Here is a 72,089-nt window from a genome sequence, read left to right as displayed (position 1 = left end):
CAATTCATATAAACCACAACTCCATTCATATAAACCACAACTCCATTCATATAAACCACAACCCAATTCATATAAACCACAACTCCATTCATATAAACCACAACGCCATTCATATAAACCACAACTCCATTCATATAAACCACAACCCCATTCATATAAACCACAACCCCATTCATATAAACCACAACCCAATTCATATAAACCACAACCCAATTCATATAAACCACAACTCCATTCATATAAACCACAACCCCATTCATATAAACCACAACCTAATTCATATAAACCACAACTCCATTCATATAAACCACAACCCCATTCATATAAACCACAACCCCATTCATATAAACCACAACCCCATTCATATAAACCACAACCCCATTCATATAAACCACAACCCCATTCATATAAACCACAACCCCATTCATATAAACCACAACCCCATTCATATAAACCACAACCCCATTCATATAAACCACAACTCCATTCATATAAACCACAACCCCATTCATATAAACCACAACTCCATTCATATAAACCACAACCCCATTCATATAAACCACAACTCCATTCATATAAACCACAACTCCATTCGGTAAATCAACAGCCTACCTGTTGATTGCTCGTTGTAGCCTACTCCTGTTCATTTCACAAACTTTTAATTCCGTCATTTTATTCCAAGTTTCATTGCATTAGTGAACTCTGCTACACACTTGCTACACATTGAGCCTCTTTGCTGCTTTGACTGGGCAACGTAAACAACAAGCTCCACATGGGTTGGCCACCGGTCTATTTATGGGTTGGCCACCGGTCTATTTGAAAAGTGTGTTGTTCTATTTTTTTACAATTTCACATGTATACTGACATTTTATTTAGAAAAAGCCTTTCAGCGTTAAAATACATGAAAGCATATGAAAATACAGTGACATAGCAGACATTGTTTGTCAAATAAAGTTGAAGTCAAATTGTAGTTTAAAATTAAACAAACAAAAAAATACCTTCCTTTACCTTTAAAAATATATATATATTACAGAACAGGGAAAAAAAGACAAAAAACACAACATTAATCTAACATAAACACTTGCGACAGCCTCTTTAATTTCTTCCATTTCTCATCCATACAGGATGAGACATGAATGATTCATGGCCCAGCATGCACTGGGACAGGAAATGGAAACAAATAGAGAGAGGCTTAGGTTGCGTCCCAAATGGCACCCAATTCTTTATAAAACACTGCTTATGACCAGGCCCGGGGAATAGGGTGCCATTTGGGATGTAACCCAGGCTAAAACCCCAGCCAGCCAGGTCCCCCAGCCCCAGTCCCCCAGCCCACCTCTCTCCTGCAGCCTGTCTGAGTGACTGAGAGAGCCCCTCTGTGGCGCAAGGCTACTCCCCCGGTAAGTGCAATGGGGAGTATCAACATTCCTCCAACTAGGCTATACAACAGTACAGCACTGCCCACTCATTTATAAAAGAGAAGCTGTTGTAGGAGAAATGTCGTGGTCTGTCTGTAAGGACTGCTCTGACCCTCTCTCCCTCAGTGTGGCTCCAGCTGCAGGTGATGTTGCGTGGGGAACATTGGAGTAGAGGAGTGAGGAACATGACTGGAAATGAGGGATGAGTTACCCTACATACAGTACTGTGTGGAATGTTCTCCACTAACAAAACTGAGGGATGAGTTACCCTACATACAGTACTGTGTAGAATGTTCTCCACTAACAACACTGAGGGACGAGTTACCCTACATACAGTACTGTGTAGAATTTTCTCCACTAGCAAAACTGAGGGATGAGTTACACATCTCATGGTGCTCCACACCATGTCTCTGGTGTTCCTATCATGACAACACACTGAGATAGACTCCAGCTCTCCACACCACGTCTCTGGTGTTCCTACACAACACACTCTCTGGTGTTCCTATCATGACAACACACTGAGATAGACTCCAGCGCTCCACACCACATCTCTGGTGTTCCTATCATGACAACACACTGAGATAGACTCCAGCGCGCCACACCACGTCTCTGGTGTTCCTATCATGACAACACACTGAGATAGACTCCAGCGCTCCACACCATGTCTCTGGTGTTCCTATCATGACAACACACTGAGATAGACTCCAGCGCTCCACACCACGTGTCTGGTGTTCCTATCATGACAACACACTGAGATAGACTCCAGCGCTCCACACCACGTCTCTGGTGTTCCTATCATGACAACACACTGAGATAGACTCCAGCGCTCCACACCACGTCTCTGGTGTTCCTATCATGACAACACACTGAGATAGACTCCAGCGCTCCACACCACATCTCTGGTGTTCCTATCATGACAACACACTGAGATAGACTCCAGCGCTCCACACCACATCTCTGGTGTTCCTATCATGACAACACACTGAGATAGACTCCAGCGCTCCACACCACGTCTCTGGTGTTCCTATCATGACAACACACTGAGATAGACTCCAGCGCTCCACACCACGTCTCTGGTGTTCCTATCATGACAACACACTGAGATAGACTCCAGCGCTCCACACCACATGCCTCTGTTTAACCTCACACACACACATAATGCATACACAAACACACACACTTGCGCACACACACACACATACAGTAGATGAATATACTCAGGACCCTCGCCCACTTGAACCAGCTGCATTTTTCATGCTCTGTTATCCCCTGCTAACATTATACTGTAGCAAGATAGGAGGGATGCTGACATCCCTCAGACAGACAAAATGTAATCAGAACACATCAGAGCATAAAAGCCAAATATAGACCGCCCCAAGAGGATACGTCCCAAATGGCACCCTATTCCTGATATAGTGCACTACTTTTGACCAGAACTGATTTTAGCCAAGGTCAAAAGTAGTGCACTAAATAGGGAACAGGGTGCCATTTGAGATGCAACCCAAACCTCTGAGGCCATGCACTATAAACCTGTCTCTCACCTCTCAGCCTTCCTCCTTTCTCTGAGCCTCTGTCTGTCTCCACTTCTTCCCAATCTGGCAATACAGTACATATTAAGTGTCCCAATCTGGCCCTGCCAAGCACTACACATTAACTGTCCCAATCTTGCCCTGCCCAGCACTACATATCAACAGTCCCAATCTGGCCCTGCCCAGCACTACATATCAACAGTCCCAATCTGGCCCTGCCAAGAACTACATATCAACAATCCCAATCTGGCCCTGCCCAGCACTACATATCAACAGTCCCAATCTGGCCCTGCCAAGAACTACATATCAACAGTCCCAATCTGGCCCTGCCCAGCACTAGATATCAACAGTCCCAATCTGGCCCTGCCCAGCACTACATATCAACAGTCCCAATCTGTCCCTGCCCAGCACTACATATCAACAGTCCCAATCTGTCCCTGCCCAGCACTACATATCAATAGTCCCAATCTGGCCCTGCCAAGAACTACATATCAACAGTCCCAATCTGGCCCTGCCAAGAACTACATATCAACAGTCCCAATCTGTCCCTGCCCAGCACTACATATCAACAGTCCCAATCTGTCCCTGCCCAGCACTAGATATCAACAGTCCCAATCTGGCCCTGCCAAGAACTACAAATCAACAGTCCCAATCTGGCTCTGCCGAGCACTACATATCAACAGTCCCAATCTGGCCCTGCCGAGCACTACATATCAACAGTCCCAAATCCCTATAAACAGCATATATACCATAATGTATACATAACTTACTCATTATAGGAAAGCTATTACTATCATGTATCACATTGTTTTGCAGGTAAAGTAGGTGATCAAATAAATGAAGATCCTACATCTGTAATATGTACATTTAGGTAGGAAAAATAGTGTCTGTGTGTGTGTGTGGGGGGGGGGGGGGGGGATTGCGTCATCTATGAATCTGTTGGGGCAGTATGCGAATTGGAGTGGGTCCAGGGTGTCTGGGATGGGTGTTGATCTGAGCCATGACCAGCCTTTCAAAGCATTTCATGGCTATAGATGTGATTTCTACGGGGCGATAGTCATTTAGACAGGTTACCTTGGCGTTCTTGGGTACAGGGACTATGGTGGTCTCCTTGAAACATGTAGGTATTACAGACTGGGTCAGGGAGAGATTGAAAAAGATACTTGCCAACTAGTCAGCGCTCTGAGTACGCGTCCTGTATCCTGTATCAAATTGTACTGCAAAGTAGGTGAAATGTTCTGTATTAAACATGCATTTATGAAAAGATGTTTTCAGCCTCAATCATTTCTTTTTTTAAATGTTTTTTTTTTTTAATTTTACCCCTTTTTCTCCCCAATTTCGTAGTATCCAATTGTTGTAGTAGCTACTATCTTGTCTCATCGCTACAACTCCCGTACGGGCTCGGGAGAGACGAAGGTTGAAAGTCATGCGTCCTCCGATACACAACCAACCAAGCCGCTGCTTCTTTAACACAGCGCACATCCAACCCGGAAGCCAGCCGGAGGAAACACCGTGCACCTGGCCACCTTGGCTAGCGTACACTGCGCCCAGCCCGCCACAGGAGTCGCTGGTGCGCGATGAGACAAGGACACCCCTACCGACCAAGCCCTCCCTAACCCGGGCGACGCTAGGCCAATTGTGCGTCGCCCCACGGACCTCCCGGTCACGGCCGGTTACGACAGAGCCTGGGCGCGAACCCAGGACTCTGATGGCACAGCTGGCGCTGCAGTACAGCGCCCTTAACCCCTTTGCCACCCGGGAGGCCAGCCTCAATCATTTCTGAGGAGATACTGTGAAAAGTACATAGCTTGAATGGAAAACTACATTATATTTTATCATAAGCGCATGACACAGTTTATCAAATGATTTGTTGGCATATAGCTAATATTCTTGTTTATTGCCAGACAGGCATGAAACCATTTACTTCCTGCCCTCATAACTAAATGCTAAGTAGGTAAATAAATAAATACAAGAAGCATTTGACAGAAGAGCACACTGTTGCCTGGTAACCTAATGGCATGCTGAGGATTCATCTCGGAATTAAACAGAACAACTACCACAGCCTACAAGCCTTTCAATTGCCCTCTATAGAATTCTCTATTCCCAAATGACAACAATGTACTACAATATACAGCATAACGTACACATATAGTCTCCCTACTGTCTGATGTATAGCAACTGTACTGTCTGATGTATAGTAACTGTCTGATGTATAGCAACTGTACTGTCTGATGTATAGTAACTGTCTGATGTATACTAACCGTACTGTCTGATGTATAGCAACTGTACTGTCTGATGTATAGTAACTGTACTGTCTGATGTATAGTAACTGTCTGATGTATAGTAACTGTATGATGTACAACAACTGTACTGTCTGATGTATAGTAACTGTCTGATGTATAGTAACTGTACTGTCTGATGTATAGTAACTGTCTGATGTACAACAACTGTACTGTCTGAGGTATAGCAACTGCACTGTCTGATGTATAGTAACTGTCTGATGTATAGCAACTGTACTGTCTGATGTATAGCAACTGTGGTGTCTGATGTACAGCAACTATACTGTCTGATGTATAGCAACTGTCTGATGTATAGTAACTGTCTGATGTACAACAACTGTACTGTCTGATGTATAGTAACTGTGTGATGTATAGTAACTGTACTGTCTGATGTATAGTAACTGTACTGTCTGATGTATAGCAACTGTCTGATGTATAGTAACTGTCTGATGTACAACAACTGTACTGTCTGATGTATAGTAACTGTCTGATGTATAGCAACTGTACTGTCTGATGTATAGTAACTGTCTGATGTACAACAACTGTACTGTCTGAGGTATAGCAACTGCACTGTCTGATGTATAGTAACTGTCTGATGTATAGCAACTGTACTGTCTGATGTATAGCAACTGTGGTGTGTGATGTACAGCAACTATACTGTCTGATGTATAGTAACTGTCTGATGTACAGTAACTGTACTGTCTGATGTATAGTAAATGTACTGTCTAATGTATAGCAACTGTACTGTCTGATGTATAGTAACTGTACTGTCTGATGTATAGTAACTGTCTGATGTACAACGACTGTACTGTCTGATGTATAGTAACTGTCTGATATATAGCAACTGTACTGTCTGATGTACAGCAACTGTACTGTCTGATGTATAACAACTGTCTGATGTACAGTAACTGTACTGTCTGAAATATAGTAACTGTACTGTATGATGTATAGTAACTGTCTGATATATAGCAACTGTACTGTCTGATGTACAGCAACGGTACTGTCTGATGTATAACAACTGTCTGATGTACAGTAACTGTACTGTCTGAAATATAGTAACTGTACTGTATGATGTATAGTAACTGTCTGATGTATAGCAACTGTACTGTCTGATGTATTGTAACTGTCTGATGTATAGTAACTATACTGTGTGATGTATAGTAACTGTGGGATGTATAGCAACTGTACTCTCTGATGTATAGTAACTGTCTGATGTATAGTAACTCTCTGATGTATAGTAACTGTACTGTCTGATGTATAGTAACTGTCTGATGTATAGCAACTGAACTGTCTGAGGTATAGTAACTGTATGATGTATAGTAACTGTCTGATGTATAGTAACTGTCTGATGTATAGTAACTGTCTGATGTACAGTAACTGCCTGATGTATAGTAACTGTCTGATGTATAGTAACTGTCTGATGTATAGTAACTGTACTGTCTGATGGATAGTAACTGTATGATGTATAGTAACTGTCTGATGTATAGTAACTGTCTGATGTATATTAACTGTCTGATGTACAGTAACTGTATGATATATAGTAACTGTATGATGTATAGTAACTGTACTGTCTGATGTATAGTAACTGTACTGTCTGATGTATAGCAACTGTCTGATGTACAGTAACTGTCTGATGTATAGTAACTGTACTGTATGATGTATAGTAACTGTATGATGTACAGTAACTGTCTGATGTACAGTAACTGTCTGATGTATATTAACTGTGATGTATAGTAACTGTACTGTCTGATGTATAGTAAGTGTACTGTATGATGTAAAGTAACTATCTGATTATAGTAACTGTACTGTCTGATGTATAGTAAGTGTACTGTATGATGTAAAGTAACTATCTGACTATAGTAACTGAACTGTCTGATGTATAGTAACTGTATGATGTAAAGTAACTATCTGACTATAGTAACTGTACTGTCTGATGTATAGTAACTGTATGATGTACAGTAACTGTACTGTCTGATGTATAGCAACTGTCTGATGTACAGTAACTGTCTGATGTACAGTAACTGTCTGATGTATATTAACTGTCTGATGTATAGTAACTGTATGATGTAAAGTAACTATCTGATTATAGTAACTGTACTGTATGATGTATAGTAACTGTATGATGTATAGTAACTGTACTGTCTGATGTATAGTAACTGTATTATGTATAGAAACTGTATGATGTAAAGTAACTGTATGATGTATTGTAACTGTATGATGTATATTAACTGTACTGTCTGATGTATAGTAACTGTACTGCCTGATGTATAGCAACTGTACTGTCCGATGTATAGTAACTGTACTGTCTGATGTATAGTAACTGTACTGCCTGATGTATAGCAACTGTACTGTCCGATGTATAGTAACTGTACTGTCTGATGTATAGTAACTGTACTGTCTGATGTATAGTAACTGTCTGATGTATACTAACTGTCTGATTCATAGCAACTGTACTGTCTGATTCATAGTAACTGTACTGTCTGACTCATAGCAACTGTACTGTCGGATGTATAGCAACTGTACTGTCTGATGTATAGTAACTGTATGATGTATAGTAACTGTATGATGTATAGTAACTGTACTGTCGGATGTATAGCAACTGTACTGTCTGATGTATAGTAACTGTATGATGTATAGTAACTGTATGATGTATAGTAACTGTACTGTCTGATTCATAGTAACTGTACTGTCTGACTCATAGCAACTGTACTGTCGGATGTATAGCAACTGTACTGTCTGATGTATAGTAACTGTATGATGTACAGTAACTGTAATGTCTGATGTATAGCAACTGTACTGTCTGATGTATAGTAACTGTCTGATGTACAGTAACTGTAATGTCTGATGTAAAGTAACTATCTTATTATAGTAACTGTACTGTCTGATGTATAGTAACTGTATGATGTATAGTAACTGTATGATGTATAGTAACTGTATGATGTATAGTAACTGTACTGCCTGATATATAGTAACTGTATGATGTATAGTAACTGCACTGTCTGATGTATAGTAACTGTACTGTATGATGTATAGTATCTGTACTGCCTGATGTACAGTAACTGTATGATGTATTGTAACTGTCTGATGTATAGTAACTGTCTGCTGTATAGTAACTGTCTGATGTACAGTAACTGTATGATGTATTGTAACTGTCTGATGTATAGTAACTGTCTGATGTATAGTAACTGTATGATGTATAGTAACTGTCTGATGTATAGTAACTGTCTAATGTACAGTAACTGTACTGTCTGATGTATAGTAACTTTACTGTCTGATGTATAGCAACTGTACTGTCTGATTCATAGTAACTGTACTGTCTGATATATAGTAACTGTTAGATGTATAGTAACTGTCTGATGTATAGTAACTGTACTGTCTGATGTATAGTAACTGTATGATGAATAGTAACTGTCTGATGTATAGTAACTGTCTGATGTATAGTAACTGTACTGTCTGATGTATAGTAACTGTCTGATGTATATTAACTGTCTGATGTATAGTAACTGTACTGCCTGATGTATAGTAACTGTACTGCCTGATGTATAGTAACTGTCTGATGTATAGTAACTGTATGATGAATAGTAACTGTCTGATGTATTGTAACAGTCTGATGTATAGTAACTGTACTGTCTGATGTATAGTAACTGTACTGTCTGATGTATAGTAACTGTACTGTATGATGTATAGAAACTGTCTGATGTATAGTAACTGTCTGATGTATAGTTACTGTACTGTATGATGTATAGTAACTGTACTGTATGATGTATAGTAACTGTCTGATGTATAGTAACTGTCTGATGTATAGTAACTGTACTGTCTGATGTATAGTAACTGTACTGTATGATGTATAGTAACTGTATGATGAATAGTAACTGTGTGATGTATAGTAACTGTACTGTCTGATGTATAGTAACTGTACTGTCTGATGTATAGTAACTGTCTGATGTATAGTAACTGTCTGATGTATAGTAACTGTCTGATGTATAGTAACTGTACTGTATGATGTATAGTAACTGTCTGATGTATAGTAACTGTATGATGAATAGTAACTGTGTGATGTATAGTAACTGTACTGTCTGATGTATAGTAACTGTACTGTCTGATGTATAGTAACTGTCTGATGTATAGTAACTGTCTGATGTATAGTAACTGTCTGATGTATAGTAACTGTCTGATGTATAGTAACTGTCTGATGGATAGTAACTGTCTGATGTATAGTAACTGTACTGTATGATGTATTGTAACTGTCTGATGTATAGTAACTGTCTGATGTATAGTAACTGTACTGTCTGATGTATTGTAACTGTCTGATGTATAGTAACTGCATGATGAATAGTAACTGTGTGATGTATAGTAACTGTACTGTCTGATGTATAGTAACTGTACTGTCTGATGTATAGTAACTGTCTGATGTATAGTAACTCTCTGATGTATTGTAACTGTCTGATGAATAGTAACTGTCTGATGTATAGTAACTGTACTGTCTGATGTATTGTAACTGTACTGTCTGATGTATTGTAACTGTCTGATGAATAGTAACTGTCTGATGTATAGTAACTGTACTGTCTGATGTATTGTAACTGTCTGATGTATAGTAACTGTACTGTCTGATGTATAGTAACTGTACTGTCTGATGTATAGTAACTGTACTGTCTGATGTATAGCAACTGTACTGTCTGATGTATTGTAACTGTACTGTATGATGTATAGTAACTGTACTGTCTGATGTATTGTAACTGTCTGATGTATAGTAACTGTACTGTCTGATGTATAGTAACTGTACTGTATGATGTATAGTAACTATACTGTCTGATGTATAGTAACTGTCTGATGTATAGTAACTGTATGATGTATAGTAACTGTCTGATGTATAGCAACTGTCTGGTGTATAGTAACTGTACTGTCTGATGTATAGTAACTGTACTGTCTGATGTATAGTAACTATACTGTCTGATGTATAGTAACTGTCTGATGTATAGTAACTGTATGATGAATAGTAACTGTGTGATGTATAGTAACTGTACTGTCTGATGTATAGTAACTGTACTGTCTGATGTATAGTAACTGTCTGATGTATAGTAACTCTCTGATGTATAGTAACTGTCTGATGGATAGTAACTGTCTGATGTATAGTAACTGTCTGATGTATAGTAACTGTACTGTATGATGTATTGTAACTGTCTGATGTATAGTAACTGTACTGTCTGATGTATAGTAACTGTACTGTATGATGTATAGTAACTGTCTGATGTATAGTAACTGTACTGTCTGATGTATAGTAACTGTCTGATGTATAGTAACTGTCTGATGTATAGTAACTGTACTGTCTGATGTATTGTAACTGTCTGATGAATAGTAACTGTCTGATGTATAGTAACTGTCTGATGAATAGTAACTGTGTGATGTATAGTAACTGTCTGATGTATAGTAACTGTACTGTCTGATGTATTGTAACTGTCTGATGTATAGTAACTGTACTGTCTGATGTATAGTAACTGTACTGTATGATGTATAGTAACTATACTGTCTGATGTATAGTAACTATACTGTCTGATGTATAGTAACTGTCTGATGTATAGTAACTGTATGATGTATAGTAACTGTCTGATGTATAGCAACTGTCTGATGTATAGTAACTGTACTGTCTGATGTATAGTAACTGTACTGTCTGATGTATAGTAACTATACTGTCTGATGTATAGTAACTGCATGATGAATAGTAACTGTGTGATGTATAGTAACTGTACTGTCTGATGTATAGTAACTGTACTGTCTGATGTATAGTAACTGTCTGATGTATAGTAACTCTCTGATGTATTGTAACTGTCTGATGAATAGTAACTGTCTGATGTATAGTAACTGTACTGTCTGATGTATTGTAACTGTACTGTCTGATGTATTGTAACTGTCTGATGAATAGTAACTGTCTGATGTATAGTAACTGTACTGTCTGATGTATTGTAACTGTCTGATGTATAGTAACTGTACTGTCTGATGTATAGTAACTGTACTGTCTGATGTATAGTAACTGTACTGTCTGATGTATAGCAACTGTACTGTCTGATGTATTGTAACTGTACTGTATGATGTATAGTAACTGTACTGTCTGATGTATTGTAACTGTCTGATGTATAGTAACTGTACTGTCTGATGTATAGTAACTGTACTGTATGATGTATAGTAACTATACTGTCTGATGTATAGTAACTGTCTGATGTATAGTAACTGTATGATGTATAGTAACTGTCTGATGTATAGCAACTGTCTGGTGTATAGTAACTGTACTGTCTGATGTATAGTAACTGTACTGTCTGATGTATAGTAACTATACTGTCTGATGTATAGTAACTGTCTGATGTATAGTAACTGTATGATGAATAGTAACTGTGTGATGTATAGTAACTGTACTGTCTGATGTATAGTAACTGTACTGTCTGATGTATAGTAACTGTCTGATGTATAGTAACTCTCTGATGTATAGTAACTGTCTGATGGATAGTAACTGTCTGATGTATAGTAACTGTCTGATGTATAGTAACTGTACTGTATGATGTATTGTAACTGTCTGATGTATAGTAACTGTACTGTCTGATGTATAGTAACTGTACTGTATGATGTATAGTAACTGTCTGATGTATAGTAACTGTACTGTCTGATGTATAGTAACTGTCTGATGTATAGTAACTGTCTGATGTATAGTAACTGTACTGTCTGATGTATTGTAACTGTCTGATGAATAGTAACTGTCTGATGTATAGTAACTGTCTGATGAATAGTAACTGTGTGATGTATAGTAACTGTCTGATGTATAGTAACTGTACTGTCTGATGTATTGTAACTGTCTGATGTATAGTAACTGTACTGTCTGATGTATAGTAACTGTACTGTATGATGTATAGTAACTATACTGTCTGATGTATAGTAACTATACTGTCTGATGTATAGTAACTGTCTGATGTATAGTAACTGTATGATGTATAGTAACTGTCTGATGTATAGCAACTGTCTGATGTATAGTAACTGTACTGTCTGATGTATAGTAACTGTACTGTCTGATGTATAGTAACTATACTGTCTGATGTATAGTAACTGTCTGATGTATAGTAACTGTATGATGTATAGCAACTGTCTGATGGATAGTAACTGAACTGTATGATGTATAGTAACTCTCTGATGTATAGTAACTGTCTGATGTATAGTAGGATATTGATTGACCATAAACACATTCTATTAGTCAAAAATTGCATTATTTATATTGTTACTGCCTATATATCTACTGTACGTATGAAACTTACAGTAATAAGGTTAACTGCTTTATGTTGTTGAAACTGATTCTATAATGCATTTCAATTTGTCAAGTTAAAACTGATTACTGTTGGTGAAAATGCTGGTTAAATTGACGGCACACATTTTCAATGTGTGAAATTCAATGTGTGAAATATGACTAACGTCAGAGCTTCTCGTTTCGGTTCGCATATGGGCAATAATTACATAGCAAAATATGATCTGTTTTTTTTGCTCCCAATTTTCAAATTTTTCGATTAGTAATGTTATTTTTTACACAGTCATGTTATAAAGCACATGCCTGTTGACTACTGTGCTGTATATCATTCCTCTGACCAGTGTCATCATACATACTTCCTCTTCCTCCATCCCAAATGGCACCCTATTCCCTATATAGTGCAACTACTTTTGACAAGAGCCCTGGGGGGAATAGGGTGCCATTTTGGACACATCACTGTTGTGAACCTCAGTACTCCCAAACCCTACACTCTCACATCACTTTAAAACTGTCATTAGTCTGGTGAAAAGGCCAACAAGGGGGCTCCCAAAGGCCATTTCATATCAATAGGAGAATAACAAAAAGAACAAAATGTTCAGCATTTCTTCTTTCAGTTCCCTTACATGTCCCTCACTACATTACAGGTCAGGTTTCAGTAAGATGTGAGGGAAAACACAGCCAGACACACTGTATAACAAGGCATCAAATCAAACCTGCTATGGAGACATCTACTATATCAAAGGAGTGTTTGTGGAACAGAAACTATGATGACCAAGTCATTCAACAACAGGCCTTTAGTTTCAATTCCCTCTAAACTACAAGGCAATGCACACTTCTCTTTACTGTAACAAGTCCCATTTCAAACAATATCTACGTCCTAAATGGCACTCTATGCACTCGACAGTGCACTACTTTTTTTTACCAGGGCCCATGTTCAACAAGTGCTGTTCTAACTGGTTGAATGAACACATTCACAGGCATTATTCTTTCCTGTGTACAATGTGTCAAAACAATAAACAATTATCATCAAACTCAGTAAACACATTACATTACATTCACTTTGCATTCACAGTGTTATCGCAGAATTGGACCGACAAGTTAAATATCCAACTAGACATGAATGTGTTGTCAGTGTGTGTTGACTAGCAGCACGTACTGTGCTGTGCCTCATTGGATCTGACTTGCCAATGTGCTTAGTAATATGGCCACACCTCTACGGACGTACATTATCATAATCTACAAGTGACTAACAATACCTGTCAAATCAACGTGTTTCGTCCCTCTGTATTTAATCCCCCAAAATGTTTTAATCTAAGCAACATTTTGGTACCATGAAACTGAGGCAGCATCCCAAATGGCGTCCTATTCCTTATATAGTGACCAGCTCTGTCAAATGCAGTGCACTATATAGGGAAAAGGGTGCCAATCAGGATGCACTGTGTCAAACCTACTGTAAGTACATGGAGCTGCTAAAATGACTCAGTCCATCCATGACACAGCTCAGATGGTACCTGCCCCCTCAAACCATCTGAACAGCACAGAGTGGACATCTGTGAGCCCTCGCACTGCCAAGAAAAAGTCTGATGTAAAAATATCATCAACATTCTGAGGTGGAGAAAAGACTGAAGGGTCGTTTGCACGTGGTCTGAGAAGGGCTTTCATATCAAAACACATGAGCATTTTGTTCTTGTCACAGTTGAAAATGTCAAGTGAATACTGGCAAGCCCCCACTTCCTGTGTGTTCTCATTACCACGCCGAAATAACAGTTGGCTTTTGTCAACATCTGACACCTCGAGACAGAACATTGGCAGATACAATAGCTTCATAAAACCTGAAATTTACTCAAAAGTGGAATCAAAGCCATCTAGCAGCATGTCTGCAATAAGTTACCATAGGAAACTTGGCAACTCAAACACTGGGGTCAACAAGACAGTCAAATATGCCCTTTCACCAATATCACAACATCCCTACAGCCAATGCTGATTGATATTTCATTGAGCTGTCTGTCCACTCTTGGATTTAGAGTCAAATCTGAAAAAATATTTTAAAATTGCAAGGAATCAATGTTGACATCCTGTTTTTGTATCTTAAGATACGTTTTATTGTGTAGGGGGAATGGGAGGGATGTCACTTACCACTAGCTGGATCTGTTGGTCGTATGGTTGTCTGTGAGACGTAACGCTCGTAGGCGATCAGCCAGGATGACCGTGGTGGGTTTATAACTGTGCTGATTTTTTCTTCTGTGCTGTTGTCCTGTCTTTGCTCTTTGGCTGTTTGACTAGAGAAGCTGACTGTAGAACAAGAGATCCACAGATATTATGATGCTGATGAGAATGGACCATCCCTGTAACCAACAGGTGAACAATCTAGATAAGGGATAATACAAATATACTGATAACGTGTATTGTAAAACAACACATATACACATACACACACGTACACACACACACACACTCACCACACGAGGTGGGTGGCACCTTAATTGGGGAGGAAAGGCTTGTGGTAATGACTGGAGCAGAATGGTAGTGGAATGGTATCAAATACATCAAACACATAGTTTCCAGGTATTTAATGCCATTCCTCCCCTCAGCAGCCTCTACTGACATAGCTGGCCATATAAACCTTATGTAAATGCATTTAAACAACCACTTTTTAAGTCAGCTGCTTAACACCATGTCTATCTATCTGTGGAGATAATAGCAGAGATGATACTGTTGCAGGCAGCTAACTCATTGTTACTTCAGTCACGTCTGGTGGTGAGATCATACATGTGGGCATTGGTCTATTTATAGTCTGGCTGTGGTACTGCTTGGAGACAGAATCAATGCGCATGGCATTTTATCTGTCTACCAACATAAAACAATAAGGGGGACAATATCGGGTAGTTTATGCTCATGCAGATTAATGTGAAGTATGTGCAATATGAATTCAGTTAGGTTATTATTAAGTAAAACATTTTGTATCATGTAATAAACAACCTCTTACATAAAAAGGCAAGTGGCAAGATACAGGTGGGCTATGAATGAAAACATGGAAGTCACTTTTGAACTGTGATAAAATACAATTCAGTTCAGACCAAGCTAGAGTTGACAGTAATAGGCTAAATAACAGTAATACATTCAGATTCAAATTAGTAGATTCTCTACTAAAAACATGATCATGTTTGCTACTGTACCGACCTGGTGCACTATTGTATCTCATTGCAAGGATTTGACACTAGCTATCTTACCTTCTGTACAACAAAACCACGTTGAGTTGAGAAGAAACTCGGTTGGATCAATTTGGTGAAAGTGAATTTAGTACCCTGCTCGAAGGCAGATAGAGGGCTTCGGGTCAGGCGAGCGCCGTGTTTTAAAATCGAAGCGAATAGAAATGCTCAGTGTCTAAAAACGGTATGACGAATGGGCTAAAAATAACTACGAGGAGAGAGCAGGAGCGGTACAATCAAAATTGTAGCCTATGTGGTATTGAGGGACTGTAGACATAGCAACGGTGTTTATAAATACATGTGGATATAAAGTGATGTTATATTTCAACCTCTACAAGATTGCACTGGATAAAGAAGAACTAGTCTTAAAAATCACGCCTTGTTACAGGTGCCAGTGAATATCTTGATTACCCTACATACATTTAAATAATACTAGACTACCTTGTGATTGTGTTTTTACTTTGTACTGCTATTACAATAGATTGCATGTCACAAAGGAATGGTATTAATGAGTGATAGGGTTTATATTTAAGTTTGTCTTTGTGAGAAAGTGCAGTTAGTATGCTGCAGAGCAGGCTGCTTATGTTCTGTTGGTTTGGGCTGTCTGAGGTGTCTGGGGTCCACTGTGGTGGGCGGGAAGCTATGGTCTGTGTATGTGTATGGGTGGCGGGGGTGGTTGTCCTCAGGGCCACTGAAGAGAACTTTCTCCCCTGGGTGTCTTGTGGCAACCTGGTCTCAGAGCATATCGTATTATTCTGTAGGATGATATGTTACGTTTCGTATGGTATGAATTCATTTGTGGCTGTCCATCACTCATTTCGTATCATATGGTACCAATTACAATTAGTATTATATGTTACGAATTTGCAAAATGTACAATGTGTTATAGATTTGTAAATGCATGATATGTTACGAATTCTAGCTAGGTGGCTAACGTTACCGAGCTCGCTAACATTAGCTAGTCTAGCGATTGGGGTTGGGGTTAGGGTAAAGTTTAGGAGTTAGGTTAAAGGGTTAATGTTATGGTTAGGGTTAGGGGAAAGGTTAGCTAAAAGGTTTGAGGTAAGGGTTAGGGGAAGGGTTAGCTAACGTGCTCCACAAGCACTTCGTATTATTCTGTATGAAAATCCAAGGCTAGCTTTTTTCAAACAGAAGTTTGCATCCTGTTGCTGCAAAAAGTTTTGGGACACTGTAAAGTCCATGGAGAATAAGAGCACCTCCTCCCAGCTGCCCACTGCACTGAGGCTAGGTAACAATGTTACCACCGATAAATCCACGATAATCGAGAATTTCAATAAGCATTTTTCTACGGCTGGCCATGCTTTCCTCCTGGCTACCCCTACCTCGGCCAAAAGCTCCACACCCCCCCGCAGCTACTTGCCCAAGCCACCCCAGCTTCTCCTTCACCCAAATCCATATAGCAGTTCTTCTGAAAGAGCTGCAAAACCTGGACCCGAACAAATCAGCTGTGCGAGACAATCTGGACCCTCTCTTTCTAAAACTATCTGCCGCCATTTTTGAAACCCCTATTACCAGTCTGTTCAATATCTCTTTCGTATTGTCTGAGATCCCTAAAGATTGGAAAGCTGCCGCGGTCATCCCCATCTTCAAAGGGGGTGACACTCTAGACCCAAATTGTTATAGACCTATATCCATCCTGCCCTGCCTTTCTAAAGTCTTCGAAAGCCAAGTTAACAAACAGATCACTGGCCATTTCGAATCCCACCGTACCTTCGCTGCTGCCCGACTAGCATCACTACTCTGGATGGTTCTGACAATGTGTGGACAACTACAAATGCTTAGGTATCTGGCTAGACTGTAAACTCTCCTTCCAGACTCATATTAAACATCTCCAATCCAAAATGAAATCTAGAATCGGCTTCCTAATTCGCAACAAAGCCTCCTTCACTCACGCCGCCAAACATACCCTCATAAAACTGACTATCCTACTGATCCTTGACTTCAGCGATGTCATTTACAAAATAGCCCCAAACACTCTCCTCAGCAAACTGGATGCAGTCTATCACAGTGCCATCCGTTTTGTCATCAAAGCCTCATATACCACCACCACTGCGACCTGTGGCCTCTCGTCAACTGGCCCTCGCTACATATTCGTGGCCAGACCCACTGGCTCTAGGTCATCTATAAGTCTATGCTAGGTAAAGCTCCGCCTTATCTCAGCTCACTGGTTACGATAACAACACCCACCCGTAGCACGCCCTCCAGCAGGTATATCTCACTGGTCATCCCCAAAGCCAACACCTCCTTTGGTCGCCTTTCGTTCCAGTTCTCTGCTGCCAATGACTGGAACGAATTGCAAAAATCACTGAAGTTGAAGACTTATATCTCCCTCACTATCTTTAAACATCAGCTATCTGAGCAGCTAACCGATCGCTGCTGCTACACATAGCCCATCTGTAAATAGCCCATCCAATCTACCTACCTCATCCCCATATTGTTTTTATTTACTTTTCTGCAATTTTGCACACCAGTATTTCTACTTGCACATCATCTGCACATCTATCACTCCAGTGTTAATTTGCTAAATTGTAATTACTTTGCTGTTCTATGGCCTATTTATTGCCTTACCTCCTCACGCCATTTGCACACATTGCATATAGACTTTATTTTTTTCTATTGTGTTATTATTGACTGTACGCTTGTTTATTCCATGTGTAACTCTGTGTTGTTGTTTGTGTCACACTGCCTTGCTTTATCTTGGCCAGGTCGTAATTGTAAATGAGAACTTGTTCTCAACTAGCCTACCTGGTTAAATAAAGGTGAAATAAAAAATATATTAAAAAAACACTCCATTTAGTATGATATGTTATGTTTAGTATGGTTACAGGAGGGTGGAAATTTAACGTGAACGTCTATAAGTAGTTGCAAAGTAGCTCAAACGTAGGAAGTAGTTGAAAGGTTGCTACTTAGGTAAAATGCTAAAGTTGTCTGTGATGAGATTTGAACTTGCAACCTTTCGGTTGCTAGACATTCACGTTAAAAGCCCATCCAACCACCATCCTTTTGTTTTTTCTGTCTTATGCTACCATACCAAACAAAGTATAGCATACTAAATGAAGTGTCTCAGATTTACGTACAGAATAATACGAAGTACTCTGAGACCAGGTTGCTCCCCTGTTAGAGGAGGGGAGCCACGATGAGGGATGAACTCTGATTTACTGAGGATTTATATGATTTATGGCTGTAGTGTAAAGTATGTGAGGTATTTGTCAGAATCAATTGTCGTGGGAGTGTCAGGACAAAAACTTACCTGAGGATTTCAGTAATACTGCCTGTCTCCTAAATGACACCCTTTTTCCCATAGAGCTCTGGTCAAAAGTAGTGCACTTTGTATGGAATAGGGGTGTCATTTGGTACACAACCAATGTGTTGAGGTATTTGTCAGAATCGTCATGGGAGTGTACCTAAAGTGTACCTGAAGATTTCAGTAATACTGTTTGCCTAATTTTGACCACAAAAATATGCAACCTATATCGTTTATGCATGCCAATAAAACAATCACTCAGAGTTATGTGAGGAAGGAAGGGTTACACAGAGAAGCACTTGAACAAATAAACAGTGTTGCTGTCTGTCTAGCTGCAGCTGGGTGCAGCAGGAAGGAGCAGATAAAACACTGGTGTTCACTCTTCACCTTCTAGGAAACAGCTTCCCCTGCTGCCTACGTCTGAAGTTGCATGGAGGTCCAACAACTGTCTTATAGCACGTCTGTACCACTTCCAACAGTTGTGGCTATCTACCAACCAATAATCTATCACCACCAGCTAAGCCTATGCTGCACTAGTGACATATTTATGATTCTCTGCTAGGGATACCCCTACATATTTATGATTCTCTGCTGTAGCCCATTCTGCACTAGGGATACCCCTACATATTTATGATACTCTACTGTAGCCCATTCTGCACTAGGGATACCCCTACATATTTATGATTCTCTGAGGTAGCCCATTCTGTACTAGGGATACCCCTACATATTTATGATTCTCTACTGTAGCCCATTCTGCACTAGGGATACCTCTACATATTTATGATTCTCTGCTGTAGCCCATTCTGTACTAGGGATACCCCTACATATTTATGATTCTCTACTGTAGCCCATTCTGCACTAGGGATACCCCTACATATTTATGATTCTCTGAGGTAGCCCATTCTGTACTAGGGATACCCCTACATATTTATGATTCTCTACTGTAGCCCATTCTGCACTAGGGATACCTCTACATATTTATGATACTCTACTGTAGCCCATTCTGCACTAGGGATACCCCTACATATTTATGATACTCTGAGGTAGCCCATTCTGCACTAGGGATACCCCTACATATTTATGATCCTCTACTGTAGCCCATTCTGCACTAGGGATACCCCTACATATTTATGATTCTCTACTGTAGCCCATTCTGCACTAGGGATACCCCTACATATTTATGATTCCCTTCTGTAGCCCATTCTGTACTAGGGATACCTCTACATATTTATGATTCTCTGAGGTAGCCCATTCTGCACTAGGGATACCCCTGCATATTTATGATTCTCTGAGGTAGCCCATTCTGCACTAGGGATACCCCTACATATTTATGATTCTCTACTGTAGCCCATTCTGCACTAGGGATACCCCTACATATTTCTGATTCTCTGAGGTAGCCCATTCTGCACTAGGGATACCCCTACATATTTATGATTCTCTGCTGTAGCCCATTCTGCACTAGGGATACCCCTACATATTTATGATTGTCTGCTGTAGCCCATTCTGCACTAGGGATACCCCTACATATTTCTGATTCTCTGAGGTAGCCCATTCTGCACTAGGGATACCCCTACATATTTCTGATTCTCTGCTGTCACCCATTCTGCACTAGGGATACCCCTACATATTTATGATTCTCTACTGTAGCCCATTCTGCACTAGGGATACCCCTACATATTTATGATCCTCTACTGTAGCCCATTCTGTACTAGGGATACCCCTACATATTTATGATCCTCTACTGTAGCCCATTCTGTACTAGGGATACCCCTGCATATTTATGATTCTCTACTGTAGCCAATTCTGTACTAGGGATACCCCTACATATTTATGATTCTCTACTGTAGCCCATTCTGCACTAGGGATACCCCTACATATTTATGATTCTCTACTGTAGCCCATTCTGCACTAGGGATACCCCTACATATTTATGATTCTCTGCTGTAGCCCATTCTGTACTAGGGATACCCCTACATATTTATGATTCTCTACTGTAGCCCATTCTGCACTAGGGATACCTCTACATGTTTATGATTCTCTGAGGTAGCCCATTCTGCACTAGGGATACCCCTGCATATTTATGATTCTCTGAGGTAGCCCATTCTGCACTAGGGATACCCCTACATATTTATGATTCTCTACTGTAGCCCATTCTGCACTAGGGATACCCCTACATATTTCTGATTCTCTGAGGTAGCCCATTCTGCACTAGGGATACCCCTACATATTTCTGATTCTCTGAGGTAGCCCATTCTGCACTAGGGATACCCCTACATATTTCTGATTCTCTGCTGTCACCCATTCTGCACTAGGGATACCCCTACATATTTATGATTCTCTACTGTAGCCCATTCTGCACTAGGGATACCCCTACATATTTATGATCCTCTACTGTAGCCCATTCTGTACTAGGGATACCCCTACATATTTATGATCCTCTACTGTAGCCCATTCTGTACTAGGGATACCCCTGCATATTTATGATTCTCTACTGTAGCCAATTCTGTACTAGGGATACCCCTACATATTTATGATTCTCTACTGTAGCCCATTCTGCACTAGGGATACCCCTACATATTTATGATTCTCTACTGTAGCCCATTCTGCACTAGGGATACCCCTACATATTTATGATTCTCTGCTGTAGCCCATTCTGTACTAGGGATACCCCTACATATTTATGATTCTCTACTGTAGCCCATTCTGCACTAGGGATACCTCTACATGTTTATGATTCTCTGAGGTAGCCCATTCTGCACTAGGGATACCCCTGCATATTTATGATTCTCTGAGGTAGCCCATTCTGCACTAGGGATACCCCTACATATTTATGATTCTCTACTGTAGCCCATTCTGCACTAGGGATACCCCTACATATTTCTGATTCTCTGAGGTAGCCCATTCTGCACTAGGGATACCCCTACATATGTATGATTCTCTGCTGTAGCCCATTCTGCACTAGGGATACCCCTACATATTTATGATACTCTGAGGTAGCCCATTCTGCACTAGGGATACCCCTACATATTTATGATTCTCTGCTGTAGCCCATTCTGCACTAGGGATACCTCTACATATTTATGATCCTCTACTGTAGCCCATTCTGCACTAGGGATACCTCTACATATTTATGATTCTCTGCTGTAGCCCATTCTGTACTAGGGATACCCCTACATATTTCTGATTCTCTACTGTAGCCCATTCTGCACTAGGGATACCCCTACATATTTATGATTCTCTACTGTAGCCCATTCTGCACTAGGGATACCCCTACATATTTATGATTCTCTACTGTAGCCCATTCTGCACTAGGGATACTCCTACATATTTATGATCCTCTACTGTAGCCCATTCTGCACTAGGGATACCCCTACATATTTATGATTCTCTGCTGTAGCCCATTCTGTACTAGGGATACCCCTACATATTTATGATTCTCTGCTGTAGCCCATTCTGTACTAGGGATACCCCTACATATGTATGATTCTCTACTGTAGCCCATTCTGTGCTAGGGATACCCCTGCATATTTATGATTCTCTGAGGTAGCCCATTCTGCACTAGGGATACCCCTGCATATTTATGATTCTCTGAGGTAGCCCATTCTGCACTAGGGATACCCCTACATATTTATGATTCTCTACTGTAGCCCATTCTGCACTAGGGATACCCTTACATATTTATGATTCTCTGAGGTAGCCCATTCTGCACTAGGGATAGCCCTACATATTTATGATTCTCTGAGGTAGCCCATTCTGCACTAGGGATACCCCTACATATTTCTGATCCTCTACTGTAGCCCATTCTGCACTAGGGATACCCCTACATATTTATGATTCTCTACTGTAGCCCATTCTGCACTAGGGATACCCCTACATATTTATGATTCTCTACTGTAGCCCATTCTGCACTAGGGATACCCCTACATATTTATGATTCTCTGAGGTAGCCCATTCTGCACTAGGGATACCCCTACATATTTCTGATTCTCTACTGTAGCCCATTCTGCACTAGGGATACCCCTACATATTTATGATCCTCTACTGTAGCCCATTCTGCACTAGGGATACCCCTACATATTTATGATTCTCTACTGTAGCCCATTCTGCACTAGGGATACCTCTACATATTTATGATACTCTACTGTAGCCCATTCTGCACTAGGGATACCTCTAGATATTTATGATTCTCTGCTGTAGCCCATTCTGTACTAGGGATACCTCTACATATTTATGGTTCTCTACTGTAGCCCATTCTGCACTAGGGATACCTCTACATATTTATGATTCTCTGAGGTTGCCCATTCTGCACTAGGGATACCCCTACATATTTATGATACTCTACTGTAGCCCATTCTGCACTAGGGATACCTCTACATATTTATGAGTGATGTACTACACATATAACTGAAGTGGTAGGTGTGTGCTTCAAATCACAGGTCATACATTTATATTGTCCAGTAAACATCTTGAAGTCATGCAATAGCATATGTGGATGTGTTTGCCCTTACCTAATGTGTTTAGGGCCAGGTATCAATGGTGAGGGTCTGCGTCCCAAATGGCACCCTATTCCCTATGTAGTCAACTACTTTTGACCAGAGCCCTGAGGGGTGAAATTAGTGTATGTGGGCCCTGGTCAAAAGTAGTGCCCTATATATGAAATAGGGGCCCATTTGGTACACAACCAGGGTCTTCTCTTGTTCCCCATCGAAGTATGGGGTAGGGTGGGTTGGGGTGGGGTATGTCACGATGTGTCACGGTGTGTCACAGCAGCCGGTTGCTCACTTCAAAGCCAGTCAGTGAACCAGAAGCTGTGGGCCCTCAGACCTGACACTTTCCCACTCCTCTGGTGACATCACCGGTCATTGCTGGGAATGTAGGGAGAAGAGAGATGCTTTTATCTTAACCAGGAGCAAAGGCATGCACGATTAGGGCAGATTATATGCAGATTTGTCATCGTCATAAATCCACAGCTGTCCAGGGCCTCACATTTTTATTTGTCACTTCAAAGGCATTCTTCACTGTCTCTCTTTGGTTCATTGTTTTGGGCATGGGCTGCCGGTGGACAAATGCATTTTCAGTCAGTCAGTGTGAAAGTTGTTTTTCAACAATGCATATTGAAACAATGTTTTTCTGACATAAAAGTAGTGTTCTGTAGGGGCCAATGATTTGGATGTCCAGGGTGGATGGTGACTACAGAGCTGTCCATTCAATTCCCTCTGCTGAGTGACTGGCTGAAGACCCAAAACTAAAGAGGAGAATGTAAGACGTTCCAAGACCACACTAGCATGTCTCCAGTGACCACCTGAAGCACCAGTAGCAGCCATGGCAAGACATTATCAGTCTTGATTATGCAGAAAGGCCTTGTGGCCCATAACCATTGCACCCCTGCAGCGATGGGAAATGACTGGTGAGCTGATGCAGTTCCTGTTCTTCTTGTTCTTGTTCTTGTTTTTGTTCTTCCCCTCTTCCTCCTGCTTCCCTCCTCCTCCTGCTCCCCTCCTCTTCCTCCTGCACCCCTCGTCCTCCTGCTCCCCTCCTCCTCCTCTCCTCCCCCTCCTCCTCCTCCTCCTCCGCCTGCTCCCCTCCTCCTGCTTACCCTCCTCCCCTCCTGCTCCCCTCCCCCTCATCTCCTCCTCCTACTCCCCTCCTCCTACGCCTCCTCCGCCTGCTCCCCTCCTCACCCTCCTCTCATCTTCCTGCTCCCCTCCTCCTGATCCCCTCCTCCTCCACTCCTCCCCCTACTCCCCTCCTACTCCTCTCCTCCTCCTTCTCCCCTCCTCCTACTCCTCCTCCACCTGCTCCCCTCCTCCTGCTTACCCTCCTCTTCTCCTCCTGCTCCCCTCCTCCTCCACTCCTCCCCCTACTCCTCCCCTACTCCCCTCCTCCTCCTCTCCTCCCCCTACTCCCCTCCTCCTCTTCTCCTCCCCCTACTCCCCTCCTCCTCCTCTCCTCCCCCTACTCCTCCTCCTCTCTTCCTCCTGCTCCCCTCCTCCTACTCCTCCTCCGCCTGCTCCCCTCCTCCTGCTTACCCTCCTCTCCTCCTCCTGCTCCCCTCCTCCTCCACTCCTCCCCCTACTCCCCTCCTCCTCCGCTCCTCCCCATACTCCCCTCCTCCTCCTCTCCTCCCCCTCCTCCTCATCGCCTCCCCCTACTCCACTCCTCCCCCTACTCCCCTCCTCCTCTCCTCCCCCTTCTCCCCTCCTGCTTACCCTCCTCCTGCTCTCCCCCCCTACTCCCCTCCTCCTCCTCCTTTCCTCCTCCTACTCCTCTTGCTCCCCTCCTCCTCATCTCATCCTCCTACTCCCCTCCTCTCCTCTTCCTCTTCCTCTCCTCCTCCTCTCCTCTCCTCTCTTCCTCTCCTCCTCCTCCTCTCCTCCTCTCCTCTCTTACTCCTCCTCCTCACCATTCAGCAGCAGCAGTAACAGCTGAGTGACCTGGTGGGTGACAACTCTTTCATCTGAGGTTCTCCTCTCCACTGGCCAGCTGTTTGCTATTCCTCATTCTGACAGCCTGAGACAGAGGACCAATGCTTAAATGCAGAATCTCTCACACTCACACACACTCACACACACACTAGCACTGCGCGGGTCAGCAGTTTTCTCACCTGCAACCATCTGCAGTTGCTAATAACTATTAGCGACCGCCCGACTATAATGTGATGAAGTGAAAATCCAGCGCCAGACCTAACCCGCTAATAAAGAAAATGCGCTGTAGTCAGAGACGGCAGAACGATTTTTGCAGGATTTTTATTGCTTGATTTAGATATGTTTCTGCTTATAATTTTCAACATTTTGGAAGGCTATTTGTTAGTCAACTTGTCTGTAATTAGATACATGCAGCCTCTCTTCTGTCATTATACGTTGCCCTAGAAGACTAACCTTGCTCACCAGAACAATGTCATGCATTGATAGAATGAATGATTCAATCTAGTTGACATTGGTAAAGTTTTCTCTGTGATCTCTGCTTCTTTCATGGAGAAAAGACGTCTAGGGACCGGGGAGAAAGTCCAATAACAAAAAATAAAGGGAAAAGTTTGACCGGTTGTAAGGAAATATAAAGCTGTGAAAACAACCTAACATATTTCTGATAACATTTCAGTTCGGCTTGGATGCACATTTTATGTGGTTGAAATACTATCGGCTTTTATGACGCTGATAAATATAGATACTGTCTGTAGAGGCGGTATCTGCACATTCATAGAGGCGCTATCTGCACATTCACATTGGCTCAAGATCAACATTTCTCCACTCCTGTTCCTGAGTAAAAATGTAGCCTATATTCGGTGTAGTCCTGTCATTAAACTGTAAGAAATGCTTGATTCTACAGGAGTTAATATTAAGGCTATGTGAGAGGTTATAGACCGACAGTCAGTGTCCAGATATCAGTATCTATTTAACCCATCTGAACAGTAGGATTCAGTTCCCTTGACGTGCCACAGGCCTATTTAAGTCACTGCCTTGTGACTGTTGAATTCATAGTACCTCACAATCATCACACACAACACATCCGGCACTGCTATCATCCTCTTTCACCACTTCACCAAATCTTTCCTAAACATGACGTTTCTGGCCCTTCATTGTCTTTACTTTCAACTCTCCATTTTACAGCTTTTCTCTTATTGAATTCAACGCTGACATTGTCCTTTTTCCTTCTGTGTATCGACCCCTTTCCCAAAAAGGGCCATAAAGATTAGGTGTATGCACTAATGCCACTGATAAAATAATTACAGAAAAACCTCAATGTAGCCTAGAGATACACATTTCACAAAAATTATACATGCATTTCTTAAGGTATTGTTTTCTCTTTATTCAATTCACCCCCCACCAAACTGCCTTTCATCCACACAATCTCTCATGATCACCCGAAACCCGCCCACCATGCGGATATAACCTCGGTAACTGCAGGTTATTAGTCAACCCGCACATCACTAACACACACACAGACACACACACGCCACTGTGGCCCACTGCAGCACAGGATACAACCACACCTGGACTGAGTAGCCCAATCATCAGATCAACATCACGCATCAGGTCCTAGTGCCATAGATCCCTGCATTAGCAGAATATACAAGCTGGCCTGGGCTTCCTCAGTAGTCAGGGGAGAGAGGGTAGAGCACAGGTGCTACAGGTCAGTGTACACACATTACAGAGTCCAGGGATGGGGTGGAAGGGGGAGGGGGTTAGGCTGCTGTTCAGGAGAAAGGGGGTTAAGATCAGGGTGAGGCATGTGAGAGCGAAGGGCATCTGTTTTCTCCATCTCCCTGTGTTTACTCCCCTTCTCCCTCTCACCCTCCTTTCTGCTCCTCTCTTAATTCAATTTGTGGGAACCCCCATCCCTCCGCTCTCCCCTCCCTCCCATCCAGCTGTCCCCCGTGAGAGTGCATTCCAGCTGGGGTTTCTAGGGCCTTAGGGGGGCTTAGGGACAGATCCTGGAGGATTACCTCTGGCTAAAAGGGACCAACCCACCCAAAACCATCAATTCAGTGGTGGAACTGCACACCATGGCTGCCATACCCACCACCTTTCCTCTCTCCCCTCTCTTTCTCTCCTTTCCTTGAAATGTGAGACTGCCAGGCATAACTGGTGAGCATAACCCACAAGGAGCTCTGTCTTTCTCTCTCATTCTCTCTCTCTCTCTCATTCTCTCTCTCTGCCTACTACTAGAACAGTAGGACATTCACCAGAGAGTGATAATGAGTGTGTTCAGTTTTCAGTCTCCCCAGATAGATGAGAGTTGACACCACATCCTGACCTGGCTGCTCATAGCTCAACTGTGGAAGGAAGAGGCTAGACTTGATCTGTGATGTAATGGCCACCCAATGGGACAACTATACAGGATGTATCATAATCGGTCGTGATTTGGAGTCCCAAAGGGCGGCGCACAATTGGCCCAGGGTCGTAAAGGTTAAATAAATAAAAAAGTCTCATCAACAGAATGGCTGTTTGGTTCACAATATGTCTGAATTTGCTGTGCGGTTATTTAACTCTTATTTTACCAGGTCAGTTGACTGAAAACACATTCTCACTTACAGCAACGACCTGAGGAATAGTTACAGGGGAGAGGTAAGGGGGATGAATGAGCCAATTGGAAGCCAGAGATGATTAGGTGACCGTGATGGATTGTGGGCCAGATTGGGAATTTAGCCAGGACACCAGGGTTAACACCCCTACTCTAACAATAAGTACCATGGGATCTTTAGTGACCACAGAGTCAGGACACCAGTTTAACGTCCCATCCAAAAGACAGCACCCTACACAGGGCAATGTCCCCAATCACTGCCCTGGGAAATTGGGATATTTTTTTAGAGGAAAAGGGCCCTCCAATACCACTTTTTTTGTAATGGCTGGTTGATACTTTGTGAGTTACAGTTGAGCGTGGTAACTGAATTATAATACCATTCATGCTATCATGAGTTACTTCAACTATTCTAATATTGCTTCAATGTTAAGGAATATGGGACATTTTTGTATCAATCATTTTTCTGTCAAGGATTCATTAGCACTCTTGAGAGAGTGAAAAGGTCATATTTAAGTTAACAGATCATCATGAGCATAGAGGAGTGTGAAAGTCTCCTAACATGGAATGTTAGCCACAGCAGCTGATGATGCAGGACAATAATCTCCTCTGGATGGACAGTGGAAATAGCTCCGACAGGACTGGCCGGGAATGGAATGCCAGCGTGGCTTAGAGCCAGACAGAACTGGCAAGGAATGGAATGCCATTGTGGCTTAGAGCCAGACAGGACTAGCGGGGCACCAGTGTGGCACAGCGCCAGAGGCTTGGACACAAGACAGGCAGTGTGTGGAGCACAATAGACCAGTTCCCACAAACCAAATCCATCCTGACTCCAATGATTCCAATGAACATGTCACATTCCTAGCATGGCCAAAATCCCTGTCATTGATAGCTTGGCATTTTAGAATATTTTTTGGGGAAAGAAATCTGCAGTTGTTCCCCTGTCTGGAAAGAGATGCCTCACTCTGTCAACCTGATGTGTAATTTAGACCTAAATATTGCACATTCTCTCATGGCTCTGGTGCTGTCGTGGTTTCAGGGAGAGTAGACAGCAGGGGGCGGTGTTATACCACATTTCAGAGAGATCAACCCAGGAAATTACAAGACAATACTAAGACCTATTATATCTGTCTAAAATGAGAAAAATACACTCAGCTAGTCTAAAATAAAATATATACAATGTTGGTCTACAAAAACCAATACTTTTCTGTATCTACAGATTTTCACAGAAAAAAGCTGTGAGAACCGAATGCCACCAAACTAGACGATTCACATTCCTCAACAGTCAACCGAATTAGACATGTCAGTTTAGCCACAAATAAAATATGTCACATTTTATTCTCCCATAGACAACAGGCCTCATGTGTGTTTCAACATGACATAACACATAACCAATGGGGTTAACAGGTTGTTACTACCAGTCGATAGAAAGTTATGGAACGGCTATCCTTTCTGCCTACCTACTTCACATATTGTATTAGTGTAAAAACACCCTCAGAACTGGGACATCCCTGGTTGACTTATGTTAAGTATTATCATGAGATTCCAGGAGCCAAGATGTAAACATTCCGTGAGGAGCACAGTAGTGGTGATCTATATAGGTTAGTTACCATCATAGTGGTGATCTATATAGGTTAGTTACCATCATAGTGGTGATCTATATAGGTTAGTTACCATCATAGTGGTGATCTATATAGGTTAGTTACCATCATAGTGGTGATCTATATAGGTTAGTTACCATCATAGTGGTGAACGACGGTGATATTGTAGCTGTGTTATAAGGGTTAAGACACACTTTTCCATCATTATGGACTGGTTTCCAAATGGCACACTATTCCCTTTTTTGTGCACTACTTTTGACTAGGGCCCATAGGGTGCCATTTGGAATGCATACCATGACTTTAGACCTCTGTCAGAATCAATCCTCCTCCTTCAGACTGACTTCTGTCTGGCCTCATCTCTCAGTCTAATACTGACTACATGTCATGTTTCTGGCCTCATCCCTCAGTCTGATACTGACTACATGTCATGTTGCTGGCCTCATCCCTCAGTCTGATACTGACTACATGTCATGTTGCTGGCCTCATCCCTCAGTCTGATACTGACTACATGTCATGTTGCTGGCCTCATCTCTCAGTCTGATACTGACTACATGTCATGTTGCTGGCCTCATCCCTAAGTCTGATACTGACTACATGTCATGTTGCTGGCCTCATCCCTCACAGTCTAATACCGAACGGCACCCAATTCCCTTAATCGTGCACTACTTTTGACCAGAGTTGTAGAGAATATTTATAAAGCTGAGGATGAATGGGCTTGAAGGAGGATAGGACTCAACATGCTCTGCAGTGCAGCAGTCCATGGGTACTGCTCTGACTGTCAAAGCTACAGTGCAAAGAAAGAAGCGCATTGGCTTGCAGTCTAATTAAGGTTCATTGAGGATTTGAAGCAAGCTAGATGTGAGTCACTCTAGGACAGTGGAAGTTGAATTGAAGATGTTTATTATTGAATGGTGCATTTCATCCTTCTTCAGGGTGTTATAAAGCTGCATCAGCTCTACTGTGTTCCTGTCTGTCCAGGGTGTTGGGGTTTTACCTAGCGGCACTCTAAAAAGTTTTGTAACTTTCAAGAATTTTTTGTCATTTAGCACATCTAGTGGCCATGTTTGGTTCTTCAGATTATTACAGGTGTCTAATCATCTCTGGCCCACTGTGTGGCCTTATCACATGTAAAATATGAAATAATTAAAGATGACAACACTGTAAAACATTTTCCTAAATATCAACCAAACTTAGCAAATACCATCAGTGTTAAATATGAGGGTTTCAGCATAAAATATCCTTTATATATTTTGCTACTATGTCAATATGTATTTGTTATCAACGTTTTGCCATAAAACTAGTGGCAGCTGTGATAAAAGTCAATAGTTGAAAGAGTTGGAGAGTCAAATGATAATAATGCCATTGTTGATTAGATGCTTTTTTCCTTAGTTAGGCTAATTTCTCTAAATACGCGTCACTACAGATCTGGGTTTGATCCCCATCTGTGTCGCAGACGGCCATGACCAGGAGACCCATGAGGCAACGCACAATTGGCCAAGCATTGTCCCGGGATGTCCTCGTCACATCGCGCTCTAACGACTCCTGTGGCGGGCCGGGCGCATGCACGCTGACACGGTCACCAGATTTTCCTCCAGAAACATTGGTGCGTCTGGCCCCCGGGTTAAGTGAGCAGTGTGTCAAGAAGAAGTGTGGCTTGGCAGGGTCGTGTTTCGGAGGGCTCTCGACCATCGCCTCTCCTGAGTCCGTATGGGAGTTGCAGCGATGGGACAAGACTAACTACAAATTGGATCTCACAAAAATTGTGGAGAAAAAGGGATCCAAAGTACAACAAAAAAAAGTATAATAAAAAAAGTATAAATGACTGAACTTAACGGAGTTTATTGCAGTCTATGCTAATTACCAAAATTATAGAAGATTCCAGTAACTTTGGTAAATTACCGGTAGCTTTACAAGCCTACCTGTGACATCGTTTAACCAACTTATTTATGACAGAAAACCTACTCTGTACAGCAGTATAAATAAAACCCTTCAACAGTACTTGGTCAAGGGCTAGTGTAAATAAAACCCTTCAACAGTACTTGATCAACATCAGCGTGTGAAAGAACAGAATAACGGTAAACGTTCTCTTCCTGCAGTGTCATGATTGCTCATTACACAAATTGTACACAATTTCATACAAAATACAAACAAATGCAAAACTGAACATTTTCGTTGATTGAATTTGAACATATTCAAAGTTTGATTTGTCTTTTGACAAAATAAATTAAATAAACCCTGACTTTCACTGACTTATGTCAATGAAGTGACAGACCTCCAAACAACAAGGGGTCTAATGTTCCACTGCACTATTCTGCATAGCAACATGAACATGATTGGCTCAGTTAAACAAGGTACATTATTTATAGTGCTACATACAACAGTCTTCTACTTTCACTAAGAATAGGTTATTTTGCCATAAATAAGTGCATACATTTTCTTCAAGTTAGATATGTAGATCAAACACATTGATCTGCCACTTGAACTCGATGGCAAAGACCCAGATGGCACCCTATTCACAATATAGCTCACTACTTTGACAAGAGCCCTATGGGTCCTGGTCAAAAGTAGTGCACGACATAGGGCATAGAGTGCTATTTGAGATGTAGAAAATGTCATTGGGTCTTGGACTACTAACTCATCTATAAATCATTATTACTTTGCCTGTCTTGCAATGCAAGTGAGTGGGCTGAAGAACAGATAGACAGGATCCATAAAGCGATCAAATTGCCCATAATATTACATCATGATTTAGTAGGATTGTCAATGCATTCTGTACAAAAATATGAAGCACAGCGTAGACAGATACTCCATCTCATGGATAGCTCAAATAGCTTATGGTTTGTTTCATTCAACTGCACTTTTAAATGCAAGTGATTATTTCTAAGCAATCAATGGCTTATATATACTTAAAAGCAAGGCTCCGTATTCATAAAGTGTCTCAAGGTAGGAGTGCTGATCTAGGATCAGATCCACAACCCTTCTCCATATAATCATATTCATTATGATCTAAAAGAAAACACTGATCCTAGTTCAGCAGTCCTACTCAGTGATACTTTATGAATATGGGCTCTTCGGATTGGTAACATTTGAGTTCTGCATCATCTCATCTTACTCATTGACCAATGGAAGAACTGCTTGTTCAGTATTACATCAGGTTCATGACCTGGCATGCTGACACACTGACCAGTAAACCATGACTGCAACCAACAGGATGTTTTTCTGGACAAACAAAATGGCTGACAAGAGTTTTCTTTTTAAAGCAAGTCCACATTCAAACATGTCATTAGTCCATTACATTTCTATGCACTACCTGGCCCGATGACTCCTTGCTGTCCCCAGTCCACCTGGTCGTGCTGCTGCTCCAGTTTCAACTGTTCTGCCTGCGGATATGGAACCCTGACCTGTTCACCGGACGTACTACCTGTCCCAGACCTGCTGTTTTCAACTCTCTAGAGTCAGCAGGAGCGGTAGAGATACTCTGAAATGATCGGCTATGAAAAGCCAACTGACATTTACTCCTGAGGTGCTGACCTGTTTCACCCTCTACAACCACTGTGATCATTATTATCTGACCCTGCTGGTCATCTATGAACATTTGAACATCTTGCCCATGTTCTGTTATAATCTCCACCCGGCACAGCCAGAAGAGGACTGGCCACCCCTCATAGCCTGGTTCCTCTCTAGGTTTCTTCCTAGGTTCTGGCCTTTCTAGGGAGTTTTTCCTAGCCACCGTGCTTCTACACCTGCATTGCTTGCTGTTTGGGGTTTTAGGCTGGGTTTCTGTACAGCACTTTGTGACATCAGCTGATGTAAGAAGGGCTTTATAAATAAATTTGATTGATTATCCACTTCCTCTGGTCTCCCTCCGTCTGTCTGTCACAATCTCTCTGTCTCGGACTGTCCCTCTGCCTGCTGTCTGACGTTCAGACAGTCTCTCTGGATGTAAATCTCACTTTTACATTTGATTATTTTAGCAAATGCTCTGATCCAGAGTGACTTATAGTTGTGAGTGCATACATTTTCATACTGGTCCCCCATGGGAATCGAACCCACAACCCCGGCGTTGCAAGTGCCAAGCTCTAACAAAATGATCCACACGGGACCCCTCCAGTCCAAGTCCTCCATACTCCCAGACATGCCCTGGTTCCTGTTTTAGACAGCAGCCCAAATTGTACCCTATCCCCTATATAGTGCACTACTTTTGACAAGGGCCCATTTCGGAAACAGTCTTAGTGGTCGCAGGGGAGCCATGTGCAGCTGGGTGCCAGACAGGAGGATCCTTATCCCTCTAGCTTCTGTTGTGTGGTGCTGTCGTCAGTCAGGGCTCTGCTCCCTCCGGGGGACCGGGGGCAGCTGGCTGGCCTTGGAATGTCTGGCTCTGGAGCCTCCAGGGAGGAGGGCCTTCAGTCTCACATAAATCCACTCAGAGGGAGGTCAGGGTAGGGCCTGCTCTCAGCAGAGGGAGGAGGAGGCTGGTGAATTGGCTGCCCCGCTGCTGCATGTCCATGGTCAGCCTCCCTGGAGGACCCAGGGTTGGGTACAGGGCCAGGGGCCGGACCAGCCTCCTTCAGGCTCCCGTTCTGGAACTGGAACAGAGGAAAATGGCCGACTTAGCTAAGCCTCCCTTTTCTGGTCTAAATTGCCTTGATGTGTAAATACCCACTGGCTTTCAATGATCAAATGATAATGACCTTCTGTTTCTAAAGTCTCATTCCCTTGGTAAATCTGATGCGTGAGTAAGTATGTGGCATTGGTATTCAACGTTCATATGATGAGCATATAGCTAGAGGAAGTAAAGCGCATAGGTCTAACATTTTACATAATTAGTTCAGGGCCCTAGTCCCGGTGCTGCTACATCTGCATTGCTTGCTGTCTGTGGTTTAAGGCTGAGTTTCTGAATAAGCACTTTGTGACATCTGCTGATGTAAAAAAGGACTTTATAAATACATTTGATCTTGTTCCTTGGGGCACAATTTTGTATTTATTAGCATTTTTATTAGACAAGTTCAGGTAGGACCCCCTTTACCTGTTTGACGCCTAATGAACACTACCCAGGTTAGTGTCACCTTTCTTACCTGTGTGGTGAATGGCCACTCTGCTCTATTGACCTGGCTGAGCCCCATAGCCAGGGGATAGGCATGCTGAGCGCAGCCCTGGCTGGTGGCCTGAGACTGAGCCAGGCCGTCAGGGAGGTGCCTCTGCTGCTGGAACACACCCAGGGCCTCCACCACACTCCACTGGAGCGCTCCCCTACCATCCTCTGTCCCTCGGGGACCACTGGACTCCAGGCTGCCAAGCAACTCCTCAAAATTCTGGGGCATGAGGTCTCCGTCCACCCCCTGGCTCTGGAGGCCCGTGGTGGGTACATAGGAGGAGAGCACTGAAGAGCGGCTAACAGACAAAGTGTTCAGCTGGTTCCTGTAGGGGAGGCCCAGGGAAGCTTCCCCCAGGCAGAGGTGCCCATGCTGGGGGTGGCCGTGGTGAGTCTGGAGCCCCCCTGGCTGCTCCACATTGAACAATGGAGGAATCTGCTGCTGCTTGGTGATGTCTTTCTGTCTTTGTGTTATTGAACCCGTCCCAGTCACCTGCATGTGCTTCAGTCTGTTACACAGCTGCTGCTGCTGTTGGTTTGGCAATACCTGTCCATTTAGATGGCTCTGTTGCTGCTGCTGTGTTGCCTGTGGGTGGGGCTGTGTGTGTAAACACTGCTGCGGTATTGGCTGCTGTGGGTAGTGGGGAGGAGGCCGATAGTGGTGAACTGATAGGGGATGGACTACAGGCAGCTGTGGTGGCTGTATCTGTGACTGACACTGAGGCACTGTAGAAGAATGTGGTCGTGAGGTTGATGGTTGGTGTAACTGAACTGTAGTAGAATGTAGATGTGGGGTTTGTGATTGTTCCATAGATGGTTGGTGTAACAGCGTGGTAGGGCAGCTATAGTCCTGTTCCCCTAACTTAGCCCCCCTGCAAGAGAATACAGTCTGACCCCAGTCCGACCTCTTCCTCAGAGACTCCTGTACGTAGGAGAGAATCTCGTCTGTCAGGTCAGGAAGGAGGTCGTCTCGGCCAGTGTCCAGATCCACATCAAGGAACATCTCATCCTGCTGGAACAGCTCCAGATCCTCCCTACTGATGCCCAGGTTCATCATGAAGCTCCACAAATCCCTGTCTCTGTCAATCAAATCAATATCTTCATAGTCACAATTGGGAAATGTGTAGTGCAGTCAAGGTTACATTATTAAAAACAGTAGCAACCACACAGATACACATAAGATAAATATTAAGTGATCAGTTACCTGTCCTCCGATGAGAAGCCGTCGATCCCCCCGCCACCACCAACCCCCAACGGCTCCTGCTTGAAGAGGACACTCTCCGACAGAGAGAGGATGCTGCCCTCCTGCCAGCTGCTGGAGAAGATGCCCCCACAATCCCCCTGTGGAACCCCTGCCACCTCCTCCTGTGGAACCCCTGCCACCTCCTCCTGGAGTTGGAGAGGGAGTTGGAGCTCATTCTGAGTGTGAGGGGAGCAGCAGTAGATGGACTTGTCCTGTTTCAGCAGAGAGCCCAGCAGTGAGTCAGGGTCCAGGGTTCCATCCTGGTTGTTGTTGGTGATATTTCCTGCAGGGCTGGTGGTGTCGCCTGCTAAGGAGTCCCCTGTTAGCAGAGTCTTGGGGAAGCTGGTGTTGTAGAGAAGAGCCTCCCCAGTGGTGTAACTGAAAGGCAGCTGGAGGCTCCGCTTCCTTAGGTTGTCCTCTCCCTCTTCATCACTAAAAACAAGTACATTTTAGTCATTTAGCAGACGCTCTTATCCAGAGTGACTTTCAGGAGAAATTAGGGTTAAGTGCTTTGCACTTAAGGATTCCAACCAGCAACCTTTTGGTTACTGGCCCAACGCTCTTAACCACTAGGCTACTTGCCGCCCCAATGGAATTACATTAAACAATGAGGTTGTGTGTGTGCGTGCCGAGACGTACGTGAGGACTCTTTGGGATGTGATGATACACTGAGGCCGTCCGTTCTTGTAGACCAGTCTGGCGTTACCCTGCACCCACACCCAGCCTGTCAGCTTGGTCAGCAGCCTGAATACTGTCATCCCACTCTCTCCGGTCTTTATCACTGGGCATGGAAACACACACATTGACCAAGTTACACAGCAGAAATGTGTATAGGACACATTCATGCAGTTTAACTAATAAACTAAAAACATCACCAAAAGTCACTAGGGATGTGGCATACAGTGAAAAAAAACAGAATTTTCTCCTTGCTGTTTCTGTAACAAAGATACAGAAAATTCATAACGTTTCATGTGAATTGACAATGCAGCTGCCAGCAACGGTTTGGGTCTCACGGTGCATCCCTTTCAGATGCTGAAGCATTGCACCGGTACTACAATTCCTGTACCTCAATTCCAAAGTTGCCATTTACTTCTCATTTAACTGGACTTCGCTGCTGTCGCTTGCCTTTCTCAGCCATTTTTCAAAAGTTAACGACAATGACGTAGTGGTGGAGAGTCGACTACAAAATAATAGATTCCTCGACTCCTTGCACAACGACTCCCGCTGCCGACTCCTGTTTCTGAGTGTTAAGATTAGATTGCACTAAGAATCGACCCCTAAGATTCAGTATTTTTGGAACGGAGGAGAATTATTAGTTGCCAAACTTCTGAGAACACAAACACTGGCATCTTTCATAGAGAGCTAGCGAGGGCAGGGAGAGAGGAGGCGCACATTATAGGCAGGTCGGCCACCATCCAAACAGTCAGAAACACGCACTAGGCCTATCTATCTGTAATCAAAAGCTGTATCTCGTAACGTAAACTCGTACATCGCCTTGGTCCGTACAATTGCCCTTATTTTAGCGCCCCAAAAACGTAATACTTCCAGATCAACTGTAATGTCAATACCATTGTAAAGCACAATTTCTCCCTTTCCAACAGAATCAATTACATGACCTAAACATTGCCCGTTTCTGCATAATTCAAGCAGGCAATGAGCCCCGTTGGGTCTTTTAAAAAATAGAGGGTGGGGAAGCTAAACTAATGCGTGATAGTGAGAAGGAGAGATGTCGTGTGGGAAAATTGCTTTTTTTCACTTCATCAACTTATCACCTTATCGCCTCTAAAATGTAAAAAAATAAAAATAAAAAAAAAACACTATAAAGAGTTTATATAATGTGTCATTACATACATATTTGAAGGTTTGTGTCGAATTTGAATCAAGTTTTTAGGGCAGTGCTAAAGTGATGTTCAGAAGTAAACAGTTTTTTGAGAGATGTGATCGCTTGCAGTGAAGACTCAAAAAATGACTAGGTACCTCCGTCACTGTCCATTTCTTGTTTTTAAAGGATGATAGAAGTGCTACACCTGGTGGAGAGAGACTATAAGACCGAAATAGTAGCTTTAAGAGTGCTGTACGTTATGACATGACACGTCTAGATGTAACGGAGGGTCTGTTTTTTCAACTTTTCTCCAATAGTATAGAGCCATTACCATGTCGATCAACGCTTGAATAGAAACTTAGTTCACATCCCTGATTTTGACGTCAACACAGTCACTACAGTCCCATTAGTTTTCTTTGTAGCCTCGTTTGAATGTTGCGGTTGCGCACATTTGTACAGAATGGGGTGAGTTTACGTTAATGGAATGCTTGTATCTTGCCATTTCTTGGCTTGCAATGTTTCGTAACTTCAGCAAAGCAGGGCCTATCACTAGGGCTGGGCGCTATACCGTATTTGACGATACACGGGCATTGATGCAGGGACCGGTTTGGGTTTTTACTTTACCTTCTATAACGGTATTTGAATGTTTGGTTTGTTAAATGTGGTACACCTTGTGTAACGTCCATTTTTATAGTTTACTTCGCTACTTGAGTCATCTCTATCCACTCTTTCCATGCTGCTTTCCAGACAGACCTAGGCCTGCACCATGCATTTCATGGGCAATGCAGCACATGCAACAATGTTGATGAAAATGATGCTGTTTTCACCTTGCTTCTTAATATAATTTTACTAGCGTTCTACAATTACACTATTGATTTGTGTTTCTTACATCTGAAAACAGCTAGTTGTCTTTTCTTAGCAAGTTGGGCCTAAATCCTGTTAGCCGCTAATGCTAATCGCTAGCTAGCTAGCTAATAAATGTACTGAGTCAGAGCAAACGTAGTTAGCTATACAGCCTGATAATACCAGTGATGGTGTAGACCTAAATCAACATGCTGTCTAAATCAGAGGAATACGCGAAGCAAGAATATGTTAGCTACATGAAGTAGCTAAGAGAGAACTTTCAATGTAGCCAAAGATTATAGGGTCTCCTAGGAAACACTTATCAACAGTTCCTACCCTGTCACAATAACTCTTCCCTGGCATTTTCATTCGTAGTCATGTCAAACACTGAATTCAAATGGCCCACTATTATATTCCAACTATAGAATTAGAATAATCCTTCTATTTTCATGATTCCAACAGTTCAATCATTTTTTTGGTTGAAGTTGAATTGAACAGTATACAGCAATCAGAATGGAGACCCATTGAAATCACTTGTGTTGCCACCCTAGGGTTACACTTCTCAAAGAAAATTGTGAACATTTATTATTCAAAAACATAAATTATTGTCAATATAATTTTGCCTGATATGATATTTTGGCCATATCACCCAGCCGTACCTATCACCAATGAATAGGCTAGGATATATTACACACAACAGACCGAAGACTGAACACACACTCGCATCATTAATGAAGAGCTGGTGAGCCAGCTAGAAGGGTAGGGGGCAGGCAAAAATGATGTCTTGTCTTGCATGTTTCGCAAATTCACCAAAGTAGCCTAAGGTTTTATTTAAAATGACCCAACTTTCCACAGGCATTTATAAGCATACTGTTTAGTTAGGCTATAAAACTGAAAATAACATTTTAACTGCACTGATTTTAGCAAAAAAAAATATATTTTTCATAACATTAAGGATCCCAAGTTTGAATGTTTAAATGTTCACACCTCTGCGTGTCACTAAAAGTCTAAATCAAATTTCAATCAAAATTGCCTTCAGGGATTAATAAAGTGTGGTCTTGTCTTGTTTTATCATATCTTAAGACACCATTCATTTTTTAGAAGTTGCAGGAATGAATCTGTTCAGAAAGTCCCCTCAGGGACACTGGCTGTAGAATGTGCAACTCAACATGTAGAATGTGCAACTCAACATGTAGAATGTGCAACTCAACATGTAGAATGTGCAACTCAACATGTAGAATGTGCAACTCAACATGTAGAATGTGCAACTAAACATGTAGAATGTGCAACTAAACATGTAGAATGTGCAACTAAACATGTAGAATGTGCAACTCAACATGTAGAATGTGCAACTCAACATGTAGAATGAACTACTCAACATGTAGAATGTGCAACTCAACATGTAGAATGTGCAACTCAACATGTAGAATGTGCAACTCAACATGTAGAATGTGCAACTCAACATGTAGAATGTGCAACTCAACATGTAGAATGTGCAACTCAACATGTAGAATGTGCAACTCAACATGTAGAATGTGCAACTCAACATGTAGAATGAACTACTCAACATGTAAAATGTGCAACTCAACGTGTAGAACACTGTGCGTTTGAAATGTGACCCGCACGTTTTTGATCTCGGTCTGTCAGTCTCCATGAACTACACTACATGATAGGACTGTGTGCAGCAGGAGAGCAGTCTTACTCCTCATGTGGTTCTCAGCACAGTGCAGCATGTCAGCAGCATGGATGAACTGGTATCCTGAGCCATGGTTGCACAGCTCAGCCTCAGTGTAACCCAGCACCATCTTCCCTCTGTACAGGAGGACAGGAAAAACACAGGAAGCACAATGAAAACATGATCAAAACATGTCTCCTCCCTACTTCTGAATAGATCACACTTGTGATCTAAAAGCATAATTAATCATTAAGGCACAAGAGGGTGTGGTATGTGGTCAATATACCACGTCTAAGGGCTGTTCTTAAGCACGACGCAAAGCGGAGTGCCTGGATACAACCCGTAGCCATGGTATATTGGCCATATACCACAAAACCCCAATGTGCCTTATTGCTATTATAAAGTGGTTACCAATGTAATTAGAGCATTAAAAATATATGTTTTGTCACACCCGTGGTATACGGTATACTGATATACCACGGCTTTCAACCAATCAACATTCAGGGCTCGAACCACCCAGTTTATAATCTCAAATATGATGAGATTGCGCTGATGGTTCCTCTTAAAATGTATAAATGATTTGAATTATTAGGTTTATTTGACAGGGACCACATACAATTAAAACATACATCTCACAAGACACGTGATGCATTGTACTAGATTTAGCTCAATAGCTCGTTCACAACTCCAGTACCCGGGCAGGTGAACAATAAAATGATTTACCATTCAGACGGCAAGCTTTGAATTCAATGTAAAATATTGTAGTGAAGTGGTCATGTTCCCTGTGTATTGTTGGTGCTTAGCAGCAGTAAGCCCCACTAGACAGGCCCACTAGACAGGCCCACCTAGACAGGCCCACCTAGACAGGCCCACTAGACAGGCCCACTACTGTTATCGTCACTCACTTGGCGTCGCAGGCAATGGGGGTGAAGTCCAGCTTGTGCTTGGTCTTGAAGATGAAGTTCTTGGTGCGGATCTCCAGGATGGTGGGGGGCTGCAAGGGAGAGGCCAGGGCGAACAGAGCCAGCTGAGGCGGGATGGCCTTGCCCTCCTTTGTCCTCTCGCTCTGGCCATGGAGGAACTTTAGACGCCCCTGGATGTTCAGGGCCTGGAGAACGCAGAATAGCCATTAAACAAAGTCAGGGCTGTGTCCCAAATGGCCCCCTATTCCATCCTGATGACGGTCGATTCAGACAGGAACATTGGTTAAATAAGATCCCATTAAACTGTTGGAAGGAGCGTCAAGATTATCAATGAGCTGGAGCTCTTTTTATTGAGTACACTTTTCTCCATGCAACTGGTAGCACCTTAAAAGGGAAATTTCACAAATGTTCAACTTCCTATTCATCATCAACATATGTGAAAATGGCATCTTTCTATGTACTGTAGTAAAAAAATATGGAGGAAGATAAGTGTTTCCAATGACATCATCGGTGCACATCATGTGATTTTAACCAATTATGAGGAGGCATTACCTACTAATTGCCTCCTAATTGTCTATGAATTGGTTGTCATTGGAAACACATCATCTTCCTCACTTTTTTACTACAGAACATAGAAACACGCTGTTTTCACATATATTGATGTTGGGGTGGTGCTGGATTTAAGCTACAATACTGAGTTTATGTAATAAGAAAACAATTTCCAATTCCAGCTAAATCTAATTATTCAGTGATTATAACTTGACATTCACAAAACTGTAGAGAAATGCAAAAACAATCCAAAAAAGTAGAGAATATTTTTGTGTTCTCAAAGCTTGACTGCAAACGCTATCTGTAGGAAAACTTCCTGGTCTGGATAAGCAGTCTTTGGCCCCACCCTTTCCTGAACTCAAAGGGAAATTGGAGAAGCCTCACACTGATTCCCCCACTTCAGGACAAAACATATTTAACCCCTTCCTGACACACCACTCATCCTCAAAGAAAGTGACTTCAGTGGCTGTCATAATGCAATTACAATCTCAAGAGTATCAGCGGGAGATGAGAGTTGATTTCCATTGCGCTGTAGTACACTGTTCACAAGTAATCTTTTAAAATAATTATTTTAATTAAATGATTAGGGTTGAAAAATCCTTCCCTAAAATTCCCTACATTTCCAGAAATGGCAGAGATTTCCTCCACAAACTTACTAGGAAGCCAGTGGAGTTGTCCAGGAGACATCTTAACCTGCAGACAAAGTTGCGTTCCAGGAAGGTGGAATTCTCTGGTGGGAGTGTCTCTGGCTTGTAGACTGTGACAGCCTGTGGCGAGGCTGAATCTTCAAAGGCCAGAGAGGTGTGGGGGGGGGGGGGGGTCATAAAATTACAAATACAGCATACTATATCTATAATAGTGAATTACAGGATGTCTAGAGAAAATAGTATCTTCATATAGTAGACTAACTCTTCGCAGCAGCCCTCACCCCGAGCTGCAAACCTCACCCGGAGGGGACTGTTAACAGTCTCGTCCCCACACTACAAACCAGAATGTTATGCCACATGTCATTAGCCATTTCCTACTGAGGAAAGACATAATGCTAGGTAAGAGTTTCTTATCCAGGGCTGGGCCTAGGTCAGGCTCACCCCAGCCAGGTGCCACTTCTGGTCCAAGGTGCTAAACCGCCTCTCAGGATGCAAGGTGAAACACTGCTCCACACTACGATATGGAGAGAGAATACAGTGACAGACTGGATAATATCAAAGATAGTAAACCACCAGTCCTCTATGATCAGTGTAACACGAGTAGGGCAAAGGACCCGTACAAAAAAATATGGTTCTCCCCATGGAAACAACGTTGTTACTCGTATGACCAGAGAATGTGAAATACTCCTCGATTTTAGAAAGACACAACCGAGTGGATAGGTAGAGGGTGTTTTATGGCTTTATAAAAGTGTTGACGGTGCTGAATAAAATCTTAAACATGAACTCTCATAAAAACAGCATCTCTTCACTGTATTTGTTGACAGTCTCTCTAGTCATGAGTTTGTTTCTCGCAGTAGTTTTGAAATCTCACAGTAGTCGACGATCAACTTCACTGTGGGCTCGTGGAAGCTGTGACACAGTGATCTGAGATATCTGATTGGCCAGCGGTAGGCCTATAGATGCACTTGATTTGCTATCCGGACCTGCCAGGTAGGTGGAGTTTGTACCTTCAGACACATGAAATGGGACAAAATGGGAACACTTCAACTACCCGGTGTGCAGGACAGCTGAATCAAGTGCACCTAAAACAAACATTGTAAAAGTAATACAAAAATAGGAATGCAAGGCTTTATTGTTGGGCTTTATACAGAAATGTTTGGCGATCTACTTGGAAAGCCTTGGAGATCGACCAGTCGACTGCAATAGACCGGTTGGATGGACTAGAACATCTAGGCCTACATTCCTGGCTGACACAGCAGAGATGCTGTACATTCAAGGAGGTTATTTCCTTTTGTGGCTCTCTTCACTTCCTAGTAGATACCATGTTTCCCTGTGCTTCACCAGCATACATGGAGCTGCTGGACTTCATGTCATATTAGAACATTAGGTAGCAGACACCCTAGGACTAATATATATATTGAAGGAACCTGCCAATGCAGGGGGAGCTCAATTAATATAAGATCTGGGGCAAGATAGATTAGACAGTGTGGATTGGAGAGTGATAGCCTATAAAAAAACAGACGTGCTGTCTGTGTGGTGAAAAACTCATTCCAGCGCAGGTGAAAAATGCAGCTTTACCTGAGACCAGCTGTCCAGTGTGAGGGTGGGATTGGAGGTTACCTGAGACCAGCTGTCCAGTGTGAGGGTGGGGTTGGAGGTTACCTGAGACCAGCTGTCCAGTGTGAGGGTGGGGTTGGAGATTACCTGAGACCAGCTGTCCAGTGTGAAGGTGGGGTTGGAGGTTACCTGAGACCAGCTGTCCAGTGTGAGGGTGGGATTGGAGGTTACCTGAGACCAGCTGTCCAGTGTGAAGGTGGGGTTGAAGGTTACCGGAGACCAGCTGTCCAGTGTCAGGGATGAGGGTGGGGTTGGAGGTTACCTGAGACCAGCTGTCCAGTGTCAGGGATGAGGGTGGGGTTGGAGGATAGCTGAGACCACTGTCCAGTGTCAGGGATGAGAGGGGGGTTGGAGGTTACCTGAGACCAGCTGTCCAGTGTGAGGGTGGGGTTGGAGGTTACCTGAGACCACTGTCCAGTGTCAGGGATGAGGATGGGGTTGGAGGTTACCTGAGACCAGCTGTCCAGTGTGAGGGTGGGGTTGGAGGTTACCTGAGACCCCTGTCCAGTGTCAGGGGTGAGGATGGGGTTGGAGGTTACCTGAGACCACTGTCCAGTGTCAGGGGTGAGGATGGGGTTGGAGATTACCTGAGACCAGCTGTCCAGTGTCAGGGATGAGAGGGGGGTTGGAGGTTACCTGAGACCAGCTGTCCAGTGTCAGGGATGAGAGGGGGGTTGGAGGTTACCTGAGACCAGCTGTCCAGTGTCAGGGGTGAGAGTGGGGTTGGAGGTTACCTGAGATCAGCTGTCCGGTGTCAGGGGTGAGAGTGGGGTTGGAGGTTACCTGAGACCAGCTGTCCGGTGTCAGGGGTGAGAGTGGGGTTGGAGGTTACCTGAGATCAGCTGTCCGGTGTCAGGGGTGAGAGTGGGGTTGGAGGTTACCTGAGACCAGCTGTCCAGTGTCAGGGGTGAGAGTGGGGTTGGAGGTTACCTGAGACCAGCTGTCCAGTGTCAGGGGTGAGAGTGGGGTTGGAGGTTACCTGAGATCAGCTGTCCAGTGTCAGGGATGAGGGTGGGGTTGGAGGTTACCTGAGACCAGCTGTCCAGTGTCAGGGATGAGGGTGGGGTTACCTGAGACCAGCTGTCCAGTGTCAGGGATGAGGGTGGGGTTGGAGGTTACCTGAGACCAGCTGTCCAGTGTCAGGGGTGAGAGTGGGATTGGAGGTTACCTGAGACCAGCTGTCCAGTGTCAGGGATGAGGGTGGGGTTGGAGGTTACCTGAGACCACTGTCCAGTGTCAGGGATGAGAGGGGGGTTGGAGGTTACCTGAGACCAGCTGCCCAGTGTGAGGGTGGGGTTGGAGGTTACCTGAGACCACTGTCCAGTGTCAGGGATGAGGATGGGGTTGGAGGTTACCTGAGACCAGCTGTCCAGTGTGAGGGTGGGGTTGGAGGTTACCTGAGACCACTGTCCAGTGTCAGGGATGAGGATGGGGTTGGAGGTTACCTGAGACCAGCTGTCCAGTGTGAGGGTGGGGTTGGAGGTTACCTGAGACTCCTGTCCAGTGTCAGGGGTGAGGATGGGGTTGGAGGTTACCTGAGACCCCTGTCCAGTGTCAGGGGTGAGGATGGGGTTGGAGGTTACCTGAGACCACTGTCCAGTGTCAGGGGTGAGGATGGGGTTGGAGATTACCTGAGACCAGCTGTCCAGTGTCAGGGATGAGAGGGGGGTTGGAGGTTACCTGAGACCAGCTGTCCAGTGTCAGGGATGAGGGTGGGGTTGGAGGTTACCTGAGACCAGCTGTCCAGTGTCAGGGGTGAGAGTGGGATTGGAGGTTACCTGAGACCAGCTGTCCAGTGTCAGGGGTGAGAGTGGGATTGGAGGTTACCTGAGACCAGCTGTCCAGTGTCAGGGGTGAGAGTGGGGTTGGAGGTTACCTGAGACCAGCTGTCCAGTGTCAGGGGTGAGAGTGGGGTTGGAGGTTACCTGAGACCAGCTGTCCGGTGTCAGTGGTGAGAGTGGGGTTGGAGGTTACCTGAGACCAGCTGTCCGGTGTCAGGGGTGAGAGTGGGGTTGGAGTTTACCTGAGACCAGCTGTCCAGTGTCAGGGATGAGGGTGGGGTTGGAGGTTACCTGAGACCAGCTGTCCGGTGTCAGGGGTGTTCAGGGCCCAGTGGAGCTGTCTCTGTAACTCTGCTCGGTCCTCCATATGAATGACGTCATAAACACTCTGATGGACGACGTCTGACTGAGAAGCAAAAACATCCACCATCATCAAAATACAAATCTAGTAAACTACAAGAAAACAATGCAAACATGGACATTATTGTTGCTAGACAACACATCCTTCCTCTTCCCATCACTTATTCTGATGGATCTTAGTCCTGACTTGTACTCTACAAATGTGCTCTGTACTGGGCCTTAGATTCAACCTGGGTTTAGTTCCGATACCCAAATTGACTTATTAGACTTGGTATCTGTTTAGGTCCTGGCTTTCGTTCATGTTGAGGAAATACCAGAGCAATCAGCTTTGTCCGGTGTGACTGGTGAAATTCACACGCAAACCGTTCGGTAACACAAATAGTGATATGGACACTAGTAAATAAGCAGTGCTTACGCATTAGTCAGATGTTTTAACCCTAGAAAATAGACTAATGTTTCAAGTTCTAAAGGCACATGCACAAGTACAGTGAAATGCCTTTAACCCCAACAATGCAGTATTCAATACCAATGTAATACTAAAAATGGAGGGTAACACTAGTTAATTAATAGCACGAAGTGAATGTGGATGTGAGGTGTGTGATTGTAGTGAATGTGGATAGTATTAAGCTATTTGAAATTGGGATAACAACAGGATTTACATTTGGCTAGTAAGCTGATTGAAATGTGAATAATATGTACTGAGTGAATGTGTGGAAGTGTGTGTGTTATTCTATATGTATGCAGAAAGACGAGCCTATAGAGACCATAGCATTTATGACCTTATAAACTATTGATAGTATGGATGCTGAGGGTTTTTAGATACTATGGATGCTATAGGGACTGTGATGCTCAGGGACTACAGATGCTGTAGAGACTATGGGGACTGTGATGCTCAGGGACTATAGATGCTGTAGAGACTATGGGGACTGTAGAGACTATAGAGGAACCGTGGCAGTGATTCACATGACTGAAGAAAGATAGAGCTAGTCTTAGAGATTACCGAGTGTGTTTGGAAATAGTACTAAGTGAATATGGATGTGAGAGTTGTGGAAATGTGGAAAGGATGTGTTAAGCTCATTGAAATATCGATGTTTAGGTGATTGAAATTTGGACAATAAGAAAATATAAATTTGGATATTAAGCTGAATGAAATTTGGATAAGAGTTTGAAATTGAGAATAATAAGAGATATTATTACTATTAAGTGCTGAGTGAATGAGAGCTGCCAGGGGACTGGCTCCGGTGTGAAAGAGGTAATATGGGAGATTACTGAGTACGTGTCTGAATGGATACCCCAACCTGTTCTGTGAGCTGAGTTTTCGATCTATAACGTTAACTACGGTTATTATACATGTATAGGAAGTATCGACAAGCTGGTCTTAGAAGAAGGATAGAGTGAGGCCAGAGAGGCCTCGGTGACAATTGTCTGTAGGCATTTATAAAAAGGAGGTGTCTACGTGGTCAGAGAACCACTGAAACCGTTGAAGTTACATATGCATAATAACTATGAAGTGTCTAAATGTGTCTGCAGCCACTACTCGTGTGTAACGATAGTCTACATGGTCTGAGAACCACTGATAATAGCACAAGGTATTATTGTAGGCATTTAGAGTCATTGATGCACATGAGTGGTATGGATGTCTGTAGGCATTTAGGATCTGTAACGTTATATAGGGAATCTGTGTATGTGAGAGACATGAAAGGGGAAAGTACTATTCCCGAATATGCTGTTAAATAGAACTAGTGTAAATATCTAAACCCATGTATGAATAGAACACTAGTCTAAAGGAGAAATTGGCGAAGAAAAGTATACTGGGTTACTAGAGATTTGATAGTAACAATGGAGAAAAATAATAATTATATACAACTTGCACACCCAAACGTAGACGTATGTAAGTGGTGTACAAAATAGAGAAATTAATAGTATAATGGGTTACTAGATTTGATAACGTAACAAATGTATAAAAGTATAATTGGTTACTTGAGTTTAACTTGCTAGGTAGAGACTTATTATGGATAGACCACGCCTTCTACAGCGTATTACAAGTTCATCTTAAAATAAGACATTTAATAAGTGTGAAGTCCTAGTTGAGGGAAACAGATATGGAGGTTAGTGAAAATAAGAAAGTGAATGGTAATATGTGGCTTTCAGATAGCACTCTAATAATGCAATATCGTAGTAATTTGAAGAGTAAATGTTTCAATATAAGGTCACATGACGAACAGATGGATTGTGCATTGGGACTGATATTAAATTAGAGGCCACCATCTGGTGTTTGGGTTAGAGATACGTTTCCTGTGGAACAATAGATAGCAGCCAGTATTAACTGAACTCAAACAGGCTGTAAGGGACACCGTGGGGACATTTGGGACAGCGGTATGAATAAAACACATTTTTGACAAGTTAAATTATTGTTACTCAATTGTATAGTGTGGGTAGCACAAATGATTTAAGGTAATGTCATCTAAAACAATAATATGTTTCCATTGTGTGGAACTGTGTCCAGAATTGAAGTAGATTCAAGTAAATGTTTTTCATAACAAACATTGATCTGATAAGCCAGCACCAACTCTTTGAAGGTCCTATCAGATTTGTTAAACAACAGGTTTCATATTTTGACTAGTTGATGTCCCAGGGACAGTCAGGACAGAACTGTATGTCAATGCAACAGGTTAAAAAGAACAAGATGACAAGAGATGGGAGGGGCTCTAGGATTCTTTACTTTAGGTGCCTATTCAGCTTTACGGGACACTGTATCATCTGATGTGTCTGAAGTATAATTCTGTAAACGCACACTTTTATCAAGACTTCCTGCCTAAGATGCAGTAAACTCGATTAACGATGTAGAATTTTTAGGACCGATTCAAATCTAACAGTGAAAACTAAGTACATGTTTATTTTCTTTGTTCCAGGACAAGTTTTTGTTTTGTTTACATGTTCACCAATGATTATGTATCTTTTCCTTTGAAATGCATTCTGAGGCAGGCACCTTGGGAGTTGCTATAAAAGGTACCTGAATTCGGCTGTTAAGGAGACCCAAATTAATTAAGGCCTGGCCATTGTTTGTTTTTATCTGTTATTGAATATTTGTTAGTGGTGTTACTGATTTATTGTGTGGGGTCTTTTTATTTTAGGTTTTCGTGGGTTTTTCACAGGTTAGAAAGGATGCACCTTAAAAGGAAACACAAATGAAGTATCTATCGTCACAGTTTTGGTTGTACACATGTACATTCTCTTGATAAAGAAATGTAAATCCCATTGTAAACCTGATACACAAAATGTTTGAAATTATTGAAATATCTTGAAGTAATGTCTGAGGTACAGGGAAAGAAACACTCACTTAATGGGGTTGATTGACCTCTGTTCTGACTTTCTGGTGAGGCCCGATCACCCTCATTAGAAAGACTAGAGACATTGGTTGAGATTTTAAAAAATGGGCTTTTTAAACACTAGAGAATTAGGAAGAGGTTTATAATTGATCAACATTCCTGTGTGTGATTCGGAACACGAGAAGGAGAGAGAGAGAGAGCTGCCCCTGAATGAGGGACACCTGTCTCTAGTCTATTTGACCATTACCTTATGGGATACAATTATTTCCTTGTAGAGTTATCAAGGGTTGTAATTATCATTTTATTTGTATTTAACAGGCAGTGTTGTCATTTTTTTGTTGATGCATGAATCATGATGTGAGTCATGTGTCCAAAGGGGGAATTACCAGTCCCCTGGGGCCCTTTGGTAAATATGCAAATTGATTTTATTCACATGACTGCCTGTAAAATGAAAAAAAGAAAGAATGTTGGTAATGGTTGACAGTCACTACAAATGGATTAAAGTTTTCCCCACCTCTAGTTTTATATGAAGAAGTGTATTTCTGTTGTTGTGTTTCTCTCACCAGATTGGGCCTGCTAGATGGTCAGGATTTCTCCCTAAGGATTAGCACTCTGATCGCTGACTCTGCGGTGAGATCGCCAAGATGATAAGCTAATTTGGGGAGGGGGGGGGGGTTAGAATAAGAATAACAACTGTGTGTTGTTATTCTCTGACATTTGTCTTAGACATTTGTATTTCTACTTGCACATCCTCATCTGCACATATCACTCCAGTGTAAATATGCTAAATTGTAATTACTTCGCCACTATTGGCTTATTTATTGCCTTACCTGCCTACTTCATCTGCACACACTGTATACAGATTTTGCTATTGTGTTATTGACTGTACGTTTGTTTATCCCATGTGTAACTGTGTTGTTTTTGTCGCACTGCTTTGCTTTATCTTGGACAGGTCACAGTTGTAAATGAGAACTTGTTCTCAACTGGCCTACCTGGTTAAATAAATAATAAAATAAATAAGAATATTGGTAGTAGTAATAATTTGTCATACAGTGAATAATTTGTCTGGATTTCCGGAATCAGATATGCCCTAAACTAAACTGTTGTTCTGGTCGGTCCTCTCTCGAGGTTATGGTGAAGGTGACCACAGATGGTATCTAGATGCATAGAAGGTATAATTAGGCCGAGAACAAAGTGAATCTCACCCCCACTAACCGGCTGAAGTAATGGCAACAATGGCGTTCACTATGGTCCTTCACCACCTGAAACCTGAGTCCGAGCCAGCAACCTGTACACAGCATCCAGTCGAAACTATCAACTGCCTTTTCTCTCATGCAATTTTCTCAGGAGTGCAACATGTGTCCATGTGGAGTGAGCATGGAGAGATCCCGTCCAAACTTCTCTCATGCTGCTGGAGTACAGGTAGGATAATGGACAAGACATAATGGACTGGAAAGAACAGTGGCGGCTCAGGTGAGAGAAATGGGGACATTATCAAGGGCCATCCATTTGGAACATGTGCCATTGGGAGGACAAATGGAAACGCCACAAGAATGAGTCCCGAGGAGGAGGGGGTGGAGTCAACCGTGCCCGTAATTAATTTAGGGTTGTCCTAAATTGTTTATTTGGGGTATCAGGTTGATTGTGGAGGTCTGCACACGGCAAATGTATAGTACTTTAGACTAGAAATGCATTGAGATAATCTGTCATTACCACAAATGAAGGCTGTGATGAAAAAAGTTCATGCTAGAAATATAAGATGAATATACTGTGTCAATGTAAATTCTACCTGTATAGGTGTGTGCTGAATTGAGGGTCTTCAAATTTTAGTGAGAGAACCAACGTGAAGCACTAAGCGGGGACTGTCATTATAAATGTGTGCTGGATAATTTATCAATAGTTCTAATTATGATTTGGAAAGGCTTCTAGAGACAAAGCTATGCCCAGAAAATGTGATGAGCCACTAGATTGTAGCTTGGGGCTAATCCTGCCCTAATCTCGTTCATAATCAAGATTGGTGTGAAACTGTTATAACATATAACAACTCTCTTCCCTGTGAAATTCAATATGGATATGCTCTAGACCAAATTCTGGAGATCTCTAGAAACATAGTTGCTAAAAGAATTGTGTAAATTGGCTCTGCCAAACAGAGAGGCTTTTGACTATCTTTTGGCAGGTAAAGGGGGCACATGTGTAATCATTGGTGATGAAAGTTGTACTTTTGTCCCAGATCACTCTTCGAATATGACTGATCTCACCAAATACATTGCCACTGTTGCTAAGAATAATTCCCCACAGAGTGGACGCCTGCAACTTGGTTGGAATCCCTGTTGGGAAGTTGTGGATCCCAAATGACCAAATGGGCTGCATCATATGTTTCTTTTAGTTTGCCTAATTGTGTTATTTAACTTGCTGTGCATGTGTGTGTATTTTATATAAATTCACTCCTGTTAATAGCAGTATAACCTCTATTATGATGATAGTATTACCATACTAATTAGATTGTATAACCCAGAATGAAGGGTTTTAAATGATGAAGTGTCTGGTTTTATGTGTAGATTTCCCTTTAACAGAAGTATAGTACCTTTTGAGAGAAGCTATAATCTAATGCTTACCTTAAAATATAATGATAATCATCACAGATTGACTGGTAAGAGGGAATGTGATGGAGCAATTTATGTTTGTGCTTTTCTAATAACCCATTTCTGTGTTCATGCTAGTGAATGATTGAACAAATCCTCAATATCAGGATCTACAAATGTGCAATTTGGCAGTTCGCCCCAATATCTCAGTTTCAAAGTCTCAGCCTAGAGAGAAGAAGCCTCATGAGGTATTGTTCGGTCACATGAATGAAGCAAACGTTAATGATTAATTAATTATGAAATGATGAATAAGCTAAATCATGCAAATATAACTTGTCTGCAGTATATAAGAGAACTAACGGGACTGTCCCGGAAGAGCTCCTGATCGACATGTGTACTTGATGCATTGAGTTGGTTGGAACCTCTCCAGTGCGGATAATAAAGAATGATTAATTTAAGATGGACTTTGGGTGACCCTGTGTAGAACTTCCACGACAGAGGCATTCCAGAAAGTACTTTTACTGGATTAAACTATGGAAACTCCATACATAACATTGTTTAATGCAAGAACTACTAGCATAGTAATCAAATGTGCTTCAATAACTATTATTTTGAATGAGGATGAGAATTAAGAATCTATAGCCTACTTTTTTATCACAGTCAGAACTAACACTGACATATGAGGTGTGCCACAAATGCACTGGCTGGCTAGGCTACCTAGACCTTTTCATTCCAAATTATTGACTGAAAGTGTTGACAAACTATCAACAAAGTGATGACATATAAGGTGTGAATAACTTTTTAATTACAGGTGCACACTAGATGAAGCACTCTGCATAAAGCCAGCTGAGACATATTTGTTCTATGGTCCAATTGCAGTTGGTCTCTGTGTTTCCCTCAGAATCAGCCTGAACAAGAATTGTTCCACTGCACCAGAGTACAGAGAGGAATGAAATACACCTTCACTCTACATTTTCCCTGAGTTTACACCTTCACATTTCAAATTCATTCCATGTTTGCTTCATGCATTATATCATCCTGTCAAATAAAGAGAATGTTGTACATGCACTCTGGTTTATTTTTACAGAAGTAAATGTTGCACATGCATTCGTTTTTACAGTAGTAAATGTTGTACATGCTCTCTGTTTTATCTTTACAGTAGTAATTGTTTCATTAGACATTCTAGGCTGACTTGATGAAAGAGGATTAATCTCTCTTTTGGTTTTCCTGGTCATACTTGCTGTAGTCTGATCTTGGTAATATATTAATGTTTAGGGTAGTTCATGTTCATGCAAAATTAGGAGGCAGGGAGGAAACTTGCCAGAACTGTAGTACAGTAGTAGTTAGCTAGCTAGAATGCATGTAAGATTCACATTTCTCTACTATGTAAATCGAAGACATCCAAGAAGGAAAATGAATAACTTTAGTGGGTTAAGGAAATGTTCAGCCTATAATTAGCGAATTAGTTAAATTTGAAACAAAACATACATTTGATTAGCTGGCCGATTTTGATTTGATAGCCAGCAAGCTAACGTTATTAGCTGTCTGGGTTTCTATGGGCTGAACAATGTTAGCTAACGTTAGCTATGCTAGCTAACGTTAGTTGCTGCTTGCTATCCACAAGATCGTAACGTTTAACAAGTTGCAGTTCTCTATCTGTCACTCATTTTAGTATAGAAGGGTTTTAATAACGTTTGGAAAATGTGTGTGATGTTTTATGCACCCTATTCATCATGTTAGCGGCAAACGATGTCCAAACTCCGAAGGTTTGTGCTAGCTACAGTGTGTTTTTGCTTATCCTGGAAGGGCTGGCTGGAAGCTGAAGGTGGTCCTATGTAAAAAAAATAACAGATCATGATTCATTCAATTTGAAATGGGGATATCCAACCCTTCACTATTGATGCTTCGTGCCGACACATCAAAGCAGCCATTCCAGTCTCAGGAAGACTCAGAGCTGGTGTCAACCAGACTACATTTATAGAAAGCTAAAAAGAGGCCCTTTACTTGGTGAAAGCCCAGTTGTAGAGAGGTTAAAAGAGCCTTTACCTGGTGAAAGCCCAGTTGTAGAGAGGTTAAAAGAGCCTTTACCTGGTGAAAGCCCAGTTGTAGAGAGGTTAAAAGAGCCTTTACTTGGTGAAAGCCCAGTTGTAGAGAGGTTAAAAGAGCCTTTACCTGGTGAAAGCCCAGTTGTAGAGAGGTTAAAAGAGCCTTTACCTGGTGAAAGCCCAGTTGTAGAGAGGTTAAAAGAGCCTTTACCTGGTGAAAGCCCAGTTGTAGAGAGGTTAAAAGAGCCTTTACTTGGTGAAAGCCCAGTTGTAGAGAGGTTAAAAGAGCCTTTACCTGGTGAAAGCCCAGTTGTAGAGAGGTTAAAGAGCCTTGACCTGGTGAAAGCCCAGTTGTAGAGAGGTTAAAGAGCCTTTACCTGGTGAAAGCCCAGGTAGTCCTGGATGGTGGAGGATGCATAGAAGATTGTGCCACCAGCCGTGACGACCAGAACAAAGCCATTCAACACCTGAGAGGAGAGTGGAATAGAACGGATTAGTATATCGTTATACACTGAACAAAAATATAAACGCAACATGTAAAGTGATGATCCTATGTTTCATGAGCTGAAATAAAATCACCCCTGTTAGTGAGCATTTCTCCTGTGCCAAGATAATCCATCCACCTGACAAGTGTGGCATATCAAGAAGCAGATTAAACAGCATCATTACACAGGTGCACCTTCTGCTGGGGACAATAAAAGTCCACTTTAAAAAGGTGCAGTTTTGTCACACAACACAATGCCACAGATGTATCAAGTTGAGGGAGCGTGTAATTGGCATGCTGACTGCAGGAATGTCCACTTGAGCTGTTGCCAGATCATTGAATGTTCATTTCTCTACCATAAGCTGCCTGCAACGTAGTTTTAGAGAATTTGGCAGTAAGTCCCACCCACTTGGATGATCCCAGGCCCACCCACAGCTCCACCCCTGTCCAGTCATGTGAAATCCACAGATTAGGGCCTAATGAATTTATTTCAGTTGACCGATTTCCTTATATGAACTGTAACTCAGTAAAATCTTTGAAATTGTTGCCTTTATATGTGTTTAATATACATGTTTACACACATCTAGACTACATGTGGTCATATGAAGTAGGCCTACAGCTATAAAGAGAAAACAGCAAAATGTCAAATGTCAAAGGAACTGAAAGGCCTATAGTCTTGTCTGTGTCCCAAATGGCATCCTATTCCCTATGTATTGCAATACATTTGGTCAAAAAGTATGACTCAATAATCCATGCTTTCTGGGAATGTTCTAAAGACAAAAAGTTATGGGCGGAGTTAGAATGTTGTCTGTCAGAAGAATAACAAGGTAAATGTAAAAAACATGCTTAAAAGCAGGAAAATCAACCAATCCTCTGTTGTTAACACAATGGAAAGGTCAAATTCTTTATTATCTAAATGTTGAAAGTGTGTGGGCGACTCAGAGAAACAAAATGGTGCAGTTTGAGGCCACGTGGCGGAGAGTGATGTGGGCGCTGGAGATGGGGGTGTGTGGGTCTGTCTCGGCAGGTGTGTTATAGTCAATGTTTGTGTGATGTTGTCGTTTGTATGGGTATGTTTTGTATTGTTTGAAAAAATAAAATCAACATTTAAAAAAATGTTTTTTTAAGGAATAGGGTGAATTTGGTCAAAAGTAGTGCACTATACAGGGAATAGGGTTCCATTTGGGAAGCAGGCATTGTGTTTGTATCTACCCTATTCCATGTAGAGTCAGTTCAAAGATCAGACAGTTCAAGGATCAGACACGCAACAGTATATGATTAACTCTGGAATTATTTGGACAGGAAAAGCTAACATGCCACATGACCCTGCATGGTGTGGTTCAACTGCAGTTCATCTCAACTTAAACCAATAACTTTCCAATGTAAAAGATCAGGTCCGTACTGTTAATGTAAGCTTACTCATTAAGATCTAAAAAAAAGGACAAACTGATCCTAGATCAGCACTCCTACTCTGAGACGACAAAAATATGAGCTGCTTTTAATATCGGTTTGTCCTTTGTTGTGTTTTATTAGGGTATGTATTGGCTGGTGCAATCAAATGTACCCTGTGTGGGATTAATAAAGTACTTACCTTATCATGAATACAGGCCCTGGAGTGCTATGGTAACAGACAGGGTGGCTACTGAATAGACCCCCACTAACCTGTAGTAACAGACAGGGTGGCTACTGAATATACCCCCACTAACCTGTAGTAACAGACAGGGTGGCTACTGAATATACCCCCACTAACCTGTAGTAACAGACAGGGTGGCTACTGAATAGACCCCAACTAACCTGTAGTAACAGACAGGGTGGCTACTGAATAGACCCCCACTAACCTGTAGTAACAGACAGGGTGGCTACTGAATAGACCCCCACTAACCTGTAGTAACAGACAGGGTGGCTACTGAATAGACCCCCACTAACCTGTAGTAACAGACAGGGTGGCTACTGAATAGACCCCCACTAACCTGTAGTAACAGACAGGGTGGCTACTGAATAGACCCCCACTAACCTGTAGTAACAGACAGGGTGGCTACTGAATAGACCCCCACTAATCTGTAGTAACAGACAGGGTGGCTACTGAATAGACCCCCACTAACCTGTAGTAACAGACAGGGCGGCTACTGAATAGACCCCCACTAACCTGTAGTAACAGACAGGGTGGCTACTGAATAGACCCCCACTAACCTGTAGTAACAGACAGGGTGGCTACTGAATAGACCCCCACTAACCTGTAGTAACAGACAGGGTGGCTACTGAATAGACCCCCACTAACCTGTAGTAACAGACAGGGAGGCTACTGAATAGACCCCACTAACCTGTAGTAACAGCCAGGGTGGCTACTGAATAGACCCCCACTAACCTGTAGTAACAGACAGGGTGGCTACTGAATAGACCCCACTAACCTGTAGTAACAGGCAGGGTGGCTACTGAATAGACCCCACTAACCTGTAGTAACAGACAGGGTGGCTACTGAATAGACCCCCACTAACCTGTAGTAACAGACAGGGTGGCTACTGAATAGACCCCCACTAACCTGTAGTAACAGACAGGGTGGCTACTGAATAGACCCCCACTAACCTGTAGTAACAGACAGGGTGGCTACTGAATAGACCCCCACTAACCTGTAGTAACAGACAGGGAGGCTACTGAATAGACCCCCACTAACCTGTAGTAACAGACAGGGTGGCTACTGAATAGACCCCCACTAACCTGTAGTAACAGACAGGGTGGCTACTGAATAGACCCCACTAACCTGTAGTAACAGACAGGGTGGCTACTGAATAGACCCCACTAACCTGTAGTAACAGACAGGGTGGCTACTGAATAGACCCCCACTAACCTGTAGTAACAGACAGGGTGGCTACTGAATAGAGCCCACTAACCTGTAGTAACAGACAGGGTGGCTACTGAATAGACCCCCACTAACCTGTAGTAACAGACAGGGTGGCTACTGAATAGAGCCCACTAACCTGTAGTAACAGACAGGGTGGCTACTGAATAGACCCCCACTAACCTGTAGTAACAGACAGGGTAACTACTGAATAGAGCCCACTAACCTGTAGTAAGAGCTCTCCCTCTGGAACGTGAAGTTCTTTCTTCTTCAGAACATTACTCTCTGGGCGCTGGGAGGCTGTGGATTGTAGGGTCACTGCAACACAATACAATAAAATCAAGATTAAGGTTGTTGTCCCATAGAGGATTTCCATCACACACTGAAGGAATGCAGAGGAACCAGTTACAGCGCATCACTACAGACAGAGACCCATTCACAATAATGTGAGATAGACCTAATGTGCACACCGCTAATGATACTAGTTGTTCCTGTGGAAGAGAATTTGATGGGCATTTTAAATCAACCAAAAATGTTATTCTATTTGTGTGTACTGTGGTAGCCATATAGGCTAGGCAACGGCAAATCATCTTCAGATAGATGGTGCAGTGTGATGCCTTATGTTTCAGTGTGATTAAGAGAACAGACCCTAACTGTGCTGGTCGGGCCCTATAGCCTAGCTACAGTAGGAGAGTTGTGCCAGTAGAACGTGGATAGGGAACTCAAAGTCCTCAGGGGCCAGAATGGTGTCACACTTTCTCCCCGTCTAGCAAACACAGCTGATTCAACTAATTACATTTTAAACTGATCATGATTAGTTGATTATTGGAGTCAGGTGTGTTGGCTAAGGCTGGAGTAAACGTGTGACACCAATCAGGCCCCCGGGGACTTGCCCATCCCCGCAGTAGAATGACGTCCTATCTCAGGCAGTCCCATCCCCGCAGCAGAATAACTCAGGAAGTCTGCAACCACAATTATTTTCCCCCTTTTATTCATACAGGTAAGTCATTTAAGAATGTTTTCTTATTTACAATGACGACCTGTCCACAATCTTGTCTGTGTTCTCATACGATGGCCAAAATAATCCCCCTCCACCTCTGGTTCACATCAACCTACACCCATCCCCTTCTCAGAGCCGAGTCAACACTTCTCACTCATCTAAACAAGTATAAGTTTAGTTGTTGGCTCATACTACAGACTATCAAATACTCTGCACCCCAAATAGCATCCTATTCCCTATAGTGAAATACTTTTGACCAGAGCCCATGCCCTTGGCAAACGTAGTGCACTGAACAGGGAATAGAGTGCCATTTGGGATGCAGGAGACCACTGTTTTATAACCCTCCTCAGGAGTCTGTGGAGTCAAGAGTTGAACAAGTCTGTTCTAATATAGATTACTCAAGCAAACACCCCCCTCTCCCCTCCCCTTGGGAGTCTAGGAACTCTGCCGATTACACAAAGCACCACAGCAGGCAGCAACACAACACAAAGGCCAGGAATCCTGGCTGCTAGCAGGTCTCGGAGGAAACTAAAATAAGAGTAGAACATTTTATTCTGCTGGCTTTTTCCTCATGCAAGTCGAGCTAATTGAATTGTTGAGTCACTCTAAATATAAAGGGCTCCCCAAGGGAAGATCTTGTAAAAATGAAGGCTAAATGTTAAATTTCAGACAGCCTACAAGTTCTAAGCAAAACATTAAGATCAGTCTACATTTTTCAGCTTCCTTGCTTTTTTTGTGGTTCTGCAAATGTTGGATTGAATGCACAATTTAAAACACTTACCCACCCCCCCCCCCATTCCTAATGCATGTTTAAATATTGGACTATAAATTGTGCCTTCCTGTATTATACTTATACACTGCTCAAAAAAATAAAGGGAACACTAAAATAACACATCCTAGATCTGAATGAATGAAATATTCTTAAATACTTTTTTCTTTACAAAGTTGAATGTGCTGACAACAAAATCACACAAAAATGATCAATGGAAATCAGATTTATCAACCCATGGAGGTCTGGATTTTGAGTCACACTCAAAATTAAAGTGGAAAACCACACTACAGGCTGATCCAACTTTGATGTAATGTCCTTAAAACAAGTCAAAATGAGGCTCGGTAGTGTGTGTGGCCTCCACGTGCCTGTATGACCTCCCTACAACGCCTGGGCATGCTCCTGATGAGGTGGCGGATGGTCTCCTGAGGGATCTCCTCCCAGACCTGGACTAAAGCATCCGCCAACTCCTGGACAGTCTGTGGTGCAATGGTGGATGGAGCGAGACATGATGTCCCAGATGTGCTCAATTGGATTCAGGTCTGGGGAACGGGCGGGCCAGTCCATAGCATCAATGCCTTCCTCTTGCAGGAACTGCTGACACACTCCAGCCACATGAGGTCTAGCATTGTCTTGCATTAGGAGGAACCCAGGGCCAACCGCAACAGCATATGGTCTCACAAGGGGTCTGAGGATCTCATCTCGGTACCTAATGGCAGTCAGGCTACCTCTGGCGAGCACATGGAGGGCTGTGCGGCCCCCCAAGAAATGCCACCCCACACAATGACTGACCAACCACCAAACCGGTCATGCTGGAGGATGTTGCAGGCAGCAGAACGTTCTCCATGGCGTCTCCAGACTGTCACGTCTGTCACATGTGCTCAGTGTGAACCTGCTTTCATCTGTGAAGAGCACAGGGCGCCAGTGGCGAATTTGCCAATCTTGGTGTTCTCTGGCAAATGAAAACGTCCTGCACGGTGTTGGGCTGTAAGCACAACCCCCACCTGTGGACGTCAGGCCCTCATACCACCCTCATGGAGTCTGTTTCTGACCGTTTGAGCAGACACATGCACATTTGTGGCCTGCTGGAGGTCATTTTGCAGGGCTCTGGCAGTGCTCCTCCTGCTCCGCCTTGCACAAAGGCGGAGGTAGCTGTCCTGCTGCTGGGTTGTTGCCCTCCTACGGCCTCCTCCACGTCTCCTGATGTACTGGCATGTCTCCTGGTAGCGCCTCCATGCTCTGGAAACTACGCTGACAGACACAGCAAACCTTCTTGCCACAGCTCGCATTGATGTGCCATCCTGGATGAGCTGCACTACCCGAGCCACTTGTGTGGGTTGTAGACTCTGTCTCATGCAGAACCACTCCTTTATTGGGGGTGTCTTGCTAATTGCCTATAATTTCCACCTGTTGTCTATTCCATTTGCACAACAGCATGTGAAATGTATTGTCAATCAGTGTTGCTTCCTAAGTGGACAGTTTGATTTCACAGAAGTGTGATTGACTTGGAGTTATATTGTGGTGTTTAAGTGTTCCCTTTGTTTTTTTGAGCAGTGTATAAAAATGTATTCTATTCTACTGAGCCATTTACCTTGTTCGTATTCTTACCCTTTTATTAGGTCTTCTTGTCAAGAAGGAACCTTTTAGGGTTGGGCAGTATCAAGATATTCATATCGTCATACAGACCTTCTCGCATACAGAGATAAACAGTACTACAGGCTTATTAGTACACAAGGAGGTGCCAAAAAAACAAACAGGTGTCCATTAACAGAATGCCAACAAAATTAGCACACAAATTTCAATGGAGGCTGCTAGCTAAATATTCTAATGAGCGCAAATGAAAATAAACAAATTGCAAAGACAGGCAATCCATCTCATAAAGTTACACATACATAGGTAGGCACTACCGAAGGTTTTTTGACATTTCCAAGTGATTGTGAACGAGAGACATTGTGCAAATGAACAAAGTTTTGACACATGCTTGTCTGAAGGAAGAACAGTACTGGCTCTGGAGCAGCATGTGTAGGCTACATGCTGTGTCTGTGTGGAGTCTGGAGTCGCTAGGGCAACGGACCTGCCTGCTCTGCTCGGAGAATAGGGGGTAGGAGAAGACGGCTGAGAACGGAGGAGAAAAAAACGCAAGGAAATGAAAAGATAGCAGTGCCAGCTGTACAGATAACTCATTCAAAGGACTTTGACTTCTCAAACATGCATAGTTTTCGCAAAACAATATGATGACCCATCACCTTATTAATTCAGCCACTTAGATTAAGTAGCAAGTTAAACTTCGGGGTCATGTTTACACAGAATTTTGAAAACTCTTTAGAAAGATCTTCCCGCGTTCTGTAAATGCAGACGTAAAATGGATCTTATTGTAATTTCTGCTCTGCATTAGACTAATTTTGTGCTTCAGTTGCACTTCTCCACTCAGATGAGAATTCAGGAATGGGCATTCTATCAGCAGACAGCACTCTGACTGATGTGTAGCTACTGTTCTCCATCATTCTATCAGCAGACAGCGCTCTGACTGATATGTAGCTACTGTTCTCCATCATTCTATCAGCAGACAGCACTCTGACTGATATGTAGCTACTGTTCTCCATCATTCTATCAGCAGACAGCACTCTGACTGATGTGTAGCTACTGTTCTCCATCATTCTATCAGCTGACTGATGTGTAGCTACTGTTCTCCGGTACTTTTCTCAGTGTAGCCAGCCATTTCCACCTTTAAAATGCCAGATTAACTTTAAACAAAACATGAGGAAATTTAGCTTGCTTCATTCTTTATATGATAAATATTAGAAATATGATGGCTATGCATAGTTTTCGCAAAAAATACCTTGCTTTTTCATTGTAAGCTCATGTACTTGGTGGCATTTCTGCTGCCATCTGATGAAAATGAAGCTATTTTCTGCCAAATGTGTTGCACTAATGTTTTTCCTGTGAAGGAAAGCTATAGTTGCACGTCCCTGATCACTCTATTGACTTTCAATATAAAACAGGTTCATGTCAACACACAGCTGGACTCACCTGCTCCCATTTTCTCCTGTTGTGCCATTTACAAACAAACACGTGACTGTCTCAACTGTTCTGGGGAACTACGGTGAGCTTCATAATGTTACTGTCTCAACTGTTCTGGGGAACTACGGTGAGCTTCATAATGTGACAGGCTCAACTGTTCTGGGGAACTACGGTGAGCTTCATAATGTGACTGTCTCAACTGTTCTGGGGAACTACGGTGAGCTTCATAATGTGACTGTCTCAACTGTTCTGGGGAACTACGGTGAGCTTCATAATGTGACTGTCTCAACTGTTCTGGGGAACTACGTGAGCTTCATAATGTGACTGTCTCAACTGTTCTGGGGAACTACGGTGAGCTTCATAATGTGACAGGCTCAACTGTTCTGGGGAACTACGGTGAGCTTCATAATGTGACTGTCTCAACTGTTCTGGGGAACTACGGTGAGCTTCATAATGTGACAGGCTCAACCGTTCTGGGGAACTACGGTGAGCTCCATAATGTGACTGTCTCAACCGTTCTGGGGAACTACGGTGAGCTTCATAATGTGACTGTCTCAACTGTTCTGGGGAACTACGGTGAGCTTCATAATGTGACTGTCTCAACTGTTCTGGGGAACTACGGTGAGCTTCATAATGTGACTGTCTCAACTGTTCTGGGGAACTACGGTGAGCTTCATAATGTGACTGTCTCAACTGTTCTGGGGAACTACGGTGAGCTTCATAATGTGACAGGCTCAACTGTTCTGGGGAACTACGGTGAGCTTCATAATGTGACTGTCTCAACTGTTCTGGGGAACTACGGTGAGCTTCATAATGTGACAGGCTCAACCGTTCTGGGGAACTACGGTGAGCTCCATAATGTGACTGTCTCAACCGTTCTGGGGAACTACGGTGAGCTTCATAATGCGACTGTCTCAACTGTTCTGGGGAACTACGGTGAGCTTCATAATGTGACTGTCTCGACTGTTCTGGGGAACTACGGTGAGCTTCATAATGTGACTGTCTCGACTGTTCTGGGGAACTACGGTGAGCTTCATAATGTGACAGGCTCAACTGTTCTGGGGAACTACGGTGAGCTTCATAATGTGACAGGCTCAACTGTTCTGGGGAACTACGGTGAGCTTCATAATGTGACAGGCTCAACTGTTCTGGGGAACTACGGTGAGCTTCATAATGTGACTGTCTCAACTGTACTGGGGAACTACGGTGAGCTTCATAATGTGACTGTCTCAACTGTTCTGGGGAACTACGGTGAGCTTCATAATGTGACAGGCTCAACTGTTCTGGGGAACTACGGTGAGCTTCATAATGTGACAGGCTCAACTGTTCTGGGGAACTACAGTGAGCTTCATAATGTGACTGTCTCAACTGTTCTGGGGAACTACGGTGAGCTTCATAATGTGACTGGCTCAACTGTTCTGGGGAACTACGGTGAGCTTCATAATGTGACTGTCTCAACTGTTCTGGGGAACTACAGTGAGCTTCATAATGTGACTGGCTCAACTGTTCTGGGGAACTACAGTGAGCTTCATAATGTGACTGTCTCAACTGTTCTGGGGAACTACGGTGAGCTTCATAATGTGACAGGCTCAACTGTTCTGGGGAACTACGGTGAGCTTCATAATGTGACTGGCTCAACTGTTCTGGGGAACTACGGTGAGCTTCATAATGTGACTGGCTCAACTGTTCTGGGGAACTACAGTGAGCTTCATAATGTACAATAATGTGACAGGTGAAATGAAGAACACAATCTGCTTCATCTCCTAAGGTATTGCACGTTGACTGCAGGCATTTAATAAAAAACATTTGCTACAAATATTAAAATGTATTGAAACACTTCAAATAAATCGTTTAATCTGTATTGTCGGTATAGAAAAAGCATCCCGTGGCTATTTCCAAATACCCCGTATACAGCACCTAAAGACTCTCAGACCATGGGAAACTAGATTCTCTGGTCTGATGAAACCAAGATTGAAATCTCTGGCCTGAATGCCAAGCGTCATGTCTGGAGGAAACCTGGCACCATCCCTACGGTGAAACATGGTGGTGGCAGCATCATGCTGTGGGGATGTTTTTCAGTGGCAGACTAGTCAGGATCGAGGGAAAGATGAACGGAGCAAAGTATAGAGAGTTCCTTGATGAAAACCTGCTCCAGAGCGCTCAGGACCTCAGACTGGGGCGAAGGTTCACCTTCCAACAGGACAACGACCCTAAGCACACAGTCAAGACAACGCAGGAGTGGCTTTGGGACACAACTCTGAATGTCCTTGAGTGGCACAGCCAGAGTCCGGACTTGAACACGATCAAACATCTCTGGAAAGACTTGAGAATAGCTGTGCAGCGACGCTACCCATCCAACCTGACAGAGCTTGAGAGAATCTATAGAGAAGAATGGGTGAAACTCCCCAAATATCGGTGTGCCAATCTTGTAGTGTCAAGAAGACTAGAGGCTGCCAAAGTTGCTTCAACAAAGTACAAAGGTCTGAATAATTATGTAAATGTGATATTTCAGTTTGTTTTTAACAGCCGAGTGGAGGTCCAAACAGCCGAGTGGGGGTCCAAACAGCCGAGTGGGGGTCCAAACAGCCGAGTGGGGGTCCAAACAGCCGAGTGGGAGTCCAAACAGCCGAGTGGAGGTCCAAACAGCCGAGTGGGGGTCCAAACAGCCGAGTGGGGGTCCAAACAGCTGAGTGCGGGTCCAAACAGCCGAGTGCGGGTCCCGAGGATGAATACTCGGACCGGGACGATACCAGTATCGCAATATTCATTAGTATCATGGCAAGGAAACAAAACAAAGCCTTAATGTTGGAAACAAACATCATTATGTTGTCATCCAGAGTGACATGTATCTATTTTCCAAGCTATAGCCACAATACTTTACATACAGCAGGTTTTAAAAGGACCAACGAGTTTACTTCAAGTTTTCATTTTTGCCATGGAAAAAATACTGCAATACGGGTATCGTCACAGCCCTACTTTCTTAGAGTCCAAACAGCCTAGTCTGCATCCCAAACAGCACCTTTTACCCTATATAGTTCACTACTTTTGACCCGAATAGGGTGCCATTTGAGATGCAAACATAATGTCTTGCAAGGGGGAAGATGTGGTCACAGGTTTCCCTTGGCAGATCCCTCAGAACCCTTTAATAATGTATGTGGTTAATGCTAGAAAACTATCTATTGTTGCAGCACTTCCGCTAAGACAGATCACAAGATTACACATTTATATGTTACTTTCCACAGGATTTCACACACCCTGATGGCATCCTGTTATTTCAGAGAGTCCTCCCTTTCTTGAGAGAGAGAGCGACAAGCGAGAGAGTGTGAGAGATCTAGCCACTGCCTTCCAGACACCTCAGTAGTTGATAGTGACTGATATAGTTGATCAGGGCAGCAGGTAGCCTAGTGGTTAGAGCGTTGGGCCAGTTGCTAGATCGAATCCCTGAGCTGACAAGGTAAAAATATGTTGTTCTGCCCCTGAAAAAGGCAGTTAACCCACTGTTCCTAGGCCTTCATCATAAATAAGAATTTGTTCTTAACTGACTTGCCTGGTTAAAATAAAAGTTAAAATGTTTTAAATAAATCAGACAGTAGTCAGATCCATAGCGATAATATCTTTACATAATCCAACCCTAAATATGGACAATAGGGTGTGTTATGATCATGCCTTACCATTGAAGAAGCTCTTGGCACGCAGGTAGCTGACACAAAGCCTGAGGATGGTCAGTTTGTCCAGCTTGGAGATGACATCCTGGGGGTAAGGAAGCAGACTGGCCAGCCTGTCCAACTCCCCATTCAGGCGTTCCCGGTGCCTCTTGGAAGGGTTTGATTTGGCTCCTTCTGGAGGTGGCTTCACACTACGAGGAGGAGAATGTCTGCCATCAATGTCTCATATGATATTCCTCGGTCTTGTTATGTAGCCTAAATGGTAGATACTGTATGTTTACGAAAGTGTGAATGAATGCAACTCATGGAGTCCACAGAAAGAAATATCATAAAGAAGTATCATTGTCCAAGGTTGAAACATGCTTCTTTCTGTACCTCATTCAGACCTCATACAAATCAGACTAGGGAGTGTCAGTCAACCCTATTCCATGAACATAATAACAGTACTACAATTGAACTGTCACTCACAAGGCATCCTAATGCTGTATACTGATGTCGTATACTTAACATGCACTAGACTAGTAGTGACATAACTTTGTCTACAACCCCTAACTAGCTGGCTATGCTGTTGTAGCGGCGATCAGTTAGCTAACGTGACTGTACCTTCTCTGGGGCTTTTTCCTCTTGCGACTTGCATACATGTTGGTGCTATTTATTCCCAATATGTACTATGGAATGCCAAGCGCACTAGAAAGACAACAAGCTAGCTGACAGGACAGGGTACGCAGTCAAATCCCTGTTTCTGCTAGGCTAACTAAATAACACGTATCATATTAGCTAGCTGACAATCAAACCAAAACATGGTCGATTACTCAGTAAGATGCATTTTCATGCATACTACAAAACGATATAGCCAGTTAAATGCATACCTGCATTATTAAGCGAAAAGAAAGAGAGGTTTGCTATATATATTAACAACCTAATTTAGCTAGAGAAAGTGGAAAGTTCAAAGAAGAGAAATATGATAAATTGCCAACACTGAGCCGTCAATGGATCGTGCCGTGCGAGCTTCCTTGCCAAACGCTGATAGACTATAAATCAAATCGGAATATATTCGCCGAACATTAGCCACGCGAGAATTTCATAGCTACAACAAACGTCATGCAAACTGCAGAAATTTGACATTTGTGGTCATTTCTTTCACACCCCCTTTAGCTCCACCCACCGGGTTCGCACACGCTTATCCCAGCCAATCGCAAAGTGACTACCATTGCGTTGTTTACACCCTTCAAAGGTCTGGGTCTAGACGAGGTGGATGGGACGTCTTAAAAACCAATTGAAAGTTCATTACTGTAGCTACTGCAATTGTAGAACACATGGGAGAGGCAGGGTTGAATAATTCAAGTAGGTTTAATATAATGCATTGTATGAGGTCCCGTGTGGGTCAATTGGTAGAGCATGGTGTTTTCAACCCCAGGGTTGTGGGTTCGAGTCCCATGCACTCACTACTGTAAATGTCTTTGCATAAAAGCTTCTGCTAAATTATGTAAATGTATTTATCCTTATAGCAACTCTTAGATTTTTAAAACAGCCTTCTGAATTTTTGGGTCAGCAAAGCAAAATAGGTCATAGTTTGTGAACGTACTGCAGACGGACACCTCACCAGTTAAATGAAGAGCATTATTAGGAAGAAGTGTGTATACAGAAGCAGTCTTGGTGGAGGATGGTGATCTCTAATTCAGGGTAAATTACTTGGGAATTACTGTATTCAAATTACTTGTTATTTCAGGCTCTGATAGCAAAGCTCTTTATCTCCTAATCTGCCACATTACTTGGAATGCCAAGTCCATTTGCTTTAAAATCAAAGGGATGAGGGATTTTTCCATCTCAGATTCATCATAAAGTGATGTGTGCCTCCCGAAATGTCAACATTTGGAATGTAAATGGCATCCAAGCCTGACAGGATGGACAGCCATGAACTCTTTCTGACACCGAGAAATCTACGTTGGACTCCACAACGCGCTGAAATGTCATATTTGACAGGATTAGATCAGACTACAGATTTGAGAATCGACAGAATATTGTATGTGTGCACCAAGATCCCATGACTTTGACCCAACTACATTATACATTTACCCAACTACCTAACACAATTGTGAAGTCATTTTTGGAGGAATTGACCCAACCCCCAAGTCAATTTGTATTCAGTATTCTATGTCAATGTACAGTATAATTGACACCCCATTCCATATTGGGAAAGCATGGTCAATACAGTACACCACATTCCATATTGGGAAAGCATGGTAAATACAGTACACCACATTCCATATTGGGAAAGCATGGTAAATACAGTACACCATATTCCATATTGGGAAAGCATGGTCACTACAGTACACCACATTCAGATCCCAGGAATATCCGAGTCAAAGCTTGGGAGGATAATCCGTAAAATGCTGTTTATTTCAGGTTTTTAGACTGCTTTGGGGGAATTTGATAATCTGACAGTTGACATACTGAATGTGTTTGTCAGAGCGAATAAACATCAAAATATTTAGATATGTAATAGGTTTACTACTAGGCAAATCTCCATTCGTTTGCAAACATAGGGTTTCATGGTATCTGCAATGAATTCATTATATGATCTACTCCTGTGGCAAAGACACTGTACTGTACCCATCCTAGGCTTGTCTGTCCCTATAGTCATGTTTTGAATTGGCTATTATTTTGGCCTTTGAAAATTACTAATGTTTTTGAATGCACAAATTTACAAACAAAAAATATTCTGCTTGTCTATTACATTGATCAACATGCAAAACATATTTAATCAAGTGGCATTCATTTCCAGTGGAGAAATGTAATTAATCAAGACTATACAGCAGATCATTCAGTGAATGTATTTGTATTCATTGAGTGAGGGGGTTTTATGGGGATTTTGAGGGGATTTTAGGGGGCTACACTCACTATCGCTAAAACCTAAATCCCCTTATGTTTACAATAGGATTTGGGAGGCTAAAAGCAAGTGGGTCAAGCCACATAAAAAGAAACACATGTGGGCTATATCCTTGAATATACAAATAGCTGTGGACATGCTTTAAATTGACAGAGTAAACGAGACATTGACATCAGTTTTGATGTCATGACCTCTCTCTGAAGTAAGTCAACTTCCTTCTTGACCCCGAGCTAAGCATTACAGTACTACTATATGTTTACGGTTGTGTATGTTGGACCGTTGTTGGGTATGACACTGACATACCAAACAATATTGTCTTTGAGATGGAGCTTAATAAAAGTGGTTATTTCATCTACAACAGAGCTATTATGTTAGATGGTAGACGGTAGATGATATTTATTTCAACATATTGTAGGTCTACACTTGCTATGTTATCAGTGAGAAGGGAACTTGTCTATAAGCTTGTTATGCAGCCCTGCTGTGCTGGGATCAGTCTCAGGGTTGGACGGGACAGCCAATTGTTCACTTAGATGTGACAGTGAGCAAGCGAACAGTTGTGTTACTGATGGGTGCGTGTTTAAACAGATCTACTGTTTCCCCCTGAGTCTAGCGTGGGAAATGAACAAGAAATTACAGCAAATGTACTATTGATAAAAACAAGGAAATAGCATCATGTATGAGAGAAAGCTCTCTTTCTTTCTTTCTCTCTCTCTCTCTCTCTTTCTCTCGCTCTGTGTGTGTGAGTGTATGTGAGATTCTATGGTGTGTTAGTGTCTCTTTCTCTCTCTGTCTCTCTCCCTCTCTCTTCTCTCTCCCTCTCTTTCTCTGAATGAAAATGTAATTCAATGTCTTGAAGCAAGAGGTGCATGATGACTGATGGGATATGTGCTCTCAGAGTAAACATGAACAAACAACATCACTGAGGACACTCTCAGAGTAAACATTAACAAACACCATCACTGAGGACACTCTCAGAGTAAACAATAACAAACACCATCACTGAGGACACTCTCAGAGTAAACATTAACAAACACCATCACTGAGGACACTCTCAGAGTAAACATTAACAAACACCATCACTGAGGACACTCTCAGAGTAAACATTAACAAACCATCACTGAGGACACTCTCAGAGTAAACATTAACAAACACCATCACTGAGGACACTCTCAGAGTAAACATTAACAAACCATCACTGAGGACACTCTCAGAGTAAACATTATTAAACAACATCACTGAGGACACTCTCAGAGCAAACATTAACAAACACCATCACTGAGGACACTCTCAGAGTAAACATTAACAAACACCATCACTGAGGACACTCTCAGAGTAAACATTAACAAACACCATCACTGAGGACACTCTCAGAGTAAACATTAACAAACACCATCACTGAGGACACTCTCAGAGTAAACAATAACAAACACCATCACTGAGGACACTCTCAGAGTAAACATTAACAAACACCATCACTGAGGACACTCTCAGAGTAAACATTAACAAACCATCACTGAGGACACTCTCAGAGTAAACATTAACAAACACCATCACTGAGGACACTCTCAGAGTAAACATTAACAAACCATCACTGAGGACACTCTCAGAGTAAACATTAACAAACACCATCACTGAGGACACTCTCAGAGCAAACATTAACAAACCATCACTGAGGACACTCTCAGAGTAAACATTAACAAACACCATCACTGAGGACACTCTCAGAGCAAACATTAACAAACCATCACTGAGGACACTCTCAGAGTAAACATTAACAAACACCATCACTGAGGACACTCTCAGAGTAAACAATAACAAACACCATCACTGAGGACACTCTCAGAGTAAACATTAACAAACACCATCACTGAGGACACTCTCAGAGTAAACATTAACAAACACCATCACTGAGGACACTCTCAGAGCAAACATTAACAAACCATCACTGGGGACACTCTCAGAGCAAACATTAACAAACCATCACTGAGGACACTCTCAGAGTAAACATTAACAAACACCATCACTGAGGACACTCTCAGAGTAAACATTAACAAACCATCACTGAGGACACTCTCAGAGTAAACATTAACAAACACCATCACTGAGGACACTCTCAGAGTAAACATTAACAAACACCATCACTGAGGACACTCTCAGAGCAAACATTAACAAACCATCACTGAGGACACTCTCAGAGTAAACATTAACAAACACCATCACTGAGGACACTCTCAGAGTAAACATTAACAAACACCATCACTGAGGACACTCTCAGAGCAAACATTAACAAACACCATCACTGAGGACACTCTCAGAGTAAACATTAACAAACACCATCACTGAGGACACTCTCAGAGTAAACATTAACAAACACCATCACTGAGGACACTCTCAGAGCAAACATTAACAAACCATCACTGGGGACACTCTCAGAGCAAACATTAACAAACCATCACTGTGGACACTCTCAGAGTAAACATTAACAAACACCATCACTGAGGACACTCTCAGAGCAAACATTAACAAACCACATTTACCGAGGACACTCAGACATGTTGCCTCAAAACATTATCAAACAACATTACAGAGGACACTCAGACATGTTGCCTCAAAACATTATCAAACCACATTTACCGAGGACACTCAGACATGTTGCCTCAAAACATTATCAAACAACATTACAGAGGACACTCAGACATGTTGCCTCAAAACATTATCAAACCACATTTACCGAGGACACTCAGACATGTTGCCTCAAAACATTATCAAACAACATTACAGAGGACACTCAGACATGTTCCTCAAAACATTATCAAACAACATTACAGAGGACACTCAGACATGTTCCTCAAAACATTATCAAACCACATTTACCGAGGACACTCAGACATGTTGCCTCAAAACATTATCAAACAACATTACAGAGGACACTCAGACATGTTCCTCAAAACATTATCAAACAACATTACAGAGGACACTCAGACATGTTCCTCAAAACATTATCAAACCACATTACCGAGGACACTCAGACATGTTCCTCAAAACATTATCAAACAACATTACTGAGGACACTCAGACATGTTCCTCAAAACATTATCAAACCACGTTACCGAGGACACTCGTGGCTTCTCTCTGCATCGCCTTAGTGGTTCTTACATAGAAATAGAATCAATGGATTCCACTTCTATGGGTTCTTCCTTTTAGACACATCCCTCTTACAGTCATTGACATTTTCAATATGCAAAGGCAGAGAAAGTATACTGAAAAATTCGGGCACAAATTAGTTTACATCCCTGTTAGTGAGCATTTCTTCTTTGC

At 42.6% G+C, this 72,089-nt stretch overlaps 1 protein-coding gene across 2 annotated transcripts; it reads right to left on the bottom strand.

Moving 5' to 3' along the window:
• Positions 1 to 32,319: 32,319 nt before the first annotated feature.
• LOC139404974 (aryl hydrocarbon receptor-like) lies at positions 32,320 to 67,161 on the bottom strand. Of its 2 annotated transcripts, XM_071147526.1 has the most exons (12): positions 66,485 to 67,161; positions 65,888 to 66,072; positions 57,653 to 57,744; positions 54,484 to 54,573; positions 46,082 to 46,196; positions 42,402 to 42,529; positions 41,179 to 41,381; positions 40,301 to 40,410; positions 36,573 to 36,714; positions 35,895 to 36,365; positions 34,674 to 35,769; positions 32,320 to 34,184 (listed from the first exon to the last, which is right to left on the bottom strand). In XM_071147526.1, exons 1-12 carry the CDS (start codon positions 66,520 to 66,522, stop codon positions 34,008 to 34,010), a joined length of 2,847 nt encoding a protein of 948 aa, XP_071003627.1. In that variant the 5' UTR covers positions 66,523 to 67,161; the 3' UTR covers positions 32,320 to 34,007. The 2 variants fall into 2 exon arrangements, with proteins under 2 accessions (XP_071003627.1, XP_071003628.1); XM_071147527.1 differs by lacking the exons at positions 32,320 to 34,184; positions 54,484 to 54,573; positions 57,653 to 57,744; positions 65,888 to 66,072; positions 66,485 to 67,161 and adding an exon at positions 50,043 to 50,112 and having other exon boundaries at positions 34,194 to 35,769.
• Positions 67,162 to 72,089: the final 4,928 nt, after the last annotated feature.

The sequence above is a fragment of the Oncorhynchus clarkii genome, unplaced genomic scaffold (assembly GCF_045791955.1).
Source record: "Oncorhynchus clarkii lewisi isolate Uvic-CL-2024 unplaced genomic scaffold, UVic_Ocla_1.0 unplaced_contig_7595_pilon_pilon, whole genome shotgun sequence".
NCBI lineage: Eukaryota > Metazoa > Chordata > Actinopteri > Salmoniformes > Salmonidae > Oncorhynchus > Oncorhynchus clarkii.
The sequence above is the reverse complement of the archived record's forward strand: the minus strand, read 5'-3'. Positions and strand labels throughout refer to the sequence as shown.

What these genes read in the sequence shown, in the direction of transcription:
- LOC139404974 (XM_071147526.1), bottom strand. Translation starts at nt 66,522, where the DNA reads ATGTATGCAAGTCGCAAGAGGAAAAAGCCCCAGAGAAG. An exon ending in GGCTTCTCATCGGAGGACAG is followed by an intron (nt 35,770 to 35,894) that starts GTAACTGATCAC and finishes TTTGATTGACAG; the next exon opens with AGACAGGGATTTGTGGAGCT. An exon ending in AGTGGCCATTCACCACACAG is followed by an intron (nt 34,185 to 34,673) that starts GTAAGAAAGGTG and finishes CCTCTGTTCCAG; the next exon opens with TTCCAGAACGGGAGCCTGAA.